Genomic DNA, 72,089 nt, shown 5'->3' with positions numbered 1-72,089 from the left:
TCTTCCTCCTCACTGCAAAAATCAGTCATAAATGGTATCCCCCACTCTGCCTTTTTCCCTTTTACTGTTACTGTTTCTAAGTCTATTAAGTCCATTTCTCCTCTTCCTCTGTTACCAACTGCTCCCCCTAGTGCTGATGTTGTTGCTACTTCTCTACTTCTATATACATCCCCCCATTTTTCACTCTCCCTACTCCTCCCTTCTCTTTCCCCTTCACTCCTCTCCTCCATCTCCCTACTATTTTCCTCCCTTTTCCTTTTTAATTCCTCCATCACTTCGTTGCTCATCTGTTCCAATATTCTTTCATCCTCTTTCTTCCTTTCCCATTTCACCCTTTCTCTTTCTATTACTTTCCCCTCTTCATATTTCTTAGCTGTCTCTGATAGTACCCTCTTCCTCCATATTGCCATTTCCTTTTCCTTTTCTTCTTCTTCCTTCTTCTTTTCTCTCAGCACTACTCTTGACACCCTGTCTGCTGCTGCTTTTACCCTTCCAGCTTCTCTCCTTTGCTCCTCATTTCGTTCCCTTAATTTTTCCAATTCGTCCTTACCTTCTTTCCTTTTCCTCACTCTCTCTCTTTCCTCCCTCTCAAGCTGTTTGATCAATTCATTCTGCTCATCCCTTAGCTTTGCTAATCTTTCCTCCAAAATCTCTTCCTTTTGTCGTAATAGCTCCTCCCCCCTCATCTCACTCTCTCTTGTACTATCCTCGTCTGTTCTCTTTACTACCTCCCTCTCTTCTCCAGTTAGTGAACCTCGTAATTTTAATAATATCTGTGCAGCTACCCACTCATCATTTCCTATCTCTACAGTCTGCTCTTCTCCAATCCTCCCCTCCCCCACTGTCATCTTCCTATGAGCCACATATGGTGGAGGGCTGTATGCCGGGTTCGAGTATCCTTCAGCCGCTCTTAACTGTCCTTCTATTTCTCCTAATTCTCTCAAAGGGTACAGCCCTCCTCCCTCTGTTTTCACTCCCGGTGTTATGGGTATCTCATTGCTCGGTTCCTTTTTTATGTCGTCTGATTTATCAATCTTTTCTCCTCCCTGTCCTCCGTTCCCCGTATTCTTTGTGCTTTCACACCCCTTTTCCCCATCCGTTCCTTCTTTCTTAATCTCCTTTTCTTACGGTGTTTCCCCCATAGTGAACATTCCATTTGGTCCTGGTCGGGACCCCTGGAACATCCTCCATAAGTTAAACACCTCCACATGGCTTGCCAACTTCTTCCCCTTGTATGTATTGTGCAGATGGTTTAGCAGTGAATGTTGGGCATATGGATCGAAACTACCATTAGGCGGCCATGGTGTCAACATTTTGTTATCCGTCCCCTGGGTCCACTCTATGCTGTACTTAATTAATTTCTCCCTATGGGGTGGCAGTGTGGTGCATATGTGTTGTAGTGGGGTAGTGAGGGTGTTCCCCCACCCTCCCGACCCTGCCTCGTATGACATAGTGGTGCTCCACTTGTTACCCTTCCCTTCACTAGCAGTTTATAATATACAACCTTATATTGTTTACCTGGCCCCGTAAGTGTGGGGACTTACGACAATCCTTTGACAAATTATGCAATAATAATAAAAAAAAAATAATAATAATAAAAACAAATATATATATATATATGTATGATGTTATATTGTATATTCCTTCCCCTACGGCCCCCTGCGGCCGAAGCGCACGCAGCCCCCTGCGGCTGCGTACCCCTTACGACGATCTTATACAGTCGTCCTGTTTCCCCGTTCTCCTCCCCCTTTTACACTTGCCGTGGCCGGCGTTCTCCGTGCGCAGCCACGCCCCTTTCCCCTTCTCCTCTTTCGATCCACTCGTTTATCGTTTATCTCCGTATCCGCTCCTTTATCATGTTTCTCTTCCCCACCACTCTCAAACCCAAAGTTCCTTGTGCTCGCGATATCCTATTAAATCCCTACTGGTGACGTCACCGATTTCTTCGAGCTACTGGTACATTCTTATTATGTTCTTTAAGTTCAAAATACACTTGCAATCTACCCCGCTAACCCTACAGCTGTCTTCCTGTCTCTCCTGGAACAAGGTAATCAAAGCAATAATATAATCGGACTGCGCACACTGCGTCGCCTCGCGTGTGATACGCCCCTCAACAGGAGGGCTTAACCAGCCAATTATCTTCTGTATTGGGCAACTAGGCAACTAGCTACCGTCTACAGGGAAACGTCATCTACCTATCGAGTTTCTTGCTCGAACAATAGGGATCCTCGTCTACTCATTGATCAATAAATGCCAAATCGTAGGAAACCACACACACCCACCCTCACACGTAGTCGCGACTTAGGCCAATCAGTGTCTTACGAGCGGCCGCACGAGATGTTTTCATGCTCCGCCCCCCTCTTTCCCGTGACATAGCCTATTGCTCTCGCACTCGTTTCGCTACCATTCATTCCATTAGCAACACTAAGTTGTTAGACCTTCGCCGCGCATCTGTACAACACCTCCCTCCTCCCTTATTTACTTCCTCCCCCTCCCTCACAATTTCGCATTGCTCGTTGTGCGTGTCATGCTCACCAAGTTCTCTCGATGCAGGGCCGCTCGACTGCGTGCACCCCTCCAAGCGGCTCGCCACCTCCCCTCGTCTGGACCACGTCTGGACACTCGCCAACCGCGGGCGGGATACTTCTCAACCGGCTCCCGAGGGCCAATATCCGGATTGCGCTGTCCGGTCTTCTCGCAGCTCCGCGATGGTCCTGTAGTCCTCAGAAGGGGGCAACGGCAGAGGGGGCCGCGCGCCGGGCCTCCTCGCAACGGGAGTGCCTGGAAAAAGTAAAAATAAAAAGTCGATCTTAAACAGATCTCAGCAGTGCCTCCAACTTGTCGGGGGGGAAATTCTGCCAGGGTCGGCCGGGCCGTCCGCAGACCTCCAGGCAGGGAGGCCCCAACTCCTCCCGTGTATATCCCAGATGAGATAGAGTATGAGACGCACACAAGGAGCAAGGTGACTCTGCTGTTTATTAGACAAAACGGCAGGGATGGGTCAAGGAGCGTACGCGTCCGTCCTGACACACACACAATCGTGGGGCTCGCAGGCCCTTTTTACTGTATTATGACGCGCTACTTGCGTCACTTCAGAAAGTTAACAAAAAACCTATCGCCACTCTTAATTGGTTGCTCGAGTGGTAGGGTTAGTATAGCACACATATAGAGAACGATGTTAGTGGACAAAGGGTAGTCAGGTGGTATATCTGGGTTGTCCCTACAATTAGATACATGAGAATTGTTACATGAAGACTCCTGGGGATTGGTTAACATTACTGGCGTCAGTGATAGGAGCCCCATGTTCTGATTGGTGCGCCCGTGAGCTTCCCAGCCTGGGACCACCGCTGTTCCCAGCTCTCGGTGTACCTGCAAGTTGCAACAATGTTTCACTACGGGTACGTGCAGACAATGTGAGGTTTTATTCATAGCTGGAAGGCTGACCGCTCCCACTGTCGCAGATGTCCATTGAGCCTTTCATGTGTATCTGCCTGTGTCCCGTAGCGAGAGATCCAGACGCCTCTTCTCTCCTGGGTTTGGCATCACGTCAGGTTCGGCTTGGTCACGTGGGGAGAGACCGTGAAAGAGGCAGATTTCTGCACAATTAATATTGTTTTTCCACTGCGCGTCTGGTTTAATTTGCCGGTGTGACTTTAACGTTGGTGCGCGGAGTACGAGGTTGCAACATCGTGCCTTTGATGATTTGTTCTCGGAATGTGGGTTTGCAACATTGCGACCTTGGCTGGTTGCTCCACCGGGCTCTTTCTGCAGGATCAGCAACCTGACTCTTGCTTTGTTAATGTCCACGGGAGCTCTTGTTTGAGGCCTACTCGGGCCTGGTGCATAAGTAGTCCGTTTGGTGCATAGGTGCTCTAGGTTATAGTAGCATATAGTTCCATGATCAGTATCGTGTCTCCATTATACCTCTCATGGTGGTAACGGGTTTCAAGAGAAGCGTGAGCAAGCTTTATAGATGAGTTCATGGCGCGTCTTGCGTTTCTGCATTCTGAAAGCCTATGTAAAAAATAATAAAGATGCACGTCCGTGAATATGCCTGTCGCCTACGTCATAGCACTGAGTATATTCTTCGTGTAGATTGGTGTGGGAATGTTCAGTGTGTATATTTGTACAGATGTGCTTCCCGTTGTCTAGGTCGTCATGGCATCTCTAACGACATGTAGATTTTATTCTAGTTGATCCGTGCCGCAGGTGTCGGCATGGCCAGTGCGGGCTGCTGGGCAGGCAGATGGACACATCCGTATGTTCCTGTACCAGGGTATCTGGTCGTCTGGTAAATGGACAAACTCTTCTCGCGGCGGGTGTCTGGGTCGTGACCCTCTAGGCCAAGCGCGAGAGGTGAAGGACGGGAGCCTGGTCTTCCATTCTCCCACTTCACAACCAAAACTGGAAGGACGCCTGCCATCGCCTGAGTGAGATGGCGGTCTATGGAACTCACCTTCTCCTATCTGGTTAACTGTCATGAAGAGGTCTGCATTGGTGCATTATGCATTTCTTCATCTTCAAGGGTTGCATTGAGCGCTTCAAACTGACCAGAACAATCATTGCACATGCAGCTCCAGAGCACCTCTCAATGGAACCAATGGTGGGGAAACCTACCTCCAGTCACTCCGAGTCAACCCATACAGTCTCTGGCATAATGGGAGTTGAGGGGTAAGTAAAGGCATAGAATGTATTGCTCCCGATCTCCTTAGAATAAGCCTGAGGTATTCCATTCCACTGCTTTTCGATTGTTGCATCTAAAGCAGTTGTACCTGAAAGATAGAAACACATTTTCTACCTACCAGTAACTTTAGTTGAATCTATTCACTGGAACATTTCACCAACACAAGAACTTTACCCACATCAGACACTTTCTGTGGAGAAACATTGTGACTCTTGGGCACCAGGCACCGCTGTTTCTAGGGATTGGACTTCTGAAGTTATGGCACATTTCTTGTGACTTGGTTCCATCTTACTGCATCACTTACTTAACTTCTTTTGTTGAATTACATATTAAATGTATTCATAAGAAACTATGGGGATTGTATATATGTTTATAACTGAGTGTTGTGCAATATTATCACCTGTTTGTTTAATTTCCTAGCATTTGTTTTGGGTCTTGAATAAATATAGTATGTCCTGCTCTCCTATGCTACCTTGATTGCAATTTGGCTAACCTCTCAGAGTTACCCAGTTTACTAGGTTCTATGTTCTTCGGCAGGCTTTTTTTTGATGGATTTTTTTGGCAAAAATGTTTGCCTGAAAAATCTCATCTTTTTTTATATTTGGGGGTGGGAGGGTCCCCCTCCAAGCCCTCCTTTCCTATTTTGTAGTCTGTATACCCCACTCCCTGTACCACTTATATGCCCTTACTAAGCCACACCCTATATTTTTCTATGAGTTTTTCGGCCGAACATTTTTGGCAAAAAATGCCGTGAGAAAAAGCCTGCCGATGTAATAACGTCTTACCATTTACTATGACCAGGGTGGACTCCTTAAAATCTGTCAACCAGGACAGATTCTAGAATTCCATTTGAAGATGTTGGTGCCTATTGGTGAGGATAAGGTATTGGGTAACTCAATGTTGTTAGCTGATGTAGTATCATAATTCTATTGACACAGAACACTGTGATTTGAAGTTGATAGTTGATATAATAGTTCCCAACTCTTTATTAAATATTGAAATATTCACTATGTCCTCTCTTGCTGCACTTAAAGTAGAACATGTATAAGAGTTGTGTGTAGACATGGCTCTCATTACAACCCTGGCGGTAAGTATCCTACATTACCGGCATGGCGCAACTAACGTGTCCGTGCTGGAGCGAAGCCGTAAAAAGCGGCACATTACGACCCATCGTGCACGAGCATTGCGCCATGCCGGTAATGTAAACTACGCCATGGCGTTAATGCCCCCAAAACGGCACCTACCGGCATCGTATGGCGCGCAAGGTGCACTACCGCCACCCCGGGCGCTGATCCGAGCAGTGACCGTAATTAGTGGTCACCTCAATTAGCGGCCACCGCAATTAGCGGTGACCCTAAATAAGCGGAACCTGGAACTAGCCTCAATGCGGCGGAACGGGAAAGAGCACGGCGGCCATCTTTACAAACACAATCCATTGGCATCCTCCGCAACCAGTTGACATCCGACCCTGAGAACCGGCAAAAAGCATCAGCTACATATTTCCAGCAAGAAAATGCCTAAAGTTGTGAAGAAAACTTGTGACCGCCAGCGGCAGGACCGTTTCACCAGGCAAGAGCTGAACATGTTGGCGGAGACCCTCCAGGAGAACGCCGCTGTAGTGTTTTCAAGCCAAATGACCAGACTGGCAATTGCAAAGAAGAAGGCCATATGGGCCCTAGTTGCACAGCGGGTCAGTGCTGTGGGACAGTGCTGTGGGAACAGTACCCCGCAACGCGAGACAGTGCCGTAAGCGGTGGGATGATCTCCGGCTCCGCGTTAGGAGCATCCTATCTGCAAACAGGAACATGGGCATGGCAACCGGGGCAGGATCAGAGTCCCCAATAAAATTGCAGCCCTGGGAGGAAATCTGTGCCACTACAATCGGCATCGAGAGCATTGAAGGGGTAGGAGAAATGGAGAGAGGAGCCCCGACATGCGATGTAGATAGGTGCCTCAAATCAAGCCATGCAAAAGTAGTCCATTCATGTGAAGCACAATGTTGCCATATAGTGTAAATGCAACACATCAGCAGGAGAGTGCCTACAGCCACATCCAACCTCAACCCTGTACACATGAAGTATGCACACCCTAACTGTAGGCACCCACATACCTCCATGCTACTTCCACACAAAAGGGAGACAATCTGTATGCCCCTGCCTCAAATGTGCTGCATCTAGTAACCAAAATGATGGCAGTCATCACAATGCCCGCTCAATGTCCGCAGACCCATCAATAACACTTCCCCTCCTTTGCTCCACCACAGGCTCAAATTCCGACCTCGACGATGAAGACACTACTGCCATCACACCTGCCAAGAAGGCCAGGACCACAGTGCCAGCAAACCAACCCTCCACCTCTGCTGTACAGACCAAAACCCCACAGCAGCCAAAATCCGTGGCAAAAACACAGGGCACTGACAGGCACCCCAGCAGGCAGCACGGTACCAGCAGCAGCAGCAGACATACCCCAAATGGTGGCCACAGAAGGGACTGGTTCAGCAGGAAGCAGCACAATCGGGGAAACTGCTGCCATTGCAGCTTCCTCGGAGAGTGATGCAGGGAATGATGAGGAAACTGATGTAGGACCCCCCACTGCCCACCCTCATTCCCCCTACCTGTCCCAAAGCAGCCCGCATGAAGATGCCACACAGGGGCAATTAGATGATGAGGATTGGCCAGGCTCTCCATGCTCAGTGCATGATGTGCAGGAGGTGAGCAGCCCAATGGAAATACCACTGGCAATATCCATGGGCCAGAAAAAAAAAACAGTCGTTGGAGGAGATCATCACCCGGCAGCAACAACTCTCCTCCCTCCTAACTGAGCATGTGGCAGAATGTGGGGGTGCAAGGGCAGCAATGGAGCAATGCACAGAGACAGTGAAGGCTGCAATACAGTCCCCCACAAAGGACATATGTGCTGAACTCGCCGTGGTGCGGCACGTGATCTCCGAACTTGTTCAGACAATTCGGGACATGCGTCCCAATGAGCAGCCAGGCACCTCCTCGGGTGCCAGTTCAACACCAAGCAGCCCCGTACGTAATATCGGGCAGGAACCTGCGTAGCACAGGCAGTGGTGGCCCGGGGGCCAGGGGGGGGGCTGCCAATAGTGGCCGCCAAGTGGAGAAATCCAACATCAGCCACTGCATCACAGACTTCCTCACACCTTTGTAGTGACTTCTGGGGGAAAGGTGGAGTGGGGAGTGGGTGTGTTGGGGAGTTCAGGGGGGAGGGTGGAGGGGGGAGTGGGTGTGTTGGGGAGTTCAGGGGGGAGGGGGGAGAGGTGAGTGGGTGTGTTGGGGAGTTCAGGGGGGAGGGGGCAGTGGGTGTGTTGGGGAGCTCAGGGGGAGGTGGGAGTGGGTGTGTTAAACAAAATCACATTTACAATACACTTTTCCTTTTTGCACAATTCACATGTGTGGACATTGCTCATTGCGTATGTGTGATTTATTGGTGAACAGTCCCCAGTGTCCATATAACAGACACATACAGTGCCCCAATTGTCATCTCCATGTGACATCCCCCATCCGCGTGTGCTAGAAACATTGGTTGATCAGAGTACGATGCATTTCACGCCCCTCCTGTGCATCGCCGCCTCCCTGAGGTGCTGCCCCATCCCCACCCTCCTCATCCTCATCGTCAGGTTGTTGCAGTTCTGCGTCAGGGGGCAGGGGCACATTTCGTCTGATGCACATATTGTGTAGCATGACACATGCCATGACGATCTTTGCCACCTTCTCATGGCGGTACAGGAGTGCCCCACCAGACCTGCTGATGCAGCGAAACCGTGCCTTCAGTAGGCCGAATGCCTGCTCAATCACCATACGGGTACGTGTATGTGCACGGTTGAAGTCCTCCTCGTGCTGGTTCTGTGGGTTCCGGACTGGTGTAAGGAGCCACCTCTTCAGGGGATAGCCTGCATCACCTGTATGTGGGCAACAATGTATGTGTCAGTCATGACATCTAATTCAAAACATGACGTGCCACCATGGCATGCATTCAACTGTTACTTTGTACCACTTTTAAATGCACTAATGGATTCACACTATGTGACCGGTATATGTTCATGGCTCTCATGGACTGTTTTGCATGCCATCAACCAATGTATGCAGGGGGGTCAAGTGCCTTGTGAGTGCCCATCCACTGTGTTCGTTCATGGCGTTTGTTTTGGTGACCTGGCACGTGTCCTGTGATATCAACGCTCACATCATTGCAACATTGCTGTCAGCCTCATAATGACCCCAATGAGCACTACTGATGTTGATAGGGACATTTTGTGGGCCTTGGTGTCTGTGTAATGGTGTATTGATGTTTCTTCCCGTCATGTGCCTCCTTTGTGCGCAGTTATGGGGGACAGGGCTTTCAGTTGATGGTGTTTGGTGCCGTGCATGTAGGTGCATTTTGTTGAAGTCAATGTGGTCCAAATCGGTACAAAGCACTTGCAGATGGTTGGGACACACCTTCATTCACATGGTAGGGCTGCTTACATCAGGCATTATGTTTACAGGTGTCAGCTGACGTTTGTGCTGCTTTAGGGTATGAGCTCGCTTCATTGCTTCTGCTACTCGCAGCCAGCAAAAGTATGCATCATCCCCCCCCCTTTCAGCCAGGTGAAGTATGCATCATCCCCCCCCTTTCAGCCAGGTGAAGTATGCATCATTCCCCCCCCTTTCAGCCAGGTGAAGTATGCATCACCCCCCCCCTTTCAGCCAGGTGAAGTATGCATCATTCCCCCCCCTTTCAGCCAGGTGAAGTATGCATCATCCCCCCCTCCCTTTCAGCCAGGTGAAGTATGCATCATCCCCCCTTTCAGCCAGGTGAAGTATGCATCATCCCCCCCCTTTCAGCCAGGTGAAGTATGCATCACCCCCCCCTTTCAGCCAGGTGAAGTATGCATCATCCCCCCCCTTTCAGCCAGGTGAAGTATGCATCATTCCCCCCCCTTTCAGCCAGGTGAAGTATGCATCATTCCCCCCTTTCAGCCAGGTGAAGTATGCATCATTCCCCCCCCCCTTTCAGCCAGGTGAGGTATGCATCACCCCCCCCTTTCAGCCAGGTGAAGTATGCATCATCCCCCCCTTTCAGCCAGGTGAAGTATGCATCACCCCCCCCTTTCAGCCAGGTGAAGTATGCATCATTCCCCCCCCCTTTCAGCCAGGTGAAGTATGCATCATTCCCCCCCCTTTCAGCCAGGTGAAGTATGCATCATTCCCCCCCCCTTTCAGCCAGGTGAAGTATGCATCATTCCCCCCCCTTTCAGCCAGGTGAAGTATGAAGTATGCATCACCCCCCCCCCTTTCAGCCAGGTGGAGTATGCATCATCCCCCCCCCCTTTCAGCCAGGTGGAGTATGCATCATCCCCCCCCTTTCAGCCAGGTGAAGTATGCATCATTCCCCCCCTTTCAGCCAGGTGAAGTAGGCATCATCCCCCCCCCCTTTCAGCCAGGTGAAGTATGCATCACCCCCCCCCCTTTCAGCCAGGTGAAGTATGAATTGGTACGTCGATCAACTACCCACTTCACATTTCCATGGTCATGACATGAGACTCGCCGAGTAGCCAGGATCTTGGCCCTGCATGTCGCTCCATGTAGCGTGGTATTGTGGAGTTCCTCAGGACCATTGAATCATGGGTTGATCCTGGGAATCGGGCACAAAAATTGTGTGAAGATCCTGTTGGAGTCCCAGACCATTTGCACGTTGATTGAGTGAAATAGTTTACGGTTGCGGTACGGTACCGCCATGGCATGTGGGACCACCATTTCCACATGGGTGCAGTCGATGGCACCAATGCAACCAGGTATGCCGGCTAGTGCATGGAAACCCACTTTGGTGTTTTCAATCTCCTGGTCAGACTGTGGTAATGAGATGTGGTTGTCTGTGTGCTTGAGGAGGGCATTGAGCACTTGGATCAGTGTACGTGAGAATAATGGTTGTGAAATGCCATGCAAGTGCCCCACTGTGTGCTGGTAGGTGCCTGTGGCCAGGAAGTGGAGCACGGACACTACCTTCAGTGGGGGTGGGATGGCGGTGGGTATTTCTATCATGCTGACGATGTCGTTGTGTGTCATGTCTACGATGGTGGTGATGGTGTCCCGGTCCAAACGGTACAGGGTGTGGATCTGCTCAGCGGTGAGGTTGAATGGACTGGCTCTGATGCGTGGGATTGTGGGCTGCCTGCGTGGTGGCACTGGCTGTGCTGGTGGGGCTTGCTGGCCCTGCCTTGCCCTCCTTCTCCTCCTGCGTCTCCTCTGTGCTGCCTGTTGTTGTTGTTGTTGTTTTTTTTTTATTTATTTATTTTGCATTTGTTAAGCGCACTTGCAGCCCATGAGGCATCGAGGCGCTGTTACAGAGGAAACACAGATTAAGATTAGATTTTTTCTTTTGTCTTAGTTACGTATTTATAACGCGCTTAAACACTCGGAGGTTTCTAAGCGCGGACCCGGGGATCGAACCTGTTGTTGCTTTGTGTCGTCTTGCTTCCAAGACGCGCACGCTGCCGCTGTGCTATCCTCCCTGTTGATGTAGTTGTAGTTGTAGCACTTGCATTGCTATCAAGTCCTCCAGCCCCAACATTGCTAGTCCTATTGCAATCATTGTGGAGTGTGACTGGGTGTGGGAAGGGGTGGGGTGTGCACAATTTGTACTTGCTGAGTCTGTATTGCCTCCACCTGTGCTGATTCTGTGCACCTGTGGCAGCTGGATACACTGCACATGGCCATTTACGGTTGGTTCGCGATGGCGTAATTAGCACCATGGCGGTAAGGTACTGAACAGGCTTTGTGATGGCGTTAGGAGCATGTCCGCTTGATTCGTGATTCGCGTAGCTTTGCGCCATGCCGGTATTTACGGCGTGGCAGGTCGCGTGCGTGCGACCTTGGTGCAGTTAGCGGCAGCGTTACGTACGATGCCGCTAATGGCATCGTAGTTAACGGTCACGGGTCATGATCGGACCTAGCGGAAAACGATGCCGGTAATCATTTACCAGCATTGTTTTTCACTTACCGCCAGGGTTGTAATGAGGGCCATAGTATTGCCATCCTCTGGTATCAAGGCTGATTTGACACAGATTTTGCTAGATCACCACACGTCTAGGATTGTACCTTTGCATATGAATAGTGATGCAGTAGAGCCTGGACAGGTCCCAGAAGCAGCAATGGCCTTGTGGTTACTGCCACTATAGAGAATGCAGATGCAGAAGGAGAGAGGTCTTATCATGTTTCAATGTCAACCTGAGAAGCTGAAGCCTTGTGGGAGATTAAAAGAGATAAGCATAGGCTCAGGATTTGGATTTTAAGATGGGTAAGCTGGAGTTTGCCAGGATTGAGAAACAGAAAGAGAGGGATTGCCAGTTGCAGTGGGTTTCACTGCAAAGGTCTCAAGTATCCTCCAGAGGTTCTAGGAGTGGTTATGGGTCCTATTCTAGTCCTAGATTTCTTATGGATGTGCTCAGTATTTATGATGGAAAAATAAATGATATCATTGATTGGCTTACAACCTTTGAGTATGCTTGTGAGGAGGGGAATAAGTGAGCCTGATAGGATTGCTTGGTTGCTCAGTGGTATTACCGGGAGTGTCCAAGTGCCAGTAAGGGTAAGTTAATCCCTATTGGATGGAGTCACATAGGACTCCATGGGGGATTGCCAGTTTTACCAGCACTGGTAATACCGGCTGTTTTTGGCCAGTGGGGTGTCTGACTTACCTCCAGCTCTTCGCTGGAGGTAAATCAGGTCCCCCAGGAGCAAACTCAGAGTATGCCCGTAAACAGAATTCCCGGCACGTTAACAATGAACTGGCATACTCCTAATGAGGCCCTGTGACTGCCAGGGCAGTTGCAAGAGCATTGCTGGGTATGTTTAAAGGGTTGGCTTCCCTAAAGAAATTGTGTCGCACACAGGCATCAACTTTATGTCCAAATGTATGCAGGACATGTGGAAAGAATGTGGGCTGTCCTATATATTTTTATCAGCATACCATCCACAAGACAATGGCCTAATTCAATGGGACTCTCAAAAGCATGATTGGAGCCCCAGGGGAGAACGTGGGATCTCCTGATGCCATTCTTACTCTTTACCTACAGAGAGGCACCTCTAGAAGGGGTTGGTTTTAGCCCCTTTGAACCCTTGTTTGGTCACCCTTTCAGTTAAGGAAGAATGGGAGATGCCCACTCCTCCTGTCACTACTATGTGTTAGGCTTGAGAAAGAGGATGCCCTTACGTTTGGGTCAGGCCAATGACAAGTTGAAGGCAGGACAAGCACTGATCAAACATTGGTATGACCAGAAAGCTTCACTTGTGCATTTTTCACTAGGCCATGACATTATGAATCTTATAAGGCCAAGAGCTTTACAGAAAAAATGGTCCGGTCCTTACCACATTGGTTGGTGAAAGACTGGGTGAGGTAAACTATTTGGTGGACCTTGGAAGCCCTGGTCAGGCTCCCAAAGTGTTCCAAGTGAATAGAATGAAGGCATTCATCCCTAGGAATGCAATGGGAGCCCTATTGCTAGCTTTAGATAGGGAGGAGGAGGAGGAATCTGAACCACTCACTAACCTGTTCCGAGGGCTATGCTGAGGGCATACATTCGTCCCCTTAACTGACTCCACAGCAACTAGATGAGGAGAAGACTTGGTTTAGGGAGTTTTCCCCTTGTTCTAACTCACTCCAGGCTTGACATTGATACTGGAGATAGTGTGCCTACCAAAGGTAGGAACTATAGGATGTCAGAAAAACTGAGATCCCACATAAAGTCTGATGATGGATCTAGGGGTATAGAGCGCTCCAGTAGTCCTTGGTCCAGTCCTGCAGTTCTGGTACCAAAAGCAGGTGCATCTGATATGAGATCATGTGTGGACTACAGAGTTCTTAATGCTGGCCTCCAGAAAGATGCTCGTCCCCTTCCACAAGCTAATGAGTAAGTGAACAAGCTAGGTGCTGCCAAGGACCTTAGCATCGTTGACCTTACTGCAGGGTATTAGCAAATATTCCTGACAGAAAATGCCAAGAAGAAGACAGCATTCTCGACACCTGAAGGACTTCACTTTGCAAATGGACTGAACGGACAACAAGTCATTGAAATGGCTAATGAACATGAAGAAAGAGAATCTTACCTTTCTGATGTGGTACATATGCCTTCAAGGCTTTAACTTCACTATTGAGCATAGGCCAGGTGCACAACATAGCAAAGCCTATGGGTTGTCCAGAATGTATAAACAACTGGACCAGGAAACCCATCCAGGGGTGGATTAGATACCCCTGTCCCTAGTCTAGGGGAGGAGGGTGAGTGTTAAGAATGGTTTCTCTTTTAGCAACGTTACCTCCACAGTTCTAAGGACCACCAAACATTGTGCTTTTGTTTTTTAACCTGCCCTGACATTTTACAGGGAAGTGAAGCCTTCAGCTTCACTAATCTGGCTTTTTGCTCATTTTGTTATGGTGAAACTAATCAGTCCTTCAGACTATCACTACTGGGAAACTATGTTTCCCCTTTGTTTTCTACCTTTTACTTTTTGGGTAACGTTTAAACAGTGCACACAGCATCTTACAATGAAGTGCAGTGGAGATACATTTTTATCACCCTATTGTAAAGGAACTCATGGTTATGTTATGTTATGTTATTAACATTTGTAAAGCACGCGTTCGCCCAAAGGCATCATGGCGCTGGAAGGAAGCTACCCAGTCGGAGAAGACCAGTGGAGTGGTCAGGCTTAGAACAGGTTGGTTTTCAACGCTCTTCTGAATCCAAGATGGTTAACAGTGGCCCTAAGAGGTTCAGGGAGGCTGTTCCAAAGTATGGTCGTGGTAACAGAGAAGGCTCTACCACCGAGCCTTGCCCGGTTAAACCTAGGGACAGTAAGCAGGTTAGAAGTAGCAGAGTGGAGGTCCCGGTCCGGACAATATCGGGTGAATTTAAGCTGCAAAAATTCAGCACCCTGACCGTGAATAGCCCGGTGAACAATACACAGAGATTTAAACTGAATTCGTTGGTTCACCAGGAGCCAATGCAGTTGGCGAAGCACTGGTGTAATGTGGGCACCATAAGGGGAGCCAGTAGCCAGCCTAGCAGCCAGGTTCTGCATACGCTGAAGGCGGTGGATAAGGCCGATAGGTTGAGACAAATAGAGCGAATTGCAATAGTCCAGTCGTGTGAGGACTAACGCGGCTACCACAGGGGGACGGAGGGCTACCGGGATCAAGGGCATGACCCTCTTAAGGATTCTGATCTGGTGGTGAGTGGACTGGCACACGGCCGCAACCTGGTTAGACATTGACAAAGAAGCGGAGAGGATAACTCCTAAATTCTTGACTTTGCTAACTGGGTTGGGTAGCGGGCCCAAGGCAGCGGGCCAGAAAGCAGGGGTCCACAGGGAGGGGTTGGGGGGGCAGCCTACCAACAGTACCTCCGTTTTATCACCATTTAACTTTAGCCAGTTCTGGTCCATCCAGATCCCGACTGCCCTAAGGCAGTCGTGGAGGCATACAGAGGTCTCTGATTGGTGGCAACAGTAAAGACAGACACACATGATCATAGTTCAAGGGTGTTTATTAAACTGTAAATGTAGGGTGAAAGAACTACCAACCTAAACCTAAACCTAAGATGGGAGCAAACGTCAACCATCAAATGAAAATAAGGCACTCCTTGTGGCGTCATGTCGAAATAAAAAGGCCTATTGCTAAAAAGAAACTATTGCCAAATCCTTCCAACTAATTACAGAAAGAGTGTGGGATAGGGTTTTCAATAAAGGAATATGTGTAAATAAATAATAAGTCAGGATGAGATTGCCAGGTGTCTCCCTTCCCCCCGTTTTCAGCATGGGAAAAGGTGGATCTCCTGAGCACAGCACACCCTTGAGTCTTCCCAACACGAGTCGACAGTTCTGTATCAGCTATCAGGTTCTTCGATGGCTAAGTATCCTTTCAACAAAAGTCTCTTGCCTTCGAGGGCCTGCTGTTTTCAACAAATAAACACAAAGTTCTGTTCCACGTATGGATTTGGGCGACGGCTTCACCGCTGGATCCCCCTCTTCTGCGCACAACCCCCTCATAAATCATATTCAAGAAATCAAGTAAACAGTTCCTTTCTCAATGAACTTTGGGTGATGACTTTGCACCCCTGGATCTCCCTCTTTTGGGTTTGGACCCCTTTTCCAAACGCTAGCCTTCCTCCTTCGGGTTCATTAATGGATTTTCTTGTATTCACAAGTTTCAATGTCCTTTTAAACAGTTCATCAAGTTTTGCCGTTGGTTGTCGGCTATGTGGGATGTTTTTACCCAGCATCCAAGCCCTACCATAAAACTGTGCAGTACTGGCATGGAAAACATCATGATGGCCAGAACTCCCCAGAGAGTGCACAGGGAAAACATGAAGAATAGGCTGCCACCCATTTTTGCCTATGTTGTGAGCACAGGAGGGCACTGCCTAAACCACCATTGGGCTACACACACAGTAGCCTGAAACCATTGGGAATGGCAATGCTGATTGCCAAAAAGCAACTCAGAACTGTGGGGAATTCATTTTCTTAATCCCAAAAATGGATGCAGTACCAAAAAATTCCCCAAGGCGGCGCTAGCGGTCTAAACTCTGACAGGAGAACTGGCTGACAAAAGGACCTGAGTCAACTGGACTTCAAAGGCCTGTTGGTTAATTAAAAAATCTCAGCCACCTGCTGTTCCCAGAGGCCAAGAGGCTGAGAACTCTTAACACCCCAGAGACTCACCACAGGAGGCAGGATATCACATGGCCCTTCTGAGCGAGAGGGAGGGGGTTTCCCCTTCAGCCTGGAGGAGAGAGACAATAGCCCCTTTCTGTTGAATGGTGTATGTTAATTTTGAGTGTTTCCTGTCAACAGCCCTCTGCCAGCAAGGAGAGACATGTGATCACTGACCCACCCAGACTTCTGGAGCCGGACCCAAACACTTTGGGGAGTTGAATTGCAACAAATATATATTTTATAGAAACAGTGATAACTTATTGTAACCAAATGACAGGAATGTACAACTTTGAGAGTCTTAGTTTGAAAAATGCCCTCACGATATGAGTCCAAACTCCAATTTGTACCATGTTCTGGGGCAAAACCCCACTAATTATGAATATTGTAGACAATGTATTTAAGCTAGAGACATGGAAAGTTACTGGGATATATGTGGAAGGGGAATTTACCTTTGTATAATTTTTGATGAAAATCCCATATTGCACAACCCACTAAAATCGAAAATAAGTTGCCATTTTTGAATGCAAGCTCCTAGAAACGCCAGAGGCGGAACAGAGACTACCTTAAGCAAGGTGTAATATGTACATGTAATGTCAACCACTTGTGTACCTGGGAAATATGTATTTGAATCAAATATAGATTTGTGGGCAAATTGACCAGGGGAGGATCCTCTGACCCATAAACAGACCTCATCATGATTTCCTTCCCCCAATCATGGGAGAGGGGAGAATTGGGCCAATGACAAGTAGAGAGGGGCAGGCTCAGTTATGCCACACAAACACCCACTTCCAAAACACATAAAAAGAGACTGCTGTGACAGGTAGAGACATTCAATTCCATTTTCTGCGGGATGATCTGCCGGGAGACTCCAGACTTCACATCCATCAATCGCCAAAGACCAGAACTTTACTTCAGAACTTAAAGCAAGGGCCTAAACCCACAAACTGAGAACTCTTCTCAGCAGGCCTCAGCATCCTTAAAATCATCTGCAAACTATTCCACAGCCGGGCAAGCTGTTTGAATTCTGTGCCAAGAACTTTTGACGGAACCGCAGACCAGACCCAGACCGCTGGGAGCAGAACCAGAGATCCGGATCGCTGTGAGCAGAACCGGTGCCTGATTGACCCGCCGAGCAGAGAGAACCGCCACTGGACGTGTTGACCAGATCCGTGACGAGGTCTATTTCAAATTTATATTGTGAGTACCTAGCAGAACTGTGCAGAACCAATCTCTTAGTTAAAATAATCTAATCCAAACTATTTTAACCTAAGTAGAACTGCCTCCTAGTAATCCTGTCATCTGTCATTCTAAAGCTGTGAGCTGTCATCTGTCATTCTAAAGCTGCAAACTGTCACCTGTCATTTTGAGTTTTACTTTAAATCCGAAAATCTACCTTTATTAGATCGTCCGTATCTCTTGAACCGTTTAGGAACATGGTTTAACTTTCATTTTAAAGCTGTGATTCTAGGCTTTCCAACGAACCTAGAACCGACTTCCTACTCCCTATACTTTTTCCGCAATCGCGATTTACGCACTCGCGAAATTTACCGCGATTTGCGATTTGGCTCAATTTCTCCACTTGTCAAAATAGCAGCTCCATTCCTTCCTTTGTTAAAATCCGTTTGCAACCTGGTAATAACTCATAGAGCATTGCTAAAGTGAGCCTGAACTAATACCAACAAGCATCTCTCACTCACCCTGAATCTCTAGAGGGAATTAAAATCAGTTAGCACATTTTCCCATCCATTGCCATCACATTTAAAAGCATTTTGGGGCCTGTGTTTCAAACTTCTACCTGTTTCCTCTAAGCTTGCTGGGGGGGAACTGAGTTCCGTATTGTATTTGATTGTATTCCTGAAGACTGTGTGTGTTACTTCCATCTCCTTGCATTGCATATAGCGGGGGTGAATTGCCACCAGGGGAAAAGTGAACATATTATCTCTTGTGAAACCATATCAGTTTATTTTCTGTACTGTATTTATTCCACCTTGCATTTCCTTGAAACCATAAAGCATTTCAGCTACCTCATCCTCTATACTACTCCTAAGTAATCAAGTGTACCACTGTAACATTACCCATTGTGGATCCACATGTCTAAGTGTACTATCAGGTATTGATTTGTCATAAAAGTCTGACACATATATATTGTTTAATTTATCAAATAAACCTTTTAATTTGCAAAACAAACCTACTTCTTGGCTCAGTGGGGTCAGGGGGATTCTAAGAGAGGGGTGTTATACAAGGGTTGTCATCCAGAGTACTGAACTGGACATAAAAATACATCAATAAGGGTTTTCCTCAGCATCCCAGACTAGGCATTGACTTAGCTGTAGTGTTGATTGAATATCGCTTACAGCTACCCTCTCCCGGGTTCACTCTCGCCAACTTTTCCCCAAACAGTTCACTATGGAACTTTAGACTTTGCCCCTTCTCGTTAGCATCCCTCTGCCGGGTTAACTCTTTGCAACTTTACCAAACACAGTTCATTACTGATTTTACCATGCTGGATTAATTTCTCTTCTTCACAACCATCTGTCGGTCAAAGACTTTCAACGGTACAAAGGGTTTTTACAAGACCCCTGTATGACCACTTTGACCTCTCTTCGCCTATTCCCAAGGCCTTTTGGTTATGGTAGTCTCTACCTTTGGGTAATTGCCCCAAGTTTTCTGTGTGAGAACCCACGTGGTGCCAGATGCCTCTGTTGCAGACTGTTTCCCACTTTCTCAATAGTTTGTTTGAGCTTTCCAAAGTTCAAATTAGCTGTTTGCTTTTTTTCATTCAACACATCCCGGTTTCTTATCGACTCTCCCCTCGACTTACTGGCTGTGATGAACCGATTTGCTTTCTTCTCCTTCGAATCAAGGTTGGTACCATAGAACCAGAGTCTCTCCCCAGCTTGGTTATCAGCAGAGGAGGGTCTTGTGTACCATCGACATCTGCTGCAATGCAAGCTGGCCTTTGTTTGCGGTCTTATGTCACTGTCTGCGTAGGTTTCACAGGCCTTGAAAGGAAAGGGCAAGGTCACTTCTCCCCTTGTCACTGTCTCGGTATTCGCCGTCTTTCGCCTCCACTTGGACTGCTGTGCTGAGTTAGCTGTCATGTTGATGCGGTCTGCCTTGCCCGTCCTGTGCGCTCCTTCTCCATCTTTTATCCCTGTGGGGAAGGGAAAGGGCCGTCAGGTGTGTGTGATTCTGGTCAATTGTCTGACTTTGCCTGACCCTTGTATTGGAAATATACATTCTAAGGACTTCGGTGTGCCCAGGGTGACAGGTAGCAGACTCAGACCCTTGTATTGGGACATGTCAGGTAAACTGCTCTGGTGTTAGTCAGTTGTCTTTCATGTTGTGCGAAAGAGTCTGTGCGAAAGAGTCTGTGTCGGAGAGGGGGCAGTGTTTTGGAATATCCTACATGGTAGGATGGGGAAAAGTTGTTGAAAGAAGGGGGATACTACTTTTTCACCCATCGGCCTCCCACTCCCACTCCCCAAGGACCCCCCATCCAGGTGGTCCTCCCTCACTGGTCCACCCACAGGAACTGGATTCAATAGCGATGGCTGTGTCCTGGCCACCTGGATGACAGATCTACTGGTACTAGCTAGGGAACACCTTCAGGATTCGCACAATAGTCATTTACACTTGGGATTTTTGGTGACTTTTATATGTTCTGTGACAAATCCCAGGATGTTTTTGCTGCTGCCATGGGGGGAGCCTCTTATCATGAGGCCACGGAGGTGAGGCCACTACCCGATAGTCCCCCTTGAGGTGGTACTCAGTGGGAGGTTCTCATGGGGAGGGAAGACCCCTATGGAACCGATGACAACTATTCAGAGAGAACACAGTATTTCTGCCAGACAGTACCCCCATCTCATCCACTTACCCTATCCAGACATTACCCCCACCTTCCTCATACCTTTTTTATTTATTTTGTGTTGGGTATTTATAAAGCGCCTATAGAATAAATGGTGTTTCAAGGGGTCACAAGACAAAAAAAGGAAGGGAACAGGGATTAAAAATAACAATACAGTCCTACTAGGCCTTATGTCATTCGGATTGTGCAAGTGCAGTCACAAGAAGTGCAAGGGAGAGGGGAGGGGAGAGAAGTGTCGGTTGGAGTGGAATGGGATAAAGCTAGGGTGGGAAGGGAAGTGTAGGGCAAGAAAACAGCGTACAAGTGCTGGGGGGAGGGGAATAAGATGGCCCCTGGGGCTAGGCGATTGCTAAGGGGAGGAAAGGTGGGCAAGTGCCTGGGAATTCAGGGAGTGAGGGTCCACCTGTTGTGTGCAAGGATGAGGGTGGAGTGGGCTTGGTAGGGATGCAGACCCCATCAGGCTAGCGAGGGGAAAGGGGCCCAGGAGGGCAAGTGCAGGTTAGGGTGGTGTGGGGTCAGGGGAGACCCGGGTGCTGTGGTAGAATGGGTGAGGAGGCCCTGGTGCCTTGTAGGACTCAGATAGAACTAGGCAGCCAGTGAATGAATCAGAGTGGGACATTAGCAAGGGTGGGGGAGATTGAAGGAAGAAGAGAAGATGAGGGTCTTGAGAAGCTTCTGGAACTTAAGGAAATCTGGCTCAAGCCTGAGGGGGGCAGGGAGGCCATTCCAAAAGGAGGCTCCTGCAGAAGAGAGAGATCTACCCCCCACACTCTGCTTGGAAAAGCTTTGGATCTGCAGAGAGTTGGAACTAGAAGACCAAAGCCAGTGGAGAGATTTTAGGGCTGGGGTGAGGTGGTCCCTGGGCTTGAGGCCCAGGATAGGTCTTGCAGTCCTATTCTGGATTAGTTGAAGGGGGCGAAGGGAGGATAATGGCAGATTGAGGAAGAGGCTGTTGCAGTAGTCAAGCCTAGGGAGGACCAGAGCTCTGGAGACATTGAGTTTCTGGGGGAAGGTGAGGAAAAGGAGAATGCCTCTGAGGAGGTGCAGGTCTTTGAAGATGGAAAGGTGGTTCTCATCACAGTGTTAATTTAGTCTGTACACCGTTTGCATGTGTAGCTAATCCATGTATGACACAATGGAAGAAATGTTGATGGTGTCTTTGTCTGTAATAATGATGGTCATAAGTTAATTATCTATGAATTGGAGAGTACAAGTGGTCTGTTTTCTGCTTATATCTACAGTTGTTGCTCCTGGAGAAGGGGCACTTTACCCCGAAATGCATTGAACATTTAATCTGTATCAGAAAATTAAAGAAAAGTTTTGGATTTGAAGATCTGAATTTAATAGGTTCTCTTTTTATTTTCTTTATTGAAAGTATATTTATTCTAGATTTTAATTGTTTGTAGCTGTCTAGGCAGCATTATGGTGTACAGGGGATGGAAGTGTCCATAGATTGGACACTTTAGAGTTCATTTCTGGTCTCCATAACAGAGTGCCAACGTAGGTCATATTGTAAAGAAAGAGCCGTCGAGCTAGAAATGGCCACACTTTGTGCACAAATTATAAAGGTACCTTTGCTAAAATGTTATTTACCCGCTCCGAGACTGTGCCTTGGTTAGTAAAACTTAACTCTGTTGAGCACCGGAGATATCTGCTGCTGACTCGATGAAATAGTCTACCTCTTAGAGCAAGGGCACCGTGGTTGGGTCTGGAGAAAATGTGCCCATGTGGGTGCAGGTTTTTAACAACTTTAAGAAAACAATGTCTTAGACCGTATTTCATTCGAAATAATATAAGAACATGGGCAGAAACAATGATCTTTTTATGTGCAATACATGTATCAGATGCTGGAAGTTTTAAATAAGTTCACTTTTAGAGCAATCTGTAGAAGAAGGAATGCAGTGACATAATTAGGCCAGAACTCAATATTGGGCATTTTATGTGGTAAATGTTATGTATCTCAATGTCACGCATTTCTTGCAATGGTTGTAATTTTTATAATATTTATTTGTATTTTAATTGTTAATAGATTATATTGTCCGAATAAACTTGTACTTGTTGTCTTCTTCACTTGATACACTCATATGTTTGTTTGTCCTGCGTGACAAATCACTTTGAGTCCTCACTGGTGAACCAGTGTCACCTGCTTCAAATCATTTCTTTCTCCGGTAGATCGCCACTCTGGTAATGTTCCATTTCTTGCCACCTTTGATAGTTATAGTATCCTTGAGTACATTTGTCACCGTCACTGATCGACTATATTTGGAAGAGGTGTTTGTGTCCTTATGGGGCATTCGTATTTTCACCATGTCCCATTCACTTATCTCTCATGAATGCCGCATAGCGTGCATTGAAGGCTTCTCTCTGGTGCTGTTCAGTGTTCGTCACTGTCCTCACGATCGTTGCATTGTGTATTGATTGATCATTGTTCCTGTAGTGTGTCCATGCTCAATTAATGTTTGTGTTGGTCTTTTGTACTCAGTTGAAATGGGGTTACTCCTGTGGCCATTCATGGTTACTCTGTGGGCGGATACACCTTTCTGGACTGCTTCATGGCAGTTAGCACTGCATGCTGTGTAGCTTCTTTAATAATGAGAGTTGCTCGTTCTACCTGTCCATTTCCCTCTGGGTGGTAAAGAGCCATGAAAATGTGTTTTATGTTATTGGGAAGCAGAACGTTTACCATTTTAGCAGAGATTAATTGAACTACATTGCCCGAGACTAATTCTCCAGAACATTTATCTTTCCTGAAGACTCTTGTGAGTGATTGTATAGTCGATCCAGTGGTTATTTCATTCATACATTTTACCTCTATCCACTTGGTGGTGTAATCTTCTAATGTCAGTGCGTATTTATGCTCAGTGGGCATATGATCCATTGGTCCAATAAAGTATATTCCTACCTTTTGCCAGGGACATCAATTCCATTCTATGGACATCATTGGTCGGGTACAGGTAATGAGCCGTTTGTCGCCTTCTTTGCATGCTGCACAAGTAGTTATTTCTCTTTCCATGTCGCTGGCCATGCTTGACCACCAGCATTATTCTGGTAGTCTTCATTTTGACAGCATGCCACCTAGACAACATTCGTGAGCAAGAGACATCAAGCTGTTTATGAGTGCTGCAAGTGGTATGAGCTTGACAGCCCTGCTGAGTAGACTTCTCTACTGTAATTCTGGCTTGTAGCTTTCTATAAGGATGAAGTTGAGGTGGATTTGTTTTTCGGATGGCCATCCTATCTTAGTGAATTTAGCTATTTTCTCAAGGGTGTTGTTTGGTTTAGCCTGTTGTAGCCATTGGTTTGCTGTAATAATGCTAGTAGTGTGTTCTTCCGCATCCTGGTTGGATGCCATGACACAATCACGTGCATCCCAATCATCACTCACATTGTGGTGCAATGGAAGTCTTGACAAGCAATCCGCCTGTAAATGTTTCCATCCTGGGACATATTCAATGGAGAATGTACATTTTTGGAGCATCGCAGCGGGCCAGGCTAGACGTGATGCAGCTTATGTGTACCCCCTGCTGTCAATATGTGAATGAGGGGCTTGTGATCTGTGCAGAGTGTGAAAGCTCTTAAGCAGATGCAGTTTCTGAAATGTTCAGCAGCCTGTCCAATCACGAGCATCTCCTACTCAATGATGGGGTAATTACGCTCAGAGTCTGCAAGGGCTTGAGATATGAAGGCTGCAATGGAATAGCCTTCCCTTTATTTTTGTATCACTGTCGCCCCTAGACCATAAGTACTGGCATCTGTTGTGATGATTGTGTGCTTTTCAGGTATGACAGGGTGTAAGGTAGGAACACTCAAGATGCTAGATTTGGTCATGTCAAACATATGTTGGCATGCTGGAGACTGTTCGTAATGTGCATTATTTTTAAGATGTGCCTGATTGGTTCGGTTTTAGCGGATAACACTTCTACGAATTTCATGTAGTACTCCGACAATCCTATAAAAAATATGAGTTGCTCTTCCGTGGTTGGTCTGGGAGCCTTCATGATGGGACAGCATCAGTATATACTAGGTATTCTACTTCTCAATTCTTGAACATTCAGTTCTTTTTGCTCAGAGTGAGCCCACTGTCCTCCAGCGTTCGTAGGAATTGTGCAAGAGTAGAATTGTGGGAAATCTCATCCTGCCCTTAGACTGGGATGTCAACCTGAAAGAATGCAACATGAGGAATGCCCTTGATTAGGTTGATGATGAGTCATTGGAAGACCGCCTCCGCAGAGGAGAGGCGGTATGACATTCATGTGTACAGGAAAGTGCATTATGAGGTCACGAATGCTGTGTGATACTTGGATTCCAGATGAAGACACATCTGATGATCCAGTTTCGTGAACATCTTCAACTAATTGTAGCAGCTGGTGTCGGTAAGGAGTCTGAAACCAAGTTCATATTTACACTGTGAAGGTCCACGCACATTCAAATTTTGAGTCTATCTTTGTTTTCTGTGAGTACAATTGGGCTCAACCATTCTGTGGCCTCCACTGACTCGATGACGGCCTGCTCGAGAAGTTCATCAAGCAATGACTTGAGTTCCTTTTGGACTGTTAAGTGAGCGGGCCTGTGTTTTTATGTTTTACAGGTCTGGCATTTGTGAGCAATATTATTTTGGGTACTTACTGTTTGAGCATCCCTAGGTTTTTGCAAAAGATATATCTCTGAGAGTTTAGTAAGTCTGGCACAGGCTGTGTTGGACTGTGAGCACTTGTTCAGGGGAGCACAGCTCTAATTTGATCTCAAGAAGTCTCTGGGATTCCCAAACAAAGACTGTTGGGCCTTTCTTAGAGACTGGTCCTCAGTACGAGTCTGCCACTAACCTGCCGGTGCTACCAGCGGGTTACCAGCAGACTCGTCTTACCGTTCCCACTGCCTGATATCCCTATTGGCGGCAGAGGAACAGTTAGTTCCCATTACCATGGGATCCTATAGGACTCCATGGGAATGGGAACCCTGAATCACTGGCACTGTTATTAACTTTCCTTTTGCTGGACATGATCTGTTGCTGGCTATGTGATTCAGTTTTCCACATCTGATACATTCTTTACTCACTTCTGTCCGTCTCTTGTCTGGAGGATGTCTTTTTTGGAGGTTCTTCCCATGGTCTTGACTCAGTGGAAGCTCTTTCATGTTCTCGTCTCTCGGTTCGTCTTCTCACTGTGCACACGTCTTTCTTGACATTTGCTTGACTTACTTTCTTATGAAGCAAAGGGATTGTTCTACTGGTTTAGCAGTGGCAATTGCCTGCTCTAAGGTGGGGTCCCTGATCATCCATAGAGCTTCTTGAGACTTCGTGTCACGATGATTCACTGAGTTGGTCCCTGATGAGTTGGTCGGCCATGTTGCCAAATGTGCACATGCTCACTATCTCCGTGAGCGCAATGACAAAGTCGTCTAACGACTTTGATGTTGTTTGCAGCCTGCTATAGAGTTTTGGACGTCCCAGCACTATGTTAGTTATATTTCTTTCATTTGGAGTCTGGTGAGACGCGAAGGTCTCTCTTCAGCTCTTCTCTCTCTCTCTGTCTCCTTCCCAGTATAACTCTCCTTGTGACGCCCTCGTGCTCCGCACCACAAGCGGCATACCATTTCGACGTGTAGCAGAACGTGACGATGCCAGAGGCGCGTCACTACACAGTTATCATCTGGTTTCACTAAATGGGCAGAAACAAACAACGCGAATTCTGGTTAAGGCCGGGGCTTGTATACCACAAATGAGAGGGAGGAAGGGTTATAAAAGAAAGAAAAGGAAAAAATACTTTTTGGAATGGGTTGTGCAGAATGCAGATCAACTTCGCAAGTAAGTATTGGGAAGAGGAAGAGAGACGTGGAGGTCATGTATTCAAAGTTCTTCTATTATAAGTAGGATCAACCTTTTCAAAAAGACTAAATACAGAGATTCCTTGATGCAGTGTGTGATTCATGCCTGTCCTAGTAAACCATTTCTTTTTTCTGGTGAGCACTATGGAATATCCAGGCACACCTGTTATACAAATGTCGCGGAAATGTGTTGTGTAATTTGCGGTCTAGGACGAGAAAAATGATAACAAGCTCAGAAAAATACTGTTTACATTTTTCATAAAACCATACATTTCATAAAGAAGGAAGCTGGGATTTGCGTTATTGGTCAAGCAAATAAACGTGAGCATTTGGAAATATAAATGCGGCTGAGCTGACGCGGAACATATATTTTGGTATTCGGCCACAGGGAGACACCTTGTTCTATGAAACGTCATTTCCAATGCAAAATGAGCCGCGTGGCGCTGTGTTAGTGCTTCCATGTCTCACTCGGTCACGCTGCCTGTCGGTGGCAATCCATCAAAGCGAGCTCTAAGGTTCTGGGTGTACGGCTGGTTTATGTTCTCGGTCCTGGTGTGTTTAGAGTTCCTCTGCTACAATGCAAAGGGAAGGTCTCATCCAATCAAAACAAACGCACGCTCTATAATTATTGACACGTAGCACAGCCGCCATACGTGATGCGTGCTGATTATGTGGGCGGTATCGCATGAGATGAGCATGTGGTCGGGCTTCTCTTTCCACGTTGGCCAGACTGTATACATTGACGCCATATCTGCTCCAAATACCACAACCATATTTGTGAGCTTCCAGGAAATTCGCTCTCAGAATGGATTAACCAACCGAATGCTTACCTTTGTGCTTTTCAGAAACGAATCTCTTTGAATAACTTGAACAAAAATATCTCAACGTGCAGCTGGGGAGAATGTAATGAAAACAACATTTTGATGGTTTGTGATGCTTGTTCATGTCCTTTTCGCCCTTAAATACTTGAAGGTTTACCACACTTCACTTTACATAGAAACTTTAATATGAAGTTATTTTTACACAGAATTTTTACATCTCGTAATGGCCCGTTGTTTGCTCCCTCTCCCATTCCCATTTCAGCCCTATGGGGGCTGAAATGGGAATGGGGAAGGACCGTGTCCGGGTCCTTGGAGGGAGGAATTACCGGGCCTCCCGAACTCGGACTGGCCCGCTAAATCTTCATTCCGAGGAACCGGACCCCGACGCCAATAGTGGCATGGTTACCGCCGAACTCGTAATGAGGGCCAATGTGGTAATAACTTTATTGACCTCAGAAGGATGAAAGGGGGAAACGACGTTCATAGGGTTCTATGGCGCAACCAGCAGATCTCACGCAGATCTCACACAGATCTTAGCAGCGATACTCAGTTCACTAAGATGTCTCCCCAGCCAATGTTTATCTCCAAACCTGTCTTCCTAAAAAGTACAAAGGATTCCCTTCAACATTTAAGCGAATTCACAGGGTGCGACTGACTGGTCTATGATGTGTAAAAGTGGAATGTTAGCTAAAATATTACTTAGATTATTATTTAAATAGATAAATATCCCTCCTGCCTTTTACATTTCTGGCAAACAATCTTGTGGATATGTGTGTGAAGCAAGGGGAAGGACTAGAAGCTGGCGTTGATGACTCAGGAAAGCTAGCGTCTAAGCAAGTTCACTCCGGCAGCCCCCCACCCTAACCTGGGCTTAGTATCTGACTGCTGTGGTTGGAAACAGAGAGAACCATGACCACAAATTATAGACCACAAATTACATGTGTTTGTCAGCTCATTCCAAATGATCCAATGAGCCCTAACCCAAAGATTCTGAGTGAGTCACAGTTCTTTCTAAGGGAACTGTAGTGGTTCATATCTAATATTTGTTGCGCATATGAAATCAGGGGCCAGATTACAGAAATGTTGCACTGGTGCAAGTGAAGAGTTGCCCGATATTAGAACTAGGGCGAAGTTTGCCCTATTTTTAAAAACACTGGGACATATTAGAAAACCCTTGAACCATGATAAGTGCAGTTTGGCATGCTATAAGCACCAGGGCAAACATTGCACTGGTGCAAAAAGATACATTTTTGATGCATTTTATCACCTGGGAAAAGTTTGCCCTAGTGCTAATACCATTCCGTATTAGCAATCAGACAACCTTTGCCCTGGTGCTTCTAAAGTACCAAATTGCACTTGTCATGGTGCAATAGTTTGCTAATATGTCCAAGGGCCTCATTACAACTAGTGCGGAATGGGGTAACGGCGCCGGTAATGGTGCCGACGCCATTAAACCCCCTCCGCACTATTACGAGGTTCCCATCGCGGGATCCGGATCGGACGCCTGGTAAAACCAGGCGTGTTTTCCAGGTCCCGAGAGGGGAAGAAGGAGGTAACAACAGGCCAGTTGTAATCTGCCCGTTGTTACCTCCATCCCCATTCCCATTGAGCCCTATGGGGGCTGAAATGGGAATGAGGAATGGTACCTGCAACAAGGAATTACCGGGTCCTCCAATGTTGGAATGACCCGGTTATTCCTCATTGCAGGTACCCGGTAAATGAGCCCGGTTTGGCGGCAGCCATGGAGCTAATAGCTCCATGGCTGCCGCCAAACTAATAATGAGGCCCCAAGTGTTATTAGAAATGTATTTATTCATTTCATTTTTATTTTCTATATTTGTAAAGCGCTCAAACCGTGAGGCATCAGGGCGCAGTTGCAACCAGTTAGATTTGAATGAGGCAATGTACAAGGTGAGTTGCAAAAATGCATCCATGATCATACATAGCAAAACATTTCAACACAAGACAGAGAGTTTTAGGCAAAGAGCCACATTTTTAGCACCTTGCGGAAGGCCCAGTAAGAGTTTTCCACACTCCGAGTCCTGGGTAGTGAGTTCCATTGGGGAGCTGCCACTGGTGGGAAACTCACTCCCCCTCCTTGGCTCTCTTGACTTTGGGGCATGTGAGTCTATGCTTGTAAGTAGACCTGACTGGTCTAGAACAGATTGTTCTCTGAATTTTCTGAGGCAGGTTGGGTGGGGCAGTGTTAATCAGGCATTTGTGTGTAAGAGAAAGTGTCTTGAAGGTGATCCTTTCTTTGATTGGGAGCCAGTATGCATTTATCCTGGCGGCTGAGATGTGATCTCTTCTCGGGATGCTCAGAGCCACCTGCAGGGCGCTATTCTGATTTTTTTGCAGTTTGTTAATGTTTTTTTTCAAGGTACCAGCATAAAGGACGTTGTAGTAATCCAATTGTGCGCCTGTGATGGCTCTGGCAAAAGCAGCTCTCTCGGATAAGGAATTGTCTGGTGGAGGTGAGGAGTTTGGTGGTGTAGGCTGCTGATGATGCTATCACACTTACTTGTTTGGTAAGGGAGAGGGCAGAGTCAAGGTGGACACCCAGCATTTTTACAGAATCTGTATTCCATCTATGGTGAAGGAGGAGTATTGCGGGCCAAGCTTCTGTAACTGGGCGGGTGAACCCGTGAGGAGGATCTCTGTCTTTTCATCATTGAGACAGGGGTAGTTTGCAGCCATCCATGTTTGGATGGTGGAGTAGATGTTGTTTAGTGTGTGGGAGTCGTCTTTGTAGGAGCCTGACAATGGGATGAGGATTTGAGTGTCATCGGCATTATTTGTGTATGATATGGCGTTGCCATCCAGGATGTTGAATAGCTATTTGGTGAAGATATTGTAGTTGGAGGGAGAGACACAGGAGCCTTGTGGGATGCCGCAGGAAATGGAGATAGGGAGGGCATTAGCTGTGTCGGAGTACACTCTCATGGTTCTCCCGTTAAGGAAGGAGGCCCTCCCTGAGGTGGCATTTGCTGAGAAGTTAGCTGAGGAGCTGAGATGGCGGCAAAGGGTCGTGTGATCAATGCGTAGCCGGATTTTCAAGTCAAGTAGGGCTGATTCGGTGTTGTGACCGGGTCTGAAGCCTGATTGGCACATGCCTAGAATGTGGTTGATTTCAAGGTAGGCTTGAATCTGGTTGTAGGCAGCTCTGTCTAAAATCTTGAGCAGTAATGGTACGGTGGTTATAGGGTAGTAGGTTTTGGGGAGAGTAGAGTATTCTTTCTTGAGGCTGCCTGGGACTTGGTTTGCCGGGAAGGAGGCGTTAATGACTGAGGTGATGAAAGGTACAAGAGATTCTGCACAGTCTTTGATTATTGAGACTGGGCAGATATCAGCCTTGCAATTCAAAGGTTTGAGGTTGCTGATGACTTTCTCGGTTTCAGCTCCCGAGATGTCTCTGAATTGGAAGGGTGGTAGTTTGGTGGCCGATGTTTTAGCTTGCATGAGTTTAATTCTTTTCTGGAGTAAGAGGATTTTGTCTCTCATGGCATTGTGGATGTTACATCACCAGGCTTCGTCTTTGTCTATGGCATCAGGGAGTGTGGTGGGTGTTTCCAGCTCCCTGAGGATTTTAAATAGCTCTTTATAGTTTGAAGAGGCTTGCTAGATTCTTGAATTGTAGACTAGGGCTTTAGCCGATATGGTTGCTTTTTTGTATGTTTTAGCACATTTTAGGAAGGTTGCCTTTGTGCAGTCAGCAGGGTCTTTTTTCCAGGACAATTATGCCTGTCGCTTCGTGGTGCGAATGGCCTGAAGGTCATTGGTGAACCAGGGGTTGAGCTGGCTTGTCGGTTTGGCTTTCCTAGGTAGGAGTGGGGCTACAAGACTGATGGCGTTGGTGAGCGTACTGGCATATAGGTGAGCAAGTCCTTCAGGGTCAGTTATGTGACAATTCTCTGTGCTAAGGGGTTTGAGGTGGGGGGAGATAGAGTCTTCGGATATTTTTCAGGTGCAGCGTGCAGGTGGAAGGTAAGGAGGGCCGAGGTGCAGGTGGCTGTTTGAATGTGGGAAGTGTGAATTCTATGATATGGTGGTCAGACCCAGGGCAGGTGGCATTGGTGATGATGTTAATCTGTGTGTTGAGGGCTGCAATACAGTCGAGAGTCCTACCCTTGTCATGCGTGGTGGATGAGATGCACTGCTCAAAGCCAAGGTCAGTTAAGGCAGCAGCTGTAGCAGTGGCAGCCAGATCAAAGGGGTCTAGATAGCCTAGGTTGAAGTCACCTAGCACGATGATACTTGAGGTGAGTTTGATGTTGCCTAGTGTGTGGATGAGATTTTCCTCAAAGGCCCCAATGGGCCCTGGCTGGCGGTAGAGGATATGAATGGTGGTGGAGTCTGTGGGGGAGTTGGTAAATTTGATGAAAAGGTGTTTGCAGTGTTAATCTGTGGAATTGTGCGAGAGTCTAATTTGGAGGGTATCCCTATAGATGATGGCAGCACAACCCACTCGGGAGATGGGGCGGTCACATCTAAGAATGGTGAAACCTTCAGGTATGGCTAGGGACAGGGCGGGTCCAGATGACTGAGTGAGGCATGTTTCTGTGATGACAAGAAGGTCCACGTTTTGTTTGGTTTTCAGGTCAAGTATGTTTAGCGTGTGGGCAGGGAGTGACCTAGCATTTCTGAGGGCTCCGTCGATCTGAGTGGGCAGTTTGGCTACCAAGAGGGTGTGGTCTGACGTGTCAGTCATATGGCATGGGTAAGGGTTGGTTGTGTGTAAAGGACATGCAGCAGGCTTGATGCTTGAGCTGGTGTCCGTGTGGTTGGCGGTGCTGTGGTTGGCCATGGTGTGCGGATGAATGAGGTTGAGTCCTGGGGCAGAGAAGCATAGACTAAAATGAGGCTGTGTAGTGCTTAAGTAATGTTGTGGGCGGTAGGGCGGGATCGTAAACCAAGGTGTCTGTTTCTGTGATCAGTTGGTGCCGGAATATGGGTGGGCGGGCTTCTCCCAGTAGGCAATGCCAGGCAATCGTTCCTACTATGTGCAGTGTTTCCAGGGAAGGAAGGGAGCAGATTGTTTTGGGGTGCAGCCATGATAACCTGCAGTTTGTTGTGTGGTGTGGCACCATTGGATGTGTGTGCGATGCATGGTGGGAGGTGGTCGGTAGAGGGTGGATTGGAAAGCTGGTCCTCTGTTGTTTTTTCCTGCTGGATGGTTTCCAGTAACGGGGTGTACGAGCGCTCTGGAACTGTTACAGGGCGGAGCTTGGGAACGGGCCGGGAATGATTGATGTGCTGTGGTTTAGGGGTGAGAAGGTTATACTTCTTGGGGTTAGAGGCGTATGCGGTTTCAGGCTGGGTGAGCACATGGGGTTACTTGGGAGGGTGAGGGTGATCAGCAGTATCCAGCAGGATAATGTTGGATTGATTGGGTCACAAAGCGCTTCTCCAGGCAAGGTAACGGAAGGAAGCGGCATGTGATGTGAGGGGTTTTGTCAGTATGACCTCAATGGTGCTATTAGAGATGGGGCTGTGCCACGCGAGAAAGAGGTGGGGCAGGGGTAAGCAAATAGGGATGGGTTGCAGTCACATACAGGAGCAGCGAGTATTACATGGGCATGCTGCAAGCACAGAGCGGTATGGCAGTTTTACCTCTGCTTGTGGGAATCGGCTCGTGGGCAGGTGGCATGTAGTCTGTAATAGGCAATTGGCGGCAAGCAGTGGACAGCAGAAGACAGTTGTGTCTGCCTTAGAGGAGTGCCTTGGGAGGATGCCGACTCCACCAACCCGGCAGACCATGGGCCCGGGCATAGAATGTTGCTGTGGCCTTCTCTGCTTCCACAGCGGTGGCCATCTTAAGGTGACCAGTTCTGATCAGGAATCCAGGCAATTTCACTCTTCTGGAAGTGGTAAGGGTGCCCTGCATGGATTATCATTGCAGCGCAACAGAAGATAGCTATGTCTGCCTTATACGAGGAGAATATGGCAAACTTTTTCCTAGTGCTAATACAGTGCAATTTTGCATTTGCATCAGTGCAAAATTTCTGTAATCTGGCCCCAGGTATTCACTAAAATAATACTCAAAACAACCGTAGGTAATCTCTCATCAAAACTTTACTGTAGAGCCTGTAATAACGATTCTGAATGAGTGTTCATGTAACTTTCACTTTCTGAGCAGGTAAAAACGTTTCATGATCTCCTTTAGCTGTGGCCCTGTTACTCTGCATGTGACCTACCCGGTTCCCTGAGCATGCAGAAAACATCCTTGCATAACCCCCCTTCCTGGGAATGAAGGTGTTGTAATGATGACTGTTAATCCCATACAGTTCATGGTCTCTGTACTTGCTTGTCATGTGCCTGCACCTCTGCAACCTTCTCGGCTCTTCTCTTCCATGTCCCATACTCACACCTTTGCTTTGTCCTTATGGTTTTTGCTTCATTTTGTTTTTGATTAGTCATATCCTGACTTGCCTTGTTAGCTATGCTGAGCATATCCTCACAAAGAAGTTCTTGCTTGGCAGTTCTAGGCTGTACTCTGTTTCTTAATCTTTGTTGGGCTCCTGGTTCCTGATATAAAATGACATTCTTTCCTTGTTCCTTTTCTTTCCTCTGTTATTATGGTGCTACCATGAATATTCAGGAAATTGGCAGGTGTGCTATAATGGGACTGAGTCTTGTGTACTTTTGTTAGAGAAGTCTACATAAATGGGGCAGATTACTTGAAGAGCTCTGAGAGAAATCTGAGGGTGTCCTCACTTCTTTACCCCAAAATATCTTCCTCCGAGGTGGCCAGGGAAAGGCCATCACTTTTGGATCCTGGCCTTATGGGTGGATATGCGAGGGAGGATTACCTGGGAGGAGGAGACTTGGTGAGAGGGGGTGAAGCATCATTGGGTGAGACACGGTATCCCCCATTTCTCTTTCACCAGGAATAACATGTCCGCAGAGTTTTATGGAGTATTTCCAATCCCTTCCCTATTGTGTTAGAAAATCCTCTCCCAATATATACCACTATGATACTGAGACAAGCAAGAGACCACATAGAAACACACATCCATTCTTTATTAGCTCAAACACAAAAACACTACTCTGGTACTGGGACAAGGAAGAGGGATGCAGAGTACCAAGACTGTTGTGTAATCAACATGAATAGCCTGCAACTGAAGCCAAAGGAGTGGTATAAATGTCCCACTCAGGTGAGACTAATAGAGAGGGCGGGAACTCCTGTGGAATGCCTTCAGACAGAGAGGCCGGAGGAAGAAGTAGGGAGACGTTGCAGCGAAAGCAGACTGTCGCTGGTGTTGTCGGAAGGTCTCCGGTGGCAGGCGCAGGCTGCCGACCTCCAGGAATCAAGAAGACTCCCTCTCCAACAGCCCAAGCTGTCGGAAAACCGAGAAGAGGGGACTGCCAAGCAGGGAGCAGCAGCCACAAAGAAAAGACCAGAGTGCAGAAAGGCACCCAAACCCAGCGTTCCCGGTGAGTCATGTGAGGCTGTGACACTCTAGGATGCTGTGTTGCGGTTCATGTGCTGAAGGAAGGTCGTAACGTTCGCCAGTGAGCAAGCAAAAGCAGAGGCAATTTTATTGCAGTTTCAAAAAGATAAAGCACAGATGCTGGATGCATACAATGTTGTGAAGGTTGATGAACTTTATGAAAAGATTGGTTTAAGAACACCGAACTTTAAAGCAATTGAAAAGCCAGTGGAAGGGCCAGAAAATCAGTAAAGGTGAAAGTGAATGAGTAACCCATGAGAAGGGTGCAAATTCACAGCAGGGAAGTGACCTGGGAATTTCCCATTTCATTGTTTTGCAGATGAATGAAAAGCATTTATGAATAACGAACCAAAGGAAAGTGATATTGAGTGAATGCCACCTGCATGAAAAGCAGAGGAAACGTTCTTTGATACAAGGTAACTGTGAAATCAGATAACTGAAGAAAACAAGCATTTGTTATGAATATGATGAACTGTGAAGTGTTGGAGTTGAGAAAAAGCAAGCATTGGCTAAAGCCATGAGTAAAAGACGATTTGTACAAGTTGTGGCAGACTAAGAACATTTGGTGATACTTCAACCAGTGAATAGTGGCAAGGCGAGAGTTGGAAAAGACTGCCAGAATACAAGTCGGATACCACTGTTGAGCTGAAGCTGTGGTTGTGCAACTGTAAGAAGGAAGCCAATCAGGCATGTGGATTGCGTGACCTGCAATGTGTGGTCCGAAAACTGCTCCTAGACTGAAAACAGCCTACTCAAGAGAAGCCACTTGAATCATCTATAAGTCTATGGTTGAATCGATAGGAAAACATGTTCATTGTGAACTGAAAGAGTTGATTTTAATGAATTTGATGAATGAGCCAAGAGCCTGAAAGCTGGGAAAAATCCAGAGGAATGTTGTTGTGAAAACAGTGAGAGGCTTGAAAGCTTGGGGAAGGGAACCCCTTTTGGTTGACATTGAACTGTTTGGAATCCTGGGGAAGGGAGAGCCCATTTCCGACCAAGAGTTGGAAGAAGGTCTGAACTTTTGTTTGAACACTTATTTATTTGAAGCTGACATCCCTTCACAGTTTGAACAAATAGATGTGAGGGCAAGTGTAGGTTTTGGACACAGACAGACATTTACTTTGGATTTCCTGACACAGACTATCCTTAGTTTTATTTAGGTAGGGAAATCCCACCTTAGCAAAGGGCAAGGTAGGCATTATCCCGACCTCATTGTGATTTTAAAACATTGTTGCAAAATCGGCAACACAATGGGCAATGGCAGCATAACCATATAAAACATAAACATATAATTGAAATGGGACCAGGTAATAGGAGACTTAACAAACACACACACATGACCGCAGATGAAAGGCAATGATTACTGACACCAGGGATGAAAATCAGAATGAAATGGCAGATTACAATGCAAGGTAAATGCAAATATTATACAGCATGGCAAATTAACTACCAAGATAAATGCCAATGACACACAAGGCAGAATAATGTGCAAGATATTGCAAATAATATACAACATGGCAGAATGATGTAAAACGTGAATAAAATGATATAATACAGCAAGGAAGGATAATATGCAAATTGAGTGCAATTTATATATAGCTAGGCAGAATAATAGTAGCTAAATCCAACATGAGCGAAATTATATAGAATTTGTATTCACAGAGTTTAATGAGGGAAAACTTTAAATCAGTTTGAATATTACATAGGCGGAATAAAAACAGGCAGTTCCAAACATGCAAGGGATATTTTTCACAGTAGACAGTGAAACTGTTCAAATGAAGTACTGTGCACTTTAACTTCAACCGGCACACTGAGCCACGTTTATTTTTTAAAACCTCACAAGATGAGTTAATACTGTACACACAACACAATGTTTAGAATATCATGCTACATGTTTTCCAAATGTCACTAGGTATCACTGTTAGCTGTACAATGCTTCATATATATCACAGAAGGAAAAAGACTAGTCACAAATATAGGTAGCCTTGAAGAGCTAAGATAGAGATCATATTAAATCCCACACATTTTCCAATACAAACAGGGAACAAATTAACCCACTCCCATTAACATCTTAATATTTCTTACAACCTGAATATTGTTTCACATCACCTGGGACTTGTTTGCAACAACTTTGCTTATTTACATTTCCTTTCCCAGACATATGGGGGTTATATGAACAGTACTTAAGAACTTTGTTTACGCTGTCTTTTAGAGACATCAGGGGTTATCTGAAATGGACTTAAGTGAGAATACTTGCTTGGTGAAGTGCTTAGGTACTTGGGGAAAATTCGACCAGTGTTTAACTGAAGTAATGTAGGTTGGGGAGGGCCTGAACTCTAATACAGGAACTTCCTGCAGAGCAGGAAAGAAACTTATCAAGCGCTCTACAATCAGGAGACCTTTATTTCTCCTCTGGCCTTCAGAAAATGCAGTGAGAAAGTTGTGACAAACCTTCCTTCTCTTTACAGTTAACGGAACTGGAGAGCCCAATTTAAATGAAAAACAACAGTGGTGGCAGTATCGCAGACCCGCTCCCTCGCTCCCTCTCTTCACTATGATTATCATGCTTTGGAGATGGAACACCTATGTCACAGTCCGAGGTGGGCTGTGGGAAAGAATGGGACAAATCTACCCAAGACGAGTCTCTGCAACAAGAATCAGGTCTGAGCACAGGATCGTATAGGGCACAGGACCAAAATACCCCTCAGTAAAGTCTCAGAACAAGGTCTATCACAGAGGACACCTGGATACGGGACCAGGCTCATGCAGGAGGGCCCAGAAAGTTCATGGTGATGCAGCAACTGGCTCCCATGAAAGTGGCAAGACAACTGTGCCAATCCAGGTTATGGCTCAGATTTTCAAGTGTTTGGAAATAAAGGACAAGAAAGATGTTTTGAGTCCTTAACATGGGTTTGAGGGTGCAATAACTGTACAATATTGATGGAAACAAATTATATGACTGGAAAGGTAATGAACAACAAATGACATTGGGCCTCATTACGAGTATGGAGGTAGCCATGGTGCTATTAGCGCCATGGCTACCCCCATACCGGGTCCGGGTCCCCTGAATGGGGACTTACCGGGCATTCCAACCTTGGAGGACCTGGTATTTCCCCATTCAGGAAACCCATCCCCATTCCCATTCGAGCCACCATAGGGCTCAATGGGAATGGGGAGGGAGCTAACTAGCTCCCTGGTCCTTTTGCAGCTCCCACTAAGGGCGGCTGGTTTTACCTAAGGGACCTCGTAATGAGGCAGTAAGGGGTTAACGGCACCGGCATCCTTACCGGCGCCGTTAACCCCTTACCGCCGACCTTATAATGAGGCCCATCGTAATTAAAATTATGTAAATCCAGACAAGAGTAAAAGAGTTATACAACATTTTATGATAATATAACGTTAATTCATTTATTAAAACATCCTGGTGCCTCCACAGGGCAGTATCAAGTCAAAGGAGGGGGAATCATCCTACTCTTCCGGGACCCAGGAAGTCTGAAAATTAACTGAATGTTACTTATAGAAGAAGAACAGGTGGCAGGAACAATTTTTTGCAAAATAAGGATTCCATTTGAGCTGACAAACAAGCAAACAGAGGCCATAGGTGGGGGCTGGGGAGACTTAATGGCTCTGAGGTGTTTCAAAGTTCTGATCTGGGAAAGTTGCAACTCTTTTGAGTCATTGGGCTTCATCACGGGTCGGGCAGTAACTGTGCCATTGCTACTGTCAGGTTGCCGTCGGACCGGTAATGATTTACTAGTACCTGACTTCAAGGTAACACCGGGCGATTACAACTCTGGCGGACCGGAAAGTCAGGTGCCGGTCAATTGTAAATCCCCATTCCCATAGAGTCCTATGGGACTCTATGGGAGTGGGGACCACGGAAGCACCAGCACCATTTTTAATGGTGCAGGCACTTCAGTGTTGGTCTGCCTACTGTGGCCGCTGTGCCTGCATGGTCAGACCTGTTCTTTTTCACCCTGCCACCTACATGAAACCGGGGTGTTTTTGTGGCCCTCCTGCTGTCATACACTTTCTTCTTCTTTCAATTGTGTTCTTAAACGTTTTACTAAATTTCAATGTATGTAGGTATGCAAAGTCCATTCTTGTTGAAGATACACGTTGGAGTGAGTGTTTATTGATCAAAAACAAAGAGGGACACCTGTGACTAGGGATGGGCGAGCTGGCACAAAACAGATTCAAGCATGTCTAAACAATGGGGGCTCAATTCGACTCGAAAGAATTGAGCCTTTTGGATCTGGAGCTCAAAATTGCTTGAATTGTTTGAGCCGATATTCAAGCCACTCAAACAGATACAAGTATTTTATGGCTCAACTCAGCTCAAAGAATACTCTATGGTTGTGTTGGATTCTGGGATACTGCTGGTTTAGGAAATTACGCAATTGGGCTATCATTTCCTGCATGGACCCATTCTGTTTTAGAGAAAGCACAGAGACAGACCTCTAAGCCTTTTGTGCTTCATCGAAAAGCCATTGTTTTCTTTAATTTTACTTTAAGAACAAATTATTTTTTTGGTTTACTTTTGGTTTTACTTCATTTTAATGTAACAGAAAATAAATTAGGACATGCTTTCTACATAACCCCGAAATCTCAAATCTGCATTAACTGTACAATTCTGCTCGCCAAGGCTGATTGCTACTACACCACCATTTCGGCAGCCTATAACAGGAGCAAAGCTTTCTTCAAAGTAGTAAAGCATTGTAACAAGCTCTCAGCCATCCCCAAGGTGCCAGCAACTCATGACAAATGTGTTGAAATAAACAACGTTTTCATTGAAAAATAGACAAAAACTGAGAGATCAACAAATCAACCTCCTAAGAGTTAGCCCCCAGGTACCCCAATACTTGCCATGCCCGTTTAAAACAAATAATCTTCTCTCTTTACCCAGGTCCCCATGAAAATGCTCACCTCCCTCAAACCTACCTCCTACTCTGGCGATATCATCTTGGCATCTATCAATAAACAATGTTTATTGATGGACCTTAATGCACTCCTCAGCATCACTGATGCCTCACTCACTGACGGGCCATTGCCAGACTCCCTTAATACTTGTCTCATATGACCTCTTTTGGAAAGACCCGGGCATCCTGGCCAACTGCTGGCTAATTATGAACCTCCTGTATATTTGCAAAATCTTGGAAAAAGAAGTTGCTACACAACTACTTGCCAGAATCGAATAACTACACCTACTACACTCTTATTAGTCGGGGTTCTTTCCCGAGTGCAGCATTGAGCCTCCATCCAGGTTTTGGACGATGCCGTCTAAATCATGGATAATGGTGTCTCAAGCCTCCTTGTCCCCCTTGGACTCTTGGGCTGCATTTGACACCATCAGCATCCCCCTCTACCTCCCTCCTGGGATTTACTGGCACTGTCCTTAAATGATGTACCTTCTACCTCTCGGGTTCACCCCAGGCCGTCCAGAAAACACTGTGCTTTAACCATCTCCCAGTCTTCTGTGGAGTCACCCAAGGCTCTATACTCAAGGATTCTTGTTAACCTTTAAATGGAGCCTCTGGGCACACTCCTCAAAGATCCAGATATAGCCGTATACAAATATTCAGATGGTGCTGAGTAAGAAGCCCACAGGACATCAGTCGTCTCTCTGATTAACTAGACATCATCCAGTCCTGGATGTTGACTGACTACCTCAAATGTGACCCCTCCAAGACTGAATTCATTCACATCTATCCCCAACAGCTCATCCAACAATTGCTCAATGATTTGCACCTTGAAGGATTTGATGCGCAACTCACAGATTCCACAAAACTCCTAAATGTCACCATCAGCAACAGCCAGTAGACATAGTCAAAAATGTCCAGACATCCTGGCTCCAAATCTCCACTCTTAGCAAAATCAAATCCTTCATCCTGCCGCAGGACTTACAGTCCCTAATTGACGTCCTTGTAGTCTTACATATCAATGGGGAAACTACCATCATAATGGGGTTTCCAGCTGCTCAACTGACTCCCATAAAAAAAAAGTCCACCACATTGCAGCATTCCTCATTTCAGATATGCAGAAATTTGACTGAATTACCCCAGCCTTATGCGAAATATACAGGCCAGTATCATTTTCAAGACTGCATGTACAAACTTCAAAACAGTCACAAGTAGCACACAAGCGTTTGGTACGGTGCACTTTCTCTGCTGAATACTTCATTAAAAAACGTGATGGCTGTGCGACGGATTGTCTCCACAAACTTTATAGCCATCTATTTAGAGGCATAATCAGTCTGAACTTTGGCACATCTCTGATCCTGTTCCATGTATTCCATTGCACCAATGAAGATTGTTAACATTTTTCTCCACACTTCTCACACTCTACATTTTGAATGGTGCACTTTTTGTGCACAAGCACTTTTCTCTCTAGAGGCAAACTTAGCAGTCTTGAATTGTCTGATCGATATCCTTGTGCATGCTAGGCCATCATACAGTTCACTCAGATGTCTTTTAGAAAGAGTCTTTCCCAAATACCTTCAATGGGCTGATCATGTTAGTCTTCCTCCTATGGACATATTTATGAGGCAACAATTAATTCAGGGAGTTCGTCCCCCCGTCAATCAAAAGCGACATACCAATATCTAAATATTTTTGGGCTCTTCACTAACACTGGGCCTCATTACAAGTTTGGAGGTAGCCATGCCTGTTATACAGGCAGGCTACCTCCAAACTTGCGAAAAAATCTGGCACCCGCGAATGGGCAATTACTGGGGTATTCTGGCTCCAGTAATTGCCCTTTTGCAGGTGCCAGAATCGGGTGATCCCCATGGGATGGGGATGGCTGTAGCACTGGGACCAATCATTACGGTGCCGGTGCTACATGTAAGATGTTCAAGAGGGTGCTTTTCATTCCACCAGGTCAGACCTGGTGGAATGAAAGGCACCCACGAGCACAACTCGGAGTTTGCCAGTCCGGATACAAGGGTACCGTTGTATTCATACCGGCAAATTCGTAATGAGGCCCAGTCTTTAATACATATAACACAGTTATTATCCCTCACATCTTTTCCAATAGGCAAACCAAGAATCAGGCTGGTGTGCAGAAAGAATATATATTTATTATTTAGTAGGCAACATTCCTATCACACAATAAGTATGCAAAAGCACACGCCTGCTCTGTGGCTCAAAACCTTTCCTTCCAACAATTGCAATACAAACAAAATGGACAAAGTTCACTTTTGGGAGTAAAATTCACAGAACATTTGCGACACAACAACATGTGTATTTTTCATCAATATTTTCTATTCCCCCTTGTTAAATAGAAACACAGGTCTATGGAATGCTTCGTATAGTCAGGTGCCTCACAAAATACTCTTAGGGGGTAATTAATAGAATTCGGCGCACAAGTGGCACACGCGGATGGCGCACAGTGTGTGCGTGCGGCAGTCTGCGCCAGCCGCATGCGCCAAAAACCCATTGCAGCGCACAGCGTATTCATGGATTTTAACATCCATAACCAGCCGTGGCGCAGAGTGGCGCAGTGACCCTGCAGCAGCACCAGTTATGCTGGACTTTGATGCCCCGTCCAGTGAGTGTTGTTGCTTGTTTGTTGAGGCCATGTGTGGTTTGCATGTGTGATGTGTTGTGCTTGACTGCCACTACATGTCATGTGTACATGGTTCCCATGTGCAAGTCATACAATGCTTCACTGATGTGTGCCTGCTGTGCAGGATGCTGGACAAGTAGAGCAGACGGGGACTGTCCTCATGGCCACACTTGCACGCTACTTGCATGCTACTCACCTGTTGCCCCTCCGGTCCATGTTCCAGCTCACTGGCCCTTCTGCATGTAGCCTGCGGTGTCTTTCCTCTCAGCACTGGGACTATGTCATTGCATGACTGACGTGCATGTGTCTTCTGCCTGCATGCGGGTAATCCATGTAGGCATGCTCCCTTGCCCCTCCACCCCCCCTGCACCACAATTTCACCATGGCACTGGTGTGCATCATGTTGGCGTACTGCAATGGCTTGTTCAAGGCTCCTGTGTACATGCAAACTTCCACCAGCCAACCTGCTAGACACATGCAGTGGGGTACATCCTCTTTCCTTGATGCAGGGTGTCTCACTTGGACTGTGCAGATGGCAGATGCTCCGCAGGGACATGAGTGCCCATTCATGCTCCATGTGCATTCCATGCATGCCCCTATGTGTCCTTGACAGGATGATCATCGTAGTACATGTCCAGGGTGACCTACATTTCATGGCATTTGATCATCCATTCCATGGCCACTTTGGCACAGTCCAGAATCACAGACAGGTTTAGGGTGTCACAGTCTGTGTGGGGCACATGCCTCATGCTGTTTCAGGCCCACTGACTCTGTTCAACGGGTGTAATGGCTTCTGCACACATGGGTGTACTACTGAGGGTTCCTCATGTGTCCTGCTTACTGTCCCATCATCATCTGCTGTGTTGTCACTTGACTCAGACGATGCAATTGATGCTAGTCAACACTGTCTGCCAATACACAAGTCTCTGGTCACCCTTTGGCTGATGTGCAATGCCTCCCTGCATTTTCACTTGGGGGGGTGGTTTGCTTGTAGCCATGCAACCCATTGCATGCACATTGCATGTGATGCCTGAACTTGCCCTTGCACTGCCTTCACATTTATTGACAGACATCATAATGTACTTGTTCGTTTAGATAGTGGGTAACATACACATGTCCTGCACTGCATCAACCCACTTCTGAGTGTTACACCCTTCTACATGCCTACTCACTGATGAAATGTCAAAGTCACCTGGCATGTATGGACAGTTTTTCATCCCTTCTCTGTCATGTATGCGACAGGCACAGGTGCATCCTGTGACACATGTACTCAGTATTGGAACTCCCAAGTGGTTGTTTAGATGAGTTGATTGGTCAATGTGCGGCCTATACCAACTGGCATAGGGCACTGATTGGATGTAGCCTGCCAATCGGGTTGTAATGACTGTGGAGCATCCTTCACGTGTGTATGTGTGCACTTCCACATACATCAAAGCAAGCAGCGTTATAGCTGCTTGCTTTGGTGTATTGGATGCCGGTCATGTTCACAATACAGGTGTATGGGGAAATAGGTGTTTTTGAATGCTTTCACATGTACATATGCAAGCAGCTTCAACGTTGTGCGGTGCAACATTGTGAGTACTCACTTATGTGTTTGTGAAAGTGTTCATTTGCACATATGTCTTCCACAGCTTTATTGTTGACTGACTAATATGTAGTTAAAGACGTTTATGCTGGTGAGATTTCTACATTGCACACGCTATGTGGAACTGGCATGATCCCAAAGATTCATTGTTGTTCAGTAGGTGTATGCCCAGGCCCACTTAGTTACTATGGCGGGTCCTGGCCGTGGAGATTTCCACAAGGAATGATGTAATCGGGAACATTCATAGCCCAATGTGCTCAATCAGGCCATGAGGGGTGTTGTGGAGGCCTAATGTCCTGCAGCTCATACGTACCGGGCATTATGGTCCCTCACACCTGGTTGCAGGCCCTTGCTTTGCTTGGGACATTCACTATATTTACATGGCCCATGCCACCCGGTACGGGCCGAGCTGCAGATGGATGTAGCTATATTGATGATGATGCTTTAGTGATGCATGTCTACATGCATGGTACCTGTGTCATTGTGTGTTTGGAATGTCTACAAAGCTACAAAACCATTATATTAAAAAAAGACAGTCACAAGGGGGCACGGATGGGGTGGTGTTCAAACAGTTAAGATGCATGCTGAGCAGTCGGAAAGCAGAGCTTCAGGGTATATGGGTATGGACCACTTGGATTCTTCATTTGGTAATGGTTTAATTGCGTGTTTGGAATCACCTGTAGCAGTGGTCAATTTGCAGTTCAGAAATGCTTATCTCTTAGTTGCCATCTGTCTTTTCTGCCTGTGACATGTGCCTGACAGAGGTGGTGTATGATTGAGTTCATATACAACATTTTGTACTTGTGTAGGCTTTGCTATTTAGACACATCCATTTCTGCTTTTGGGATGTTGTAGGATATTTCAACCCACTGGTCCAGGCCCTGCAACATTATTGTGCATTGCTGGCAGCAGAAACCTCAGAAATGGCCACTGGAAAGCATGCTGCTCGCTAAAAATCACCCCAAAATTGTGCAGTAAAAATCTGAAAAATAGGCCGCCATCCACTTTTGCCCATGCCAGGGGTAGCACAGGAGACCACTGCTAAAACCCACCTTTGGGCTCCCACAAAGTAGCCTGAAACCACTTGAAAAAGCAATGCTGATTGCCAAAAGAAACACATAGCTGTTTGGAAATCCGTTTGTCTTGGTTATCAAAGTTGCAAAAATCATGGCTCACAAACCACCTAAAAGATCCTACCTCCTTGCTGGGTGTTCCACATCATGCTACTTCAAGAACCCATACAATTACAATGTCAGCAAGAATCATATGTTATCAGAACAAAATCCACTTTTAAAGATACTTGATGGGAAGAAATCTGTCAAAAATGGGTGCAGTACCGTTACTTGCCTCTGACAGATGCTGGCGATCTCTAAATCTGACAGAAGAAACTGGTGTTTTCAAAGCTAAACATGTCAAAGAAGGGATGTCCATCAAATGCATATAGAGTGCCACACATTGATTTTCAAGTTGAAAAAGGCTGGAATTAAAGATGTTTGCTTATTTAAAATTTATAAATGTAATGTTTTCACAAGGAACTATGTCACAATTGACCATAAGGTAACCTGATTTAGCTAAAACTCCCAAGAGGCTTTCTTTCCCTGAGAACCTCCCACCTGGTTCATTCCCACCAAAAGGAGAGAATTTCGCATTGGCATGTTAATCAGAAGGGGAGGAGATTTCCTCTGCTGCCCAGAGTAAGAAACAATGGGTTCCTTGAAGTGAATAGGAATGCTAATTCAGGTGTGACTGACAACAACTGCTCTAACAAGAAGGCAAGCCATGTGACCCTCTGACTCAGCCCAGCTTTGGAGGCGGGCCAGACTGAAAATGTGGATTGAAGTTGAAGTAAATGTATGTTTTAGAAAAATGCTTATAGCAAATTGTGCTGAACTGACAAACATATGAAACTTATAGGTTGTCAAAATGAAAAATTTGCTCACAGTTTAAAACTAATTTGGAATCTGTGCAATGTTCTGAGACTGAACCCCGGAAATTATTCAAATTCCAGCCATTGTGTTTATGTTAGGAACATGAACAATTACAGGAATATGACCAGCTGGGATGTGTATGCATGTATAAAAATTGGTGCAGTACTAACATTAAGAAACCCACCAAAAGTGTGAAAAAGTTGTCATTTATGAACTAAAGCTCACAGGAATATGAGAGTTGGACAGCAATGTACCTTAAGCAATCTGTCATGGAATTATGTATTATTAACAAGTTGTGCATCTTGGAAATATGTTTTTTGGGGAAAATAGATTTCCTAAGTAAAAGGGGAGGGATTTCCTTTGGACCATAAACACAGCGTCACTTTGACACATATGACACACTGCTCCTGTCTCAAAAAAGGAGAGGGGAAATTATCTGACCTATCAGATCCTTAGAGGGTTGGGCATAGATAATCAGCCTCCCCACCCACTTTGGAAATGGATAAATAGGGACTTCTGTGGACAGACAAGATACACACTTTCCACTCATCAACTGATTTCTTGGCGAAGCACCCTGCAGGAAGATCCAGGCTCCAGACATAGATCCAGAAACCAGACTCTAGAACTTTGAAGCAGAAGGGCTCAATCCCAAAAGCTGAACTCTTCTCAGCTGGTCTTTAAACATCTCACAAACCTGATTTTAACCCCTAAACTTCCAAGGGGCACCACAAAATCCAACAGCCTGGCTGAGCTGTTTTGCTGTTCTAGCTAAGAACCTTGTGCTAGAACCAAGATCCGGACCCATAGAGCTGAGCTGAACCCAGTACCAACCCATCAGATCCAGTCGAAGAGGCCGTGCAGACCAGAGTGCCTTGCTGAGAGCAGAGTCCAGGTGCCCTGATCCTGTCCGGTGGCGAGTGAAGTCCAAACCCTTGACCAGATCTTTGACGGGCCCTTTCCATTTCAAAGCCATAGCTGTAAGTATTTAGTGTAGAACCGTCCATAACCAACTTCTTACTTTAAAGTAGTCCTATTCAATCCATTGCAGCCTATCCAGAACTGCATTATAGAATCTTGTGTCCATCCTGAATTCTTCTCATTATATAGTCTGTGATAATTGTAGCGATAATCATCTGTGCGCTGATATTTTCCGAAGAAAGTCAAGTGTCCTGGCGCACAACAATCAGAGTGGAAGGCGCCCTGTTCTGGTGGTTGTCCCGTTGGGTATCTTGTACTTTCATAGCTCCTTAGTATAAGTCCATCTTGGTGCCAAATCTTTAAAGCGCATCTTTCATTTTGAAATCTTGACTCTGTTTCTGAAAAATCTATCTTCACAAAAACCTCCAAAAACGTTTGAACCGTACGTCCTAGAAACAACATTCCAATTCCTTATAGTTTTTGCACAATCGCGTTTCCGGCACGCAGAAAAGTTGCCACGATTTGCAATTTGCCTCAATTTCACTTCATGTAAAATAGCTATTTCTTGATTTCAACTTCTGAATTTCGTTTTCCATCTGCTAATCATTCTACAATCATTGCTAGTGTTGACCTGAACCTATCCCAAGCCACTCTCACTTGTTCTGAATCCCATTTAGCAAATTAAAGTCATTTTTAGTATTTTCCCATTCAATTTAAATCACATTCAAAAGCAATTGACCTGTTTAAAATCATACCTGTTCTCTCTAAACTTGCTGGGGGAATTGGGATTGAACTGCATTTTTGATTGTTATTCCTGATAATTATGTGTCCTCATTCCATATAGTCATATTGCATGTTGGGGGGAGTGAGTAGTAAAAGGGAAAAGAGTGATCATATTGTCTTTTGATTGAAGTCAGATCAAGTTTTATTTCTGTGTTGCATTTCTTCCTATCATTGCATTTTCTTGAACCCATACAAAGTATTCCCTGCTTCATTATTCTTCCTATTCCTACTCCTAATTGAATAAAGAGATTGTTGATATTGTTATATTACCCATTGCTGATAATTGTTCATATTCATGAGTGTGATATTCAGATATTATTCATATTCATAAAAGTGTAATCTATATATTGTTCAATTCTTCAAATAAATCTTGTATTTTGCAAAACAAACCTATTTCTAGGTTCAGTGAGACCGGGGGAATTCAAAGAGAGGGGCGTTATATAAGGGTACATCATCCAGAATTAAACAAACTTTTGACATACAAATATATAAATAAGGGTTTCCATTGGGCATCGCATACTAGGCATTGACTTAGTTGGAGTGCTGGATTGAAATCACTTACAATGTGTTTGCATATCAGGGCCACTGGATGTATTGCAAGGTTCTCATTTGTGTGTGACATGTCTGCTTCATGTGTTGGCTGTCAATGTGATGTCTATGTGTGTGTGTGTGTTATGTGCTTCTGACATGTGTACTAATGTTAATCTTTTCTCCACTTTTCAGATGATGAGGCAATGGAGCCAGAGGATGGTGTTGTCATGCCAGACACAGGGTTGCTATTGACCAGCAAACCAGCACAAGTGGGGGTCGTGGGGTGGTAGGCCACGAGAACCCACTTGTGTTACAGACCATCTTGTCTAGGGCTGGTAATGAGTCTAGCTCGGATGATCACTCTGACGACAATGTCGAGTTGGATGTGCATCGGGTCCATTCGTCAGGGGTGAGTGATTCTGATGTGAACGCTCCTCTGTCCGCGACACCTGCACAAAGGGGCCAGACGGTGGTGGGACCTCCGCCTGTGGTGGATCGGGATGCAGGGTCGCCCTCCACTCCAGCTGCTGATGTGCCTGGGGCATCACGTCAATGGAATAATGTAGTCCTGCTGCCACAGGCGGTGCCAACCCAACAAGGACGTCGGCTCCTTGGGAACTGCAGGTTTCAAGCCCAGCAACACTGTGGCTGCGCGCCACTGGGGTATACTGAGTGGGTGCAAGCCATGGTTGGCAATTCAGAACACCAGGAGGCAGCAATTGATACCATCGTTGAGAGCATGGAATGTGTGGCCCAATCCGTGCTACCCCCTGCTAGGCAGGTGCAACTCCAGCATCGGGTGGCACAGTCCACGGCCCACTCGCTCAGGCTGGGCATGGCAGCCTCAGACAGGGCACGCCGGGCTGAAATGGTGTCTTTGCATCAAGCAATTGCTGCTCACGCAGAGCAGAAATGGAGGCCATGAGGGTTGACTATGAATCCCTCAAATCTACTCTGGCTGTGCTCATGATGTCCCAGAGGAGGCGGTCAGAGGAGAGGTTGAAGCAGCTAGCGAATACCATCTCGGCTGAGCTACGTGCTTGCCGTGAGGTGTACCAGTTGTCCAGCCAGGCCATGCAGGAAGAACTCCTTGTTACACATGCTGGGGTGTACACGTGGGCAATGTTCGCATGTGATGTGTACAGGACAGTCAGGGTCACTTGATTTCACATGCATATATTGAGTGCATGTCCCTACTGACACACACAGTTACACAATGCTCCACCACACGTACAACCACCCTTCCATGCCCACAGGTGCACACAGATTGCCTTCTCGGGCACGCTGTGTCCCTGCAGCGCATGATCAATTGCCATTTGGGAATCGTGTACATGAGTCAATAGGTTGTTTATTTTGTTTGTCCTTTTGATGTATTGCTCAAGGTGTATCCCCAACACAATGGCTAGTCACTGTGCTGTGTGCTGAGCAGTGTGTTGCAGGAGACACACACAAAACACGGGATAGGGAGTAGCCATTTTGCCTTGACCAATGTGCATGTGAACTGGCATTCAGTCTTTTGTTCATGCTAACACTGGTGGAAAGCATTTGTGTACGACTTTGTATGTTTGGGAGGTTGTTGGTCAGTCATTTCATCGGATTCCATGTCAGGCTTCATTGTGTCGGACCACTTCCCATTTATCACATGTCACTTCTTATGTAATTAATTGGTCATGTGTTGGGCTTTTGCTGTTGCATGCCATGTCATGGTGTGGCAGACAAGGGTGATGTGGGTTGGGAGGGTTTGGGTGACATACCAGTGATTGTCATGGCCTGTTTTTCAGGAGGTGGTGTGATACACACCTTGCATGTGTTCCTATGTTTAAGTAGCTAGAGATGCACACAATGTAGCACCACCGTGGCAACATTCTCAGGGTGGTATGGTTGTGACAGTTGGCTGACTCTTTGTCATCATTGATTGTCACCTGGTATGTGCCAGGCCTGTGTGCACTCCGCAGGGGTGGGAGTTTAGGTGAAAAATGAGGCCACAAGCTGGGTCCGGGCTGCCTCGCCATGTGCCCTTTCCCATCCCATGGACAGCGCCTGTGCCTGTGGTTGGAGATGTGGGGGCACCACCATGTCCACCGGTACATCCCTCCGCGTTGCAACATTGTGCAGGACACATGCTGCCACAATGATCCTGCACACTACTGGGGGTGTATATAGTAGCTGGCCGCTAGAGCGGTCAAGGGAGCGGAAGCGTGACTTGAGCACTCCGAATGTGCGCTCCACTATGGCCCTGGTTGCAATATGGGCAGCGTTGTATCTTACCTGGGTTGGTGTGGTCGGGTTCCGGATTGGCGTCATCATGTGGTTGCTCAGAGGGTAGGCACTGTCCCCTGGGGAGGTGATAATGGTTGTGATTAGTTGGGTTTGTGTATTTATCTGTGTGTGACATGCATGCATGTGCACAGGCATTTGTACTCACCTAGGAGCCATGTGTCACCATGCTTCCCAGCTTCCAGGGCCCGGCTCAGGGCGGACATTCTGTATATGAACTGTCATGAGTTGAGCCAGGGTAGTTTGCATAGACAGAGGTGATGATTCCCTTTGCATCGCATACAACCTGCACTTTGATGGAATGCCAGTGCCTGCGGTTTAGATAGTTGTGCTCAGTGGCCCTAGGTGGATGTAGGGCCACGTGGGTGCAATCTATGGTACCGAGCACTTTTGGGAAGTGTGCCACCCTGTAGAAGTATTGGACCACGGCCTGCCTTTCTGCAGGTGTTCTGGGCATGTATATGTGCCTGCGGACTGAGGGGCGCACAGCCATGATTGCCAACACCTGGTGTGTTCAGCGTGATTGCGTGGCCTGTGAACCCTCCCCCCCCCACTATGGCAGTTGTCCGCTGAAACGACCCAGTGGCCAAAAAATGGAGGACATTGAGCTCCTTCTCCAAGGGGCTCAATGCTTGGGAGCACAGGGTGGGTGATGTAAGGTCACCTTCCCACTTCCTGACCAGGTCTAGGATGATACGAGGTGCAAACCTATACCTGCCATAGACCTGGTCATCAGGCATCCCAAAAAGGCTGGTCCGGGGCAGAAAATGCAGGGCCTGGCTATTCTCCTCCTCCTGCTGTGTCCCACGATCAGTGCTGCAACAAATGGGACATTCATCGTAGCTGTATATACTTGTTTGTTGTTGCACGTACTTTTATACTGCATGCAGGGATGCTTCCGCCTGCCTTCGTGTGGCGGACATGTTGACGCCTGTGCGCGTCCTTAAGTGTGCGCGGGTTTCCCGTATTCGATTCCATGAATACGTGTTGTCGCGTGCGTGTGGACATTCCGTTTATTTCCCTGCAGTACTTCCCCAGTTACGCCTTCTTTTTCACGCGTTGTTCCCCATTCTGCGTGTTATGCCCCATGTCCCGCCCCCTTTTTGGTTTGTGCACCGAGGTTGTGCGCTTTCGCTGTGCGCATCGCGCACGGCGTTCGGGATGTTGTTGTGATGTGTGCGCCTGTGCGCGCCACGCTCAGATTTGGATCACATCCCGCAGTAAACACACGCAGGCCCTTCCATGAATCGCACGTGTGTACGTGCACTAGCTTTTTCACGCTTGTGCCGGCTTGTGCCAAGATTTTCGGCGCACATTTGTTCTATGAATCAGCCCCTTAATATCAAGTTAAGTTAGACATATCTCGACAACATAACATGACAGTTTAGCTGCACCAGATAGATTGTAAATGGTCTGACTTTAAATTAAATGCAATGCTTTTCTTTTTGACAACAAAATAGACATGCGCAGAGCTCTTTATTTCGGTCCTCATTGTGCACTTTTCAGTTCTAGCAAGATTCTGGCACAACAACATTAATCAACAACCTCTTTTCTTTAATATATAATTAACACTTTTTCTTTACCTGGAGGCAACGAACAATCGCTCATTCAATTTGGAGTCTCTCTCTCACTATCATTAGAGGGTGTGCATTTAAATCAATTGTTTCTCTTTGTTTAAACTAGCAAACACTTTCCTAAACAGCACAGACTCAGATATTCAGTTGGTATTTCCTCCATATAAACCTCTAGCATTCTATTAATTACATACATATTATTAGTTTCAACCAAACAGCAGATATCTCTTCTCATGACCTGTACTCTGGCCTTTGTTGACCCAAACCTGAGATAAAACACTTAACATTTCTGCTCTCAAGGTTGATTCACTCCTGTGTCCTTATCTTCCTTGAGCAGAGGGGATAACTCCGCCCACTCCCTCGTATGACATTCTCATGGAACATGTAAATTGCCAGTGCGCTCAGGGAGAGTCCACAAATTGAATTTTAATTCTAACTATTATTCAGAGTTCACATCCATCAGCTTGGTCTTTGTTGACCGAGTGATCGTTCATCACAATAAAATGTTTATTATGCACAAGCTCCGGCCCATTTCTGGCTATGCAGAGCTTCACGGGAATTCCCAGATGTCACTACTTGGCATTTGAATCTGATGTGGGTGAAGGCTACTTTGGGTGTAACCACAGGTTTTAAAGTCAACTCTGATGTACGGAAATTAGTCCTTTAAAATTCATTTTTCTTTCCACAATATATATTTTGATCTTGCATCCCACAAGATTATTCTTCCATCTTCATTCTCGCAGCTTATTTTAAAAACATTTTTCTGTAGCCATCAGTTTCCTTAATGTGTTCCTCCGAATGTACTTCTGCAGTGAAGTTTCTTCTGAAAATGTTCATTTGCATGCTGCAGAATACACACATTTCCATTTCAGCTCAGTTGTAGCAAAGCTGCATTTATGCTTGTCACATGTATTGGAGACTAGGCCTCTGGTTTTGGTCTTTGCCATTCGAACAGAGGGCCCATTTAAATGTATTCTTCCTTTTTTCTGAAACCAACATTCAGTTACTTGATAGTTCAGAATTACATGGTGGCTTGTCTCTGCCAACAGTGTATATTCATATTTCTGTACCATTTCGACTTAACTCAACCAGACGCAGTTCATTTGTACCTTGGAGCAGCATTTACCACAGAGTAATCCCGCCCATGGCTCTTCTCTCATGTCTTACTACTATTAAACAGCAGAGGATAGTGGGGTTGGAATGGCCCATTCTCTGTATATCCAGTAGTGGGTGGTTGTGCTTCCATCCATCTTCAGGATGTATAGAAGGGGCCGCCTCCTTCCTTTCTTCCATTTTGTCCCTTCCTTTCCTGGTTTCCTGTGACCTTTCTAGACGCCTCTTCTCCCAGGCACCAGGCTGCAAGGAATTTACATTCATGGTTCTAAAAAGAGGAATAAGAAGAGTTGTTAAGCATTTTTGTTTAAACCTTATTTCCCCGGATAACATTTCAGAATAAGAACATTAATTTTCAATCACAGACAATATTCATTGACAATCATGGCTCATAGATTACCATTTTAATGTAATTACTCACCAATTATATATTTTAATTTCCATCCGGGGTGTTGATCTTGCCTTTCATTCCTCAGTTGGTTCCTTGGCTTTAACTTGATTGGGCTCCTCAATCACTCTTAAAGCTAGTCTGTGATGACAGCTTTTTGACTGATTGTTATGGACCCATTTCTCTTCTGTCTGTTCTCCCTTTGGAGTGCAGATCTCATAGGCAACAGGAAATATGTTATCCACAATCTCAAAACTGCTGTGCCAAGATGGAAAAAACTTCCATTCCTTAGTTAGGTTTCTCTGAAAATTGTAGAGATAGAACTTATCACCTACCTCATACTCCTTTTTTGTGGTCTTCAAATCATAGTATGATTTAATCGCTTCAGCCAACTTCTCTAAGTTGCACTGGGTATAAGCAAAAGCATGCTGGAGGTGTTTCATTACGTTCTCAGTATACTCAAAAATGGAGGATGCGTTAATTAGTGTCTGCTCCTCAGTTCTGTAGAGCAGATGCTGAGGTAACACCATTTTACGTAAAGTCATACCTTCAAATAGAGACATCTTGATTGCATAGGATAGTGTAGACCTAATAGCCATCAGGACAAGCGGTAATTGAATGTCCAAACTGAGCCCAGAGTCAGTCACAAACCTCTTTAGAATGCTCACAATGGTCTTATTATATCTCTCAATCCCTCTGATCGATACTAGATGGTAGGCAATGTGGAGTTCTATTTTTACCCATAGAATCTCTTGCATCTTGGTCATCACCTCACTGGTAAAAGTACTTCCTCTGTCCGACTCAATTCTTTGCAGGAGTACTAAACGAGAGAATATGTGGTTAATCATTAGCGCAGCAGTTGTCTCCACCTGATAATTTGGGGCAGGAAGATATTGAACCCACTTTCTAAACATGCATGTTACAATCAACATGTACCTGTTTCCTCTAGAGGAGTGAAATATTGGCCCAATGAAATTGACTTGCAGATCTGATCATGGCAGTGTCATTTCCCTTTTTTGTAAGGGAGCTCTGTGTGTGGGGGAATTTGGCTGAAATTGTGCACACACAAGAGACCCCTTTTTTTAATGTCTTTTGAAAACCCCAATGACCAGCAGTAGCCACACCATGGGTGAGATTCAACATCAGGCTCCTGAATGAGGTAGCTGTTGGTCACACCCTGATAGTGATCTCCTTACCAACAAACCGTCTTGGATTCAAAACATCTTGGAAAATGTCATCAACAACCAGAGATCCTCTTTTCCAGTTTCATTAGAGCACAACTCACTGGTTCTTCAATGCGTTGATAGAATTGTCCAATAATTGGGTCCTCTTTTTGTGCAGTGATCAAATCTGCATCTGGGTTGGGGGGTGTCTTTACTACACTGAGCAGCTGAGCGTTCACTGTTGGCACAAGTTTGAGACCTGGTCACAGCAGCAACTTGAATTTCACTGAGTAGGATTCCTCATCTATGAAATCCCCCTGCAGGGATCCTGTTTTAGCCAACTGTTCAGCCAGGGCATTCCCAGTCTTATCTGGACCCTCTAACTTGGAATTACCCCTAATCTTTTTCCTATGGATTGTAATCTCATTAGAGGTCACCAGATCATCAATGGACCGGATCAGTTTTCCATTTTTTATGGATTTATTGTTATCACAAAGCATGCTTCAATTCTTCCAGTTGATGGGGAGTTGCACAAATCCATTCCTGAGATAGTCAGAATTGGCGATGATCACCAGTTCTTTGAGTTGGTGGTGTACTGCAGTGAGAATGGCTTGATGAGCAGCTATTCACTCTGCCACCTGCCTACTTCGAGGTCCTATTTTGTAAGCAGCAGAGGGTTCCGGGTATCATTCAGCCAGGCATTCCTAATGCCAACCACTAGTTCTTTTTCCCCATTATTGTCAACATGGTAAGAGCACTCATCCACATCAACTGTGGGTATCCCCTGACAAGTGCCTTCTTCATAGACCTTGTGAGGAGAAGTTAGGTATGCCTTCATATTGTCTTCGTTTATTGGACTTTTATCCTCGAGTTTTCTTGAGCACAATCATGCAAGTCTGCCAATCCTTGCGCTAGAGGACTTTGTGGGACTAATTATGAGTTGGGTGGTATCCCAGTGGTAAATCCGCCAGAATACTGCCCAACTGAATTATTGTTACTGCCACTTGATCCGGCATTTTTGGCAGAATTACCATGGCAGAATTTCCACTGCAGTAATTCTGCTGATTCTGCCGATGAGTGGGAGAATTTACCTCCAGGAATTCGCTGGAGGTAAATCCTCCACTCCAGGCCCAACCTCATAACTTGGTGTAGTGATAAAGTTGTAGGTAATGTAGTTACTGCCAATTTTACAATTTACTGCCATATTCATAATGAGGCCCTTTGTGTTTAGGCCATACTTGACCTCCACAGTAAACCTTGCATGGACAGAATCCAGAAAGTCATTCTGGAATTAGATACATTCCCAACCCGTATTCCATCACTTTGTAAGCACTGCAAGAGTTGGTGAGGAATCTGTTCAATGATGTGCTCCCCCTTAAGTGATAAGTGATAAGGACAAGGTAGCTCGTCCTCAGCACTTGTTTGCAGTGTGGAGGACAAGATACCTTTTAAGCACTTTTGTTTGGGTTATCGCAGCAGTGCAGCAATCACACAAACCCTACATCTAACCTCCGGGCTATGTGAGGAGGAGGTACTTCCTCATGTCCGGGGGTTGCATTTCATTCAGTTTCACATCAGAGTACGAAATGCCACTGAATGGAAATTCACACGCTGCAGACAATTCCGCCGGTGAAGGAGAAGGTAAGTTTCTCCCTTCATCTCGGGCATTTTCATACCGTGTTGATCGGGGGAGGCATCGTTGGAAAGGGGAGACTCTCCCCTTTCCTACGCCACCTACCTTTAAGCAGTGCTGGGTGCAAATTGCTTGATCCGTGCCCAGCAATACCACTAGACCACCAGGGATCTGTTTTTGAAGTGGGGGGTTTAGGGGCTGCTTAGTAGAGAAGTGGCCCTCTCCCCTTCCAGCCCCCAAAGCATGGGGCATTATGTTTTGCCCACCCTGAGGGCAGATGGGCACACTAAGGCGCCCATCTGCCCTTAGGGAAGGGGCACACAAAAAAAGTAAAAACAAAAATATACTTTTTTTGTTGGGGTTGTTCTGGGGGATGGGGGATGGGGGATCACTAGACCACTGGGGATTTTTTGTATGAAAGGGTGGTGGCCCTCTCCCACCCCTACCCCAAATGGTTGAGGGAATGTCATGTAGCCCTCCCTGAGGTCAGATTGGCAGTGTACTCTGCCAATCTGCCCCAGGGGTGCATTTCTTTTCACTTTGGGTGGTGGGCCACAAGACCACATGGGATGGTTTTAATGAAAGGGGGAGTGTCCCTTGGCCTTGGGCATCCATCTCCCTTGTGGGTGTACAGTCCCCAAGCACAGCAGCATCCCAGGGAGCCCCGGCAAGGTCCCCGTCCTTTACCAGAGGAAGAAGCTGTAACGCCAGCCATCCAGAGCATCAGGATAGTCAGGGTTATGTCCCCGGCCTTGGGTGCCTGTCTCACATGTTGGGTGACCATCACCAAGTTCATCAGCAGTCCCAGGGAGCCCTGGTAGGGTCCCCAACCCTCCCTGGAGGGAAAAGCTGTAATGCAGGCCAGCCAGAACTCCAGGTTGGTCAGGAGTGATGTCCCCGGCCTTTGGCAACTGTCTCCATGGTGGGTGACCAGCCCTAAGTGCAGCAGTAGTCCCACGGAGCCCTGACAAGGCCCCCATCCCTCCCGGGAGGGAAAAGGCTGTAATACAACCTAGCCAGAGCTCCAGGACAGAAGGGGGTGGTGTCCTCAGCCTTGGGAACCTGTCTCTGATGTTGGTCGACCGTCCCCAGGTCCAGCGGTGGCCCTGAGGAGCCATGGCGGCATCCCTGTCCTGTCACAGTTTTTCCTTCCGGGAAGGGGCGCTGTCCTGCCGGGGCTCCCGGGACAGCCGTTCAGCTTGGGTGCTGTCCACCCAAATGGGAGACAGGCACCCAAGGCCAGGGATTCACCCCCACCCTCCTGGAGCTCTGGCTGCGCTGCGTTAAAGCTTTTCCCTCCAAGTAGGGATGGGGATGCTGCCGGGGCACCCTGGGACCAACGCTGAACTTGGGAATGGTCGCCTAACATGGAGACAGTTGCCAAAGGCCGGGGACATCACATCCGAGCATCCTGGCTGGCCTGCATTACAGCGTTTCCCTCCATATGCCTGAAACCTGAAAAGACCTCAGTCTTGGAAATCTCAGCTGTATCCTCCTGTTGTGTGGAGAGATAGTTTTTAATGGTATTTACTTGGACATGAGGTTCCCTGGTTCCCTGGTTCTGTGGTAGTTGTGGTTGACTCATCCTTCCCAATGTCACAGTTTACCTCTTCCTCCCCATAAGGGCTTGAAGAGTTAACCCAGAAATGTACCCCATGGTGGTTAAAAATCTTTTCTGGAAGGATACCGTTACTGATATTGAAAACAGTTGTTAGGAATGGGTCCTATAATTTAATTCCCTAAATAAAAAGAGTAGTGTTGTGCGCCAACAGCCATTCCAATAAAGGTGTCCGCACCCAAAGTGATACTTTGAGGGTCTCTGTTATCCACCAATATTCAAATGGTCTTTTAGATCCACTAGAGGGGGGTCTGATATAAATATAGACCTTGTTGTTGGGGGTGAGAGTTCAAATATATGTAAGAGTCCTTATGTTTGAGGTTCAGTCCTTGCTTGATTTTAAGGGGAATTGTGAATTGTCGCACCTGCCCTGTGATGGTAACCTCTCCTTCCACTTGAACTTCAATAGCGTAAGGCAGAACTTGAGCTGACTGAAATGCCCTCTCGGTGTTGTCAAAGCCCATGCAGTTACCCTCCAGTCGTTACCATGCTTGTTTATTAATCAGACTTAGTCTAATTGCTAATCGATTGAGAATGTCACTACCCAAATAAAACTCTGGAGGGACATCTCTAACAAACCAGCAATTATGTTCTTTAGTTTTATTCCCAATGGAAATCTTTGGCACACATCTGCTAGGCAGTAAATTCTTAGAATTTGGTGATTCTGAAACTCACTTCCCATTTCTCAACCTATATAAACATGGGATTGGCCTGAAACATTTAGAGTTTCCTGATTAATCCTTCCCTGAAGAAGCTTTTTCCATTATTCAGACATTCTCTGGTGAGCACTGGCTCCTCCTCATCACTTATCTGAGTGGGTAAAAACAATTGTTTGCCCTTTTTCTGAATATCGGTTAGGCTTTGAGCTGGTTTTTCCGCATCCTCTTTTAAGAAACGTTGTGTTTCTTGGAAATTGTGATTTGCATACATTTTCAAAGTTTCCCCTTCCAGTGTGGATACCACATGTAACTGGGAGGGAGGTTGATTTTCAATAGTTGAGAAAAGTGATTTCTGGGACTTAGTTGGTCTGGAAGTGAAATTCTTCTTGCTCGGTACGTCACCTAACCAAATGGCAGGTGCCATTCAGCCTCACATAATTTGGCCTCTACTTGAGTTTTGTGGGCAGTTGAGTCTGGGTCCAGAGGACCTTGTTCACGCAGCTGATCAGAGGTGATAACATCTGAAGGAAATCGTTCCCCAGTAAACAAGAAGTGCCCTCTGAAGTCATGACTATCAGCAGGCTGTTTCAAACGATATTGCCCTACTTATATTTCAGGATCCACTGTCCCTTCCATGGGAATGTCATTCCCATCAAAGTTTTGGAGTTATCCACAATGAGGTATGAGGGGAATCTGGTGATTCTCTTGTAGAGGGTGAGCCAAGTACCCCTACCAGAAGCTTCGCCCCTATGTTGCCTATATGTTGGGAACCAGGAAAATTGCGACACGAGCAGTACCAGTGAGGATGCCTATACCGCAAGGAATTCTTGAGACCAGGTATCCATTGAGAAAACCATATATGCATGAACGAAGAAATAACAGTGTTCTGGAAAAAGTCCCGGAAGAAGTGTGAAAATGAATGGGAAAGAAGTCTGGTGAAGTCATGCGAAGTAGAACTGACGTACCCAGAAGAGATGTCAATGAAGAAAGAACATAGACATTCTATGGGATCTGAAGATGAAGTATCGAAGTTAAGCAACATTTCGGGATCGAAATGACGATGCTTGTCTGAAGAAGTTTCAAAGAAAATGCAAAGTCATATTACAATTGTACAGATGCAGTATCGCAAGCAGACAAAGTAATCTTGAAGCTGGCTATGTAGTGAATAGATTGCAGTGATGCGCCAATGTATGTACATAGAATCTATAGAGTCTGGATGTTCCACAACGCACTTTAACAAACTTGGATCCACAAGAATGAAAAGGGCTTGAGTGTGGCGCAGTTGGAAAATAGCTGATGGCGAAAGAGAAATTCAAGAAAGGCTTCGGCTGGCCCATCACCAAGAGTCGAGGCCACTGTGAGCCTGGTTGTCTGTTAAGAAGTTATATGAACGTGAGAAAGAAACAAACTTCTGTTGAAGTGGAATGAAAAACCATTGAAGGCGTCAAGAGTTCATCATTTAATAGTATTTTATGCAACAAAAAGCTCAAAAACCTGGTCTTTAAATCCCATGGTTATATCGAAAAAGACTTTGGTTCGAGCTACACCGAGCCCAGAAGATAAGACTTTGCCACACTCCATTCTATTTCCCAAGCACAGAGAGCTTCTGCAAGGCCAAGTTCAAAGCCTTAATTAAATGTCAGACAATAGGAGTGATGATGGATGTTGGGCTAATTGCGTGGGGAGGCATGATCAGGCTGACCCTCCCAGCACTTCGGTAACGGCTTGCGTGCTGCTTGCAACTGGAATATTCCAGAAGGGTACAAATGTGCAAACCAATTGTAGAGGGCCAAGTATCAGAGAGCCCTATAGTTTGTGTAACTAATGAATTGTCGTGTTTTTTGTGACAATGAAGATGACTTGCACTAGAGGATGGCTTAGTTGTCCACCTGATGTTAGAGACCCAATCACAGTACCCGTTAGTATGGAACGTATACTTAGATGTTCCATGTAAGCAAAACACATCCCCAAGTAGGTTTTTGTAGTTTGCCACGTAGTGTGACGTCAATGATGACACATTTCTGCTATAAAAGTAATGTTTTCATACAACACGTTGAGAGAAATTTGCTGTGCAATGTCGGACGATGTCCATTGTACTTGCTGTTTTAGATCATTGCAAATAGAACCATATAGAGTTTTGCCAGCTTCCTGAGTCCTTTTGAATATTGATGTACGAGTAATTTCTGCATCCCCATTCATCTCTAAGTATTGCTATCTCATCTTAAAGGGCCTCAGATCCCGTGGTGCACTCCCCTCTTCCTAGATTCATTTGATTGAAAGCCTTTTTGGACATGAGAGTAGCTTGGGATTCAGTATCCACCGGGGCTGATAATTCACACTGACCTTGTACCTTGACCGGGGCATAAAATCTGCCCTCTTTTTCCTCAAGGGGATAAAGATAACGTGTGTTAGTTGCCAGCTCTGCAGTAATTTTCTTAATGTTGAATTCCATCACTGTGTGATCTTGGCTGATTTCCAGTGTCAGAGATCAGGGATCTGTAGGAATAAATCTACATTTTGAAATATTTGTAGTTAGGGGATCCTCTTTCTCCCAACATTCATTGCTGCCCCCCATTGTCTGAAGACAGTTCTCAGGGCCTGTTTTTGGGGAGTATACCACTACGGTCTTTGTATGATCTGGCTCGCATGGTGTGGTCTAGGAATTTCTCTATCTGGGCCGGTCCCAAATCCTCACTGTCAGAATCAGGGTCTCTTGTAACTCATTTTTCTTTGGGAGAGAGTCCGCCATTCCTAAAGCAGAAGATTTCCTTACTTGAATCCTCTGGGGATTCTTCACTCTCAAAGGGGATCATTTTGTTTCCTTCTCCTCAAAGTGAGTTTGTCTTAGACCTCTTCTACCTACCCACTGTACTTTGGGTCACAACTTCCAGGGTGTAGAAGAGTCAGTATCCGGTTGAGAGGTTTCCAAGATTTCTTTTCTGGTGAGAAAGAAAGTTTCCTCCAGGGCTTGGCATCTCAGTTCAATCATTGGCCCATCCCCAGTCACTTGTGGACTTTCTGGACTTTCCTCCAGTCATTTCCCCTCCGGGGTACCAGACCCGGGTGTTGGGGCATTCTGAGAAACATGGTTGGTCTGAGGGTTTGCATGAGCCAGCATCATGCGCCCCAAGTCTTCGGTCAATTGTTGGCCCTGTCACTCCAGTAGTGAAACCTTTTCCCTACCATCAGAGTTATAGGGAGGAATTTGCTCATACCTCTGTTGCTCCCTTAAAGGGTAACTATCCCTTCTAGAGAAGTAACTTGGGTATGAAAAATGTCCCCCATAATTGTCAGTCCTGATTCTCCCTTCTCCTTGTTTCAAGAATCTATTGTCCGGGAACCGGGGAGAAAGAGGATTGTCTGGAAATGTAGGGGTTGGAGGGTACCTGTTCTGAAATTCATGTTAGAAAGTGACGTGTTACTCCTTTCCTGCAGGAAATTCAAAGGGAAATTCTCCAGGAAAGTGCTCACCTGGTTTGACTCCCCCCTTTTTGCCGGGGGAGTGTAAATAAACTCTGGGATCAGCCTTGTACCTTATAAAGAGGACCTACATAGGTGGTGGAGTCAGAACGGTAATTGCCCTGATACCCTGTTTGATTACCTTTGACTGGGGCTGGCAGAGGGTTTCCTATGCCTCTCATTCTGCTTGTCCGCTGGAAGAGTACATTTAGCCCCATCCCATCTCCAGCTCAAAAGAAGGGGTAGTTTTCACCTCTGCCACTTTTGCAGCGGCAGCTGTGGTATTCTTTTTTGAAGGTTTGGGGTTACTTTTATTGTCTGTGGGTTTCTGTACCTCTTAAATCTGGGTCACATGCTCTATTACGAAATCAAGTGTCCTGCACTTATGGAAATCTCAAACTAACTGGGTAAGAATATATTTGGATAGAGCTTGGAAGTAGGTGGTTTGAAACATCTAATGGTATTATCCAGTTGACTCCCCCTTTTTATCAATCACCATACCCAGCTCCTTCTATCTCAGTCAGAACACATAAAGGAGTATCCAAACTCTCCAAGAACTACCTGTCACAAAATACCTCAGATACTGACAAAGAGCAGGGAAAGTGGAGGAAAGTGCCCAAGCTTGAGACGCTAGATTCCCCCGTTTCATCTACTCAAGCCAGAACCCTCTCCTCTTTATTCAGGGGTCACTTACCTTCACACCCCATATCGCCCTCCCCAATCACTGGGACAAAGAAGAGCAAGCAAAGAGGAAGGAACATTTCCCATAGGGCTCAAGAGGAACAGCTTCCTCTGGAGAACGGCCATGTTGTCACCTTAATGAAGTCAGACAACGTTAGGCAATTCATTCAATCATCCTCACCTGACTTCACTTAAACAATAGGCAACGTATAAAAGGTGTCGTTCTAAACAGCACAGTGTGGGAACCTGTTTCACACTGAGGAGACCGCAAGGCAGGGACTGCTGGACCAGAAGCGAGTAGGAGCACAGCGTGCCAGATCGCCGACCCACTGAGCAAGAAAGGCTGCAACATGGCAAGGGAGCTGGAACCAGGCAAAGAACTTGCTATGGACATTGTGTGAGCAAGTGCTTGTGAAGTACATTGCCACCAAGGAAAGGGCATGTGAGAGCAAGATTGCTGGCCAAGTAAGAAAAAGAACAGCTCCCATGTGGGTGTACAGTCCCCAAGCACAGCAGCATCCCAGGGAGCCCCGGCAAGGTCCCCGTCCTTTACCAGAGGAAGAAGCTGTAACGCCAGCCATCCAGAGCATCAGGATAGTCAGGGTTATGTCCCCGGCCTTGGGTGCCTGTCTCACATGTTGGGTGACCATCACCAAGTTCATCAGCAGTCCCAGGGAGCCCTGGTAGGGTCCCCAACCCTCCCTGGAGGGAAAAGCTGTAATGCAGGCCAGCCAGAACTCCAGGTTGGTCAGGAGTGATGTCCCCGGCCTTTGGCAACTGTCTCCATGGTGGGTGACCAGCCCTAAGTGCAGAAGTAGTCCCACGGAGCCCTGACAAGGCCCCCATCCCTCCCGGGAGGGAAAAGGCTGTAATACAACCTAGCCAGAGCTCCAGGACAGAAGGGGGTGGTGTCCTCAGCCTTGGGAACCTGTCTCTGATGTTGGTCGACCGTCCCCAGGTCCAGCGGTGGCCCTGAGAAGCCATGGCGGCATCCCTGCCCTGTCACAGTTTTTCCTTCCGGGAAGGGGCGCTGTCCTGCCGGGGCTCCCGGGACAGCCGTTCAGCTTGGGTGCTGTCCACCCAAATGGGAGACAGGCACCCAAGGCCAGGGATTCACCCCCACCCTCCTGGAGCTCTGGCTGCGCTGCGTTAAAGCTTTTCCCTCCAAGTAGGGATGGGGATGCTGCCGGGGCACCCTGGGACCAACGCTGAACTTGGGAATGGTCGCCTAACATGGAGACAGTTGCCAAAGGCCGGGGACATCACATCCGAGCATCCTGGCTGGCCTGCATTACAGCGTTTCCCTCCATATGCCTGAAACCTGAAAAGACCTCAGTCTTGGAAATCTCAGCTGTATCCTCCTGTTGTGTGGAGAGATAGTTTTTAATGGTATTTACTTGGACATGAGGTTCCCTGGTTCCCTGGTTCTGTGGTAGTTGTGGTTGACTCATCCTTCCCAATATCACAGTTTACCTCTTCCTCCCCATAAGGGCTTGAAGAGTTAACCCAGAAATGTACCCCATGGTGGTTAAAAATCTTTTCTGGAAGGATACCGTTACTGATATTGAAAACAGTTGTTAGGAATGGGTCCTATAATTTAATTCCCTAAATAAAAAGAGTAGTGTTGTGCGCCAACAGCCATTCCAATAAAGGTGTCCGCACCCAAAGTGATACTTTGTGGGTCTCTGTTATCCACCAATATTCAAATGGTCTTTTAGATCCACTAGAGGGGGGTCTGATATAAATATAGACCTTGTTGTTGGGGGTGAGAGTTCAAATATATGTAAGAGTCCTTATGTTTGAGGTTCAGTCCTTGCTTGATTTTAAGGGGAATTGTGAATTGTCGCACCTGCCCTGTGATGGTAACCTCTCCTTCCACTTGAACTTCAATAGCGTAAGGCAGTACTTGAGCTGACTGAAATGCCCTCTTGGTGTTGTCAAAGCCCATGCAGTTACCCTCCAGTCGTTACCATGCTTGTTTATTAATCAGACTTAGTCTAATTGCTAATCGATTGAGAATGTCACTACCCAAATAAAACTCTGGAGGGACATCTCTAACAAACCAGCAATTATGTTCTTTAGTTTTATTCCCAATGGAAATCTTTGGCACACATCTGCTAGGCAGTAAATTCTTAGAATTTGGTGATTCTGAAACTCACTTCCCATTTCTCAACCTATATAAACATGGGATTGGCCTGAAACATTTAGAGTTTCCTGATTAATCCTTCCCTGAAGAAGCTTTTTCCATTATTCAGACATTCTCTGGTGAGCACTGGCTCCTCCTCATCACTTATCTGAGTGGGTAAAAACAATTGTTTGCCCTTTTTCTGAATATCGGTTAGGCTTTGAGCTGGTTTTTCCGCATCCTCTTTTAAGAAACGTTGTGTTTCTTGGAAATTGTGATTTGCATACATTTTCAAAGTTTCCCCTTCCAGTGTGGATACCACATGTAACTGGGAGGGAGGTTGATTTTCAATAGTTGAGAAAAGTGATTTCTGGGACTTAGTTGGTCTGGAAGTGAAATTCTTCTTGCTCGGTACGTCACCTAACCAAATGGCAGGTGCCATTCAGCCTCACATAATTTGGCCTCTACTTGAGTTTTGTGGGCAGTTGAGTCTGGGTCCAGAGGACCTTGTTCACGCAGCTGATCAGAGGTGATAACATCTGAAGGAAATCGTTCCCCAGTAAACAGGAAGTGCCCTCTGAAGTCATGACTATCAGCAGGCTGTTTCAAACGATATTGCCCTACTTATATTTCAGGATCCACCCTCCCTTCCATGGGAATGTCATTCCCATCAAAGTTTTGGAGTTATCCACAATGAGGTATGAGGGGAATCTGGTGATTCTCTTGTAGAGGGTGAGCCAAGTACCCCTACCAGAAGCTTCGCCCCTATGTTGCCTATATGTTGGGAACCAGGAAAATTGCGACACGAGCAGTACCAGTGAGGATGCCTATACCGCAAGGAATTCTTGAGACCAGGTATCCATTGAGAAAACCATATATGCATGAACGAAGAAATAACAGTGTTCTGGAAAAAGTCCCGGAAGAAGTGTGAAAATGAATGGGAAAGAAGTCTGGTGAAGTCATGCGAAGTAGAACTGACGTACCCAGAAGAGATGTCAATGAAGAAAGAACATAGACATTCTATGGGATCTGAAGATGAAGTATCGAAGTTAAGCAACATTTCGGGATCGAAATTACGATGCTTGTCTGAAGAAGTTTCAAAGAAAATGCAAAGTCATATTACAATTGTACAGATGCAGTATCGCAAGCAGACAAAGTAATCTTGAAGCTGGCTATGTAGTGAATAGATTGCAGTGATGCGCCAATGTATGTACATAGAATCTATAGAGTCTGGATGTTCCACAACGCACTTTAACAAACTTGGATCCACAAGAATGAAAAGGGCTTGAGTGTGGCGCAGTTGGAAAATAGCTGATGGCGAAAGAGAAATTCAAGAAAGGCTTCGGCTGGCCCATCACCAAGAGTCGAGGCCACTGTGAGCCTGGTTGTCTGTTAAGAAGTTATATGAACGTGAGAAAGAAACAAACTTCTGTTGAAGTGGAATGAAAAACCATTGAAGGCGTCAAGAGTTCATCATTTAATAGTATTTTATGCAACAAAAAGCTCAAAAACCTGGTCTTTAAATCCCATGGTTATATCGAAAAAGACTTTGGTTCGAGCTACACCGAGCCCAGAAGATAAGACTTTGCCACACTCCATTCTATTTCCCAAGCACAGAGAGCTTCTGCAAGGCCAAGTTCAAAGTCTTAATTAAATGTCAGACAATAGGAGTGATGATGGATGTTGGGCTAATTGCGTGGGGAGGCATGATCAGGCTGACCCTCCCAGCACTTCGGGAACGGCTTGCGTGCTGCTTGCAACTGGAATATTCCAGAAGGGTACAAATGTGCAAACCAATTGTAGAGGGCCAAGTATCAGAGAGCCCTATAGTTTGTGTAACTAATGAATTGTCGTGTTTTTTGTGACAATGAAGATGACTTGCACTAGAGGATGGCTTAGTTGTCCACCTGATGTTAGAGACCCAATCACAGTACCCGTTAGTATGGAACGTATACTTAGATGTTCCATGTAAGCAAAACACATCCCCAAGTAGGTTTTTGTAGTTTGCCACGTAGTGTGACGTCAATGATGACACATTTCTGCTATAAAAGTAATGTTTTCATACAACACGTTGAGAGAAATTTGCTGTGCAATGTCGGACGATGTCCATTGTACTTGCTGTTTTAGATCATTGCAAATAGAACCATATAGAGTTTTGCCAGCTTCCTGAGTCCTTTTGAATATTGATGTACGAGTAATTTCTGCATCCCCATTCATCTCTAAGTATTGCTATCTCATCTTAAAGGGCCTCAGATCCCGTGGTGCACTCCCCTCTTCCTAGATTCATTTGATTGAAAGCCTTTTTGGACATGAGAGTAGCTTGGGATTCAGTATCCACCGGGGCTGATAATTCACACTGACCTTGTACCTTGACCGGGGCATAAAATGTGCCCTCTTTTTCCTCAAGGGGATAAAGATAACGTGTGTTAGTTGCCAGCTCTGCAGTAATTTTCTTAATGTTGAATTCCATCACTGTGTGATCTTGGCTGATTTCCAGTGTCAGAGATCAGGGATCTGTAGGAATAAATCTACATTTTGAAATATTTGTAGTTAGGGGATCCTCTTTCTCCCAACATTCATTGCTGCCCCCCATTGTCTGAAGACAGTTCTCAGGGCCTGTTTTTGGGGAGTATACCACTACGGTCTTTGTATGATCTGGCTCGCATGGTGTGGTCTAGGAATTTCTCTATCTGGGCCGGTCCCAAATCCTCACTGTCAGAATCAGGGTCTCTTGTAACTCATTTTTCTTTGGGAGAGAGTCCGCCATTCCTAAAGCAGAAGATTTCCTTACTTGAATCCTCTGGGGATTCTTCACTCTCAAAGGGGATCATTTTGTTTCCTTCTCCTCAAAGTGACTTTGTCTTAGACCTCTTCTACCTACCCACTGTACTTTGGGTCACAACTTCCAGGGTGTAGAAGAGTCAGTATCAGGTTGAGAGGTTTCCAAGATTTCTTTTCTGGTGAGAAAGAAAGTTTCCTCCAGGGCTTGACATCTCAGTTCAATCATTGGCCCATCCCCAGTCACTTGTGGACTTTCTGGACTTTCCTCCAGTCATTTCCCCTCCGGGGTACCAGACCCGGGTGTTGGGGCATTCTGAGAAACATGGTTGGTCTGAGGGTTTGCATGAGCCAGCATCATGCGCCCCAAGTCTTCGGTCAATTGTTGGCCCTGTCACTCCAGTAGTGAAACCTTTTCCCTACCATCAGAGTTATAGGGAGGAATTTGCTCATACCTCTGTTGCTCCCTTAAAGGGTAACTATCCCTTCTAGAGAAGTAACTTGGGTATGAAAAATGTCCCCCATAATTGTCAGTCCTGATTCTCCCTTCTCCTTGTTTCAAGAATCTATTGTCCGGGAACCGGGGAGAAAGAGGATTGTCTGGAAATGTAGGGGTTGGAGGGTACCTGTTCTGAAATTCATGTTAGAAAGTGACGTGTTACTCCTTTCCTGCAGGAAATTCAAAGGGAAATTCTCCAGGAAAGTGCTCACCTGGTTTGACTCCCCCCTTTTTGCCGGGGGAGTGTAAATAAACTCTGGGATCAGCCTTGTACCTTATAAAGAGGACCTACATAGGTGGTGGAGTCAGAACGGTAATTGCCCTGATACCCTGTTTGATTACCTTTGACTGGGGCTGGCAGAGGGTTTCCTATGCCTCTCATTCTGCTTGTCCGCTGGAAGAGTACATTTAGCCCCATCCCATCTCCAGCTCAAAAGAAGGGGTAGTTTTCACCTCTGCCACTTTTGCAGCGGCAGCTGTGGTATTCTTTTTTGAAGGTTTGGGGTTACTTTTATTGTCTGTGGGTTTCTGTACCTCTTAAATCTGGGTCACATGCTCTATTACGAAATCAAGTGTCCTGCACTTATGGAAATCTCAAACTAACTGGGTAAGAATATATTTGGATAGAGCTTGGAAGTAGGTGGTTTGAAACATCTAATGGTATTATCCAGTTCACTCCCCCTTTTTATCAATCACCATGCCCAGCTCCTTCTATCTCAGTCAGAACACATAAAGGAGTATCCAAACTCTCCAAGAACTACCTGTCACAAAATACCTCAGATACTGACAAAGAGCAGGGAAAGTGGAGGAAAGTGCCCAAGCTTGAGACGCTAGATTCCCCCGTTTCATCTACTCAAGCCAGAACCCTCTCCTCTTTATTCAGGGGTCACTTACCTTCACACCCCATATCGCCCTCCCCAATCACTGGGACAAAGAAGAGCAAGCAAAGAGGAAGGAACATTTCCCATAGGGCTCAAGAGGAACAGCTTCCTCTGGAGAACGGCCATGTTGTCACCTTAATGAAGTCAGACAACGTTAGGCAATTCATTCAATCATCCTCACCTGACTTCACTTAAACAATAGGCAACGTATAAAAGGTGTCGTTCTAAACAGCACAGTGTGGGAACCTGTTTCACACTGAGGAGACCGCAAGGCAGGGACTGCTGGACCAGAAGCGAGTAGGAGCACAGCGTGCCAGATCGCCGACCCACTGAGCAAGAAAGGCTGCAACATGGCAAGGGAGCTGGAACCAGGCAAAGAACTTGCTATGGACATTGTGTGAGCAAGTGCTTGTGAAGTACATTGCCACCAAGGAAAGGGCATGTGAGAGCAAGATTGCTGGCCAAGTAAGAAAAAGAACAGCTCCCATGTGGGTGTACAGTCCCCAAGCACAGCAGCATCCCAGGGAGCCCCGGCAAGGTCCCCGTCCTTTACCAGAGGAAGAAGCTGTAACGCCAGCCATCCAGAGCATCAGGATAGTCAGGGTTATGTCCCCGGCCTTGGGTGCCTGTCTCACATGTTGGGTGACCATCACCAAGTTCATCAGCAGTCCCAGGGAGCCCTGGTAGGGTCCCCAACCCTCCCTGGAGGGAAAAGCTGTAATGCAGGCCAGCCAGAACTCCAGGTTGGTCAGGAGTGATGTCCCCGGCCTTTGGCAACTGTCTCCATGGTGGGTGACCAGCCCTAAGTGCAGCAGTAGTCCCACGGAGCCCTGACAAGGCCCCCATCCCTCCCGGGAGGGAAAAGGCTGTAATACAACCTAGCCAGAGCTCCAGGACAGAAGGGGGTGGTGTCCTCAGCCTTGGGAACCTGTCTCTGATGTTGGTCGACCGTCCCCAGGTCCAGCGGTGGCCCTGAGGAGCCATGGCGGCATCCCTGTCCTGTCACAGTTTTTCCTTCCGGGAAGGGGCGCTGTCCTGCCGGGGCTCCCGGGACAGCCGTTCAGCTTGGGTGCTGTCCACCCAAATGGGAGACAGGCACCCAAGGCCAGGGATTCACCCCCACCCTCCTGGAGCTCTGGCTGCGCTGCGTTAAAGCTTTTCCCTCCAAGTAGGGATGGGGATGCTGCCGGGGCACCCTGGGACCAACGCTGAACTTGGGAATGGTCGCCTAACATGGAGACAGTTGCCAAAGGCCGGGGACATCACATCCGAGCATCCTGGCTGGCCTGCATTACAGCGTTTCCCTCCATATGCCTGAAACCTGAAAAGACCTCAGTCTTGGAAATCTCAGCTGTATCCTCCTGTTGTGTGGAGAGATAGTTTTTAATGGTATTTACTTGGACATGAGGTTCCCTGGTTCCCCGGTTCTGTGGTAGTTGTGGTTGACTCATCCTTCCCAATATCACAGTTTACCTCTTCCTCCCCATAAGGGCTTGAAGAGTTAACCCAGAAATGTACGCCATGGTGGTTAAAAATCTTTTCTGGAAGGATACCGTTACTGATATTGAAAACAGTTGTTAGGAATGGGTCCTATAATTTAATTCCCTAAATAAAAAGAGTAGTGTTGTGCGCCAACAGCCATTCCAATAAAGGTGTCCGCACCCAAAGTGATACTTTGAGGGTCTCTGTTATCCACCAATATTCAAATGGTCTTTTAGATCCACTAGAGGGGGGTCTGATATAAATATAGACCTTGTTGTTGGGGGTGAGAGTTCAAATATATGTAAGAGTCCTTATGTTTGAGGTTCAGTCCTTGCTTGATTTTAAGGGGAATTGTGAATTGTCGCACCTGCCCTGTGATGGTAACCTCTCCTTCCACTTGAACTTCAATAGCGTAAGGCAGTACTTGAGCTGACTGAAATGCCCTCTTGGTGTTGTCAAAGCCCATGCAGTTACCCTCCAGTCGTTACCATGCTTGTTTATTAATCAGACTTAGTCTAATTGCTAATCGATTGAGAATGTCACTACCCAAATAAAACTCTGGAGGGACATCTCTAACAAACCAGCAATTATGTTCTTTAGTTTTATTCCCAATGGAAATCTTTGGCACACATCTGCTAGGCAGTAAATTCTTAGAATTTGGTGATTCTGAAACTCACTTCCCATTTCTCAACCTATATAAACATGGGATTGGCCTGAAACATTTAGAGTTTCCTGATTAATCCTTCCCTGAAGAAGCTTTTTCCATTATTCAGACATACTCTGGTGAGCACTGGCTCCTCCTCATCACTTATCTGAGTGGGTAAAAACAATTGTTTGCCCTTTTTCTGAATATCGTTTAGGCTTTGAGCTGGTTTTTCCGCATCCTCTTTTAAGAAACGTTGTGTTTCTTGGAAATTGTGATTTGCATACATTTTCAAAGTTTTCCCTTCCAGTGTGGATACCACATGTAACTGGGAGGGAGGTTGATTTTCAATAGTTGAGAAAAGTGATTTCTGGGACTTAGTTGGTCTGGAAGTGAAATTCTTCTTGCTCGGTACGTCACCTAACCAAATGGCAGGTGCCATTCAGCCTCACATAATTTGGCCTCTACTTGAGTTTTGTGGGCAGTTGAGTCTGGGTCCAGAGGACCTTGTTCACGCAGCTGATCAGAGGTGATAACATCTGAAGGAAATCGTTCCCCAGTAAACAAGAAGTGCCCTCTGAAGTCATGACTATCAGCAGGCTGTTTCAAACGATATTGCCCTACTTATATTTCAGGATCCACCCTCCCTTCCATGGGAATGTCATTCCCATCAAAGTTTTGGAGTTATCCACAGTGAGGTATGAGGGGAATCTGGTGATTCTCTTGTAGAGGAGGAGCCAAGTACCCCTACCAGAAGCTTCGCCCCTATGTTGCCTATATGTTGGGAACCAGGAAAATTGCGACACGAGCAGTACCAGTGAGGATGCCTATACCGCAAGGAATTCTTGAGACCAGGTATCCATTGAGAAAACCATATATGCATGAACGAAGAAATAACAGTGTTCTGGAAAAAGTCCCGGAAGAAGTGTGAAAATGAATGGGAAAGAAGTCTGGTGAAGTCATGCGAAGTAGAACTGACGTACCCAGAAGAGATGTCAATGAAGAAAGAACATAGACATTCTATGGGATCTGAAGATGAAGTATCGAAGTTAAGCAACATTTCGGGATCGAAATGACGATGCTTGTCTGAAGAAGTTTCAAAGAAAATGCAAAGTCATATTACAATTGTACAGATGCAGTATCGCAAGCAGACAAAGTAATCATGAAGCTGGCTATGTAGTGAATAGATTGCAGTGATGCGTCAATGTATGTACATAGAATCTATAGAGTCTGGATGTTCCACAACGCACTTTAACAAACTTGGATCCACAAGAATGAAAAGGGCTTGAGTGTGGCGCAGTTGGAAAATAGCTGATGGCGAAAGAGAAATTCAAGAAAGGCTTCGGCTGGCCCATCACCAAGAGTCGAGGCCACTGTGAGCCTGGTTGTCTGTTAAGAAGTTATATGAACGTGAGAAAGAAACAAACTTCTGTTGAAGTGGAATGAAAAA

Source organism: Ambystoma mexicanum, chromosome 7q, assembly GCF_040938575.1.
Source record: "Ambystoma mexicanum isolate Mex_15411 chromosome 7q, UKY_AmexF1_1, whole genome shotgun sequence".
NCBI lineage: Eukaryota > Metazoa > Chordata > Amphibia > Caudata > Ambystomatidae > Ambystoma > Ambystoma mexicanum.
This window is presented reverse-complemented; position numbering follows the sequence as displayed.